This window comes from Populus trichocarpa, chromosome 10, assembly GCF_000002775.5.
Source record: "Populus trichocarpa isolate Nisqually-1 chromosome 10, P.trichocarpa_v4.1, whole genome shotgun sequence".
NCBI classification, from domain to species: domain Eukaryota; kingdom Viridiplantae; phylum Streptophyta; class Magnoliopsida; order Malpighiales; family Salicaceae; genus Populus; species Populus trichocarpa.
Genome location: NC_037294.2, coordinates 17,290,190 through 17,359,080, shown reverse-complemented (window position 1 = coordinate 17,359,080; position 68,891 = coordinate 17,290,190). Strand labels below are relative to the sequence as shown.

General features: G+C 34.9%; 8 protein-coding genes and 1 long non-coding RNA gene across 15 annotated transcripts in view; 4 read left to right on the top strand and 5 right to left on the bottom strand.

Moving 5' to 3' along the window:
* LOC7492959 (pre-mRNA-splicing factor ATP-dependent RNA helicase DEAH7) overlaps positions 1-4,767 on the top strand; it is a 9,590-nt gene extending 4,823 nt beyond the window's left edge. The window contains exons 9-16 of the mRNA XM_002316112.4: positions 347-524; positions 628-857; positions 948-1,124; positions 1,743-1,814; positions 1,931-2,107; positions 2,482-2,543; positions 2,640-2,792; positions 2,986-4,767. Coding sequence (XP_002316148.2) covers positions 347-524; positions 628-857; positions 948-1,124; positions 1,743-1,814; positions 1,931-2,107; positions 2,482-2,543; positions 2,640-2,792; positions 2,986-4,585 — 2,649 coding nt within the window. The 3' untranslated portion in view covers positions 4,586-4,767. The remainder of the gene's footprint in view (positions 1-346; positions 525-627; positions 858-947; positions 1,125-1,742; positions 1,815-1,930; positions 2,108-2,481; positions 2,544-2,639; positions 2,793-2,985) is intronic.
* Positions 4,768-6,841: 2,074 nt separating this feature from the next.
* On the bottom strand, positions 6,842-12,861 carry LOC7481599 (glyceraldehyde-3-phosphate dehydrogenase GAPCP2, chloroplastic). The gene is made up of 14 exons (XM_002315035.4): positions 12,528-12,861; positions 11,823-11,896; positions 11,646-11,713; positions 11,496-11,534; positions 11,240-11,340; positions 9,476-9,588; positions 9,203-9,302; positions 8,944-9,090; positions 8,660-8,720; positions 8,475-8,572; positions 8,247-8,389; positions 8,026-8,109; positions 7,295-7,384; positions 6,842-7,162 (listed from the first exon to the last, which is right to left on the bottom strand). Exons 1-14 carry the CDS (start codon positions 12,621-12,623, stop codon positions 7,108-7,110), a joined length of 1,269 nt encoding a protein of 422 aa, XP_002315071.2. The 5' UTR covers positions 12,624-12,861; the 3' UTR covers positions 6,842-7,107.
* Positions 12,862-21,206: 8,345 nt separating this feature from the next.
* LOC7492958 (uncharacterized) lies at positions 21,207-29,706 on the top strand. Of its 2 annotated transcripts, none has more exons than XM_024609897.2 (13): positions 21,207-21,522; positions 22,953-23,156; positions 23,496-23,546; positions 24,290-24,423; positions 24,527-24,643; positions 24,807-24,926; positions 25,875-25,978; positions 26,839-27,008; positions 27,339-27,392; positions 28,361-28,470; positions 28,864-28,977; positions 29,083-29,208; positions 29,294-29,706. In XM_024609897.2, exons 2-13 carry the CDS (start codon positions 22,980-22,982, stop codon positions 29,319-29,321), a joined length of 1,305 nt encoding a protein of 434 aa, XP_024465665.1. In that variant the 5' UTR covers positions 21,207-21,522; positions 22,953-22,979; the 3' UTR covers positions 29,322-29,706. The 2 variants fall into 2 exon arrangements, with proteins under 2 accessions (XP_024465665.1, XP_024465664.1); XM_024609896.2 differs by having other exon boundaries at positions 21,208-21,449.
* A 1,864-nt stretch (positions 29,707-31,570) lies between these two features.
* LOC7492956 (protein CHROMATIN REMODELING 4) lies at positions 31,571-44,773 on the bottom strand. Of its 5 annotated transcripts, none has more exons than XM_024610345.2 (11): positions 44,609-44,773; positions 42,837-44,066; positions 35,451-39,219; positions 34,863-34,964; positions 34,550-34,765; positions 34,054-34,155; positions 33,660-33,911; positions 33,154-33,278; positions 32,729-32,774; positions 32,568-32,644; positions 31,571-32,486 (listed from the first exon to the last, which is right to left on the bottom strand). In XM_024610345.2, the coding sequence occupies exons 3-11, from the start codon at positions 35,637-35,639 to the stop codon at positions 31,979-31,981; spliced, it is 1,617 nt and encodes a 538-aa protein (XP_024466113.1). In that variant the 5' UTR covers positions 35,640-39,219; positions 42,837-44,066; positions 44,609-44,773; the 3' UTR covers positions 31,571-31,978. The 5 variants fall into 5 exon arrangements, with proteins under 5 accessions (XP_024466113.1, XP_024466116.1, XP_024466115.1 ...); XM_024610348.2 differs by having other exon boundaries at positions 33,666-33,911; XM_024610347.2 differs by having other exon boundaries at positions 35,451-35,731.
* Positions 44,774-45,188: 415 nt separating this feature from the next.
* LOC7492955 (L-ascorbate oxidase) lies at positions 45,189-48,525 on the bottom strand. Its single transcript, XM_002315032.3, has 5 exons — positions 47,410-48,525; positions 47,232-47,324; positions 46,831-47,043; positions 46,516-46,704; positions 45,189-46,410 (listed from the first exon to the last, which is right to left on the bottom strand). The coding sequence occupies exons 1-5, from the start codon at positions 47,695-47,697 to the stop codon at positions 45,454-45,456; spliced, it is 1,740 nt and encodes a 579-aa protein (XP_002315068.1). The 5' UTR covers positions 47,698-48,525; the 3' UTR covers positions 45,189-45,453.
* Positions 48,526-49,849: 1,324 nt separating this feature from the next.
* Positions 49,850-53,294, bottom strand: LOC7492954 (phosphoglycerate kinase, cytosolic). The gene is made up of 6 exons (XM_024610982.2): positions 53,171-53,294; positions 52,857-53,065; positions 51,288-51,626; positions 50,744-51,061; positions 50,388-50,546; positions 49,850-50,304 (listed from the first exon to the last, which is right to left on the bottom strand). Exons 2-6 carry the CDS (start codon positions 53,049-53,051, stop codon positions 50,110-50,112), a joined length of 1,206 nt encoding a protein of 401 aa, XP_024466750.1. The 5' UTR covers positions 53,052-53,065; positions 53,171-53,294; the 3' UTR covers positions 49,850-50,109.
* Positions 53,295-55,001: 1,707 nt separating this feature from the next.
* On the top strand, positions 55,002-55,684 carry LOC112329011 (uncharacterized). Its single transcript, XR_002984470.2, has 2 exons — positions 55,002-55,185; positions 55,298-55,684. It is a non-coding gene; the product is annotated as an uncharacterized LOC112329011 (long non-coding RNA).
* Positions 55,542-59,445, bottom strand: LOC7481598 (phosphoglycerate kinase, chloroplastic). Its single transcript, XM_024611153.2, has 6 exons — positions 58,615-59,445; positions 57,831-57,908; positions 57,492-57,752; positions 56,630-56,947; positions 56,361-56,519; positions 55,542-55,986 (listed from the first exon to the last, which is right to left on the bottom strand). The coding sequence occupies exons 1-6, from the start codon at positions 59,032-59,034 to the stop codon at positions 55,777-55,779; spliced, it is 1,446 nt and encodes a 481-aa protein (XP_024466921.1). The 5' UTR covers positions 59,035-59,445; the 3' UTR covers positions 55,542-55,776.
* A 4,107-nt stretch (positions 59,446-63,552) lies between these two features.
* LOC7481597 (uncharacterized) lies at positions 63,553-67,509 on the top strand. 2 transcript variants are annotated; one of them, XM_002316110.4, is made up of 8 exons: positions 63,556-64,071; positions 64,208-64,267; positions 64,417-64,665; positions 64,959-65,035; positions 65,870-65,946; positions 66,391-66,523; positions 66,609-66,800; positions 66,904-67,509. In XM_002316110.4, exons 1-7 carry the CDS (start codon positions 63,660-63,662, stop codon positions 66,759-66,761), a joined length of 1,161 nt encoding a protein of 386 aa, XP_002316146.2. In that variant the 5' UTR covers positions 63,556-63,659; the 3' UTR covers positions 66,762-66,800; positions 66,904-67,509. The 2 variants fall into 2 exon arrangements, with proteins under 2 accessions (XP_052311997.1, XP_002316146.2); XM_052456037.1 differs by lacking the exon at positions 64,208-64,267 and having other exon boundaries at positions 63,553-64,071.
* Positions 67,510-68,891: the final 1,382 nt, after the last annotated feature.

The window sequence follows — 68,891 nt, the reverse complement described above, 5'->3', positions numbered from 1 at the left end:
ACATGCTTTTGTTGTTTTCAATCCTTAATAGTCTTATTTACCATAATTTCATGCCTGGAGCAAGACCTAGAAAAGAAATGTGGTACCACTCTATGCTGTTTTCAGTTATTGTAGAAATCTGAAGAGTTACTTTACTGCACAGGTTGTGCTCTTGATAAGTAGTGGTTCTGCTATATAGCATTCTATCATTAGGTAATTGAGTCGATCAATACTTGACAACTGATATATGTTTCAGCTGTTTTTGTTAAATACAGTTGCTTAATCCGTCGCTTTTGTTTTTTTTTCAGTATTATGAATAATTTTTTAGTTATTCACACTGCTTCCTAACTGTGGCATCATTAAACAGGTTCGAAGAGATGGAACTAAAATGTCACTTGCTCAAAGCAAAAAGTTATCTCAGCTTAGTGCTGATAATGCCCAATGGGAGGATCGGCAACTTATGAGATCTGGGACAGTTAGAGGTACCGAAGTGCAGACTGAGTTTGATGATGAGGAAGAGCACAAGGTTATTCTTCTTGTACATGGTAAGTAAATGTTATGCTAACTGTCATGCTTAATTAATACCAGAAATAATATACATGATTGTTATTTCCTCGCTAAAATTTTCATCATCCTGTGTTGCTATAGACACAAAGCCTCCTTTCCTGGATGGAAGAGTTGTTTTTACCAAACAAGCGGAGCCAATAATGCCCCTAAAAGATCCCACCTCAGATATGGCCATTATTTCAAGGAAAGGATCTGCTCTGGTCAGAGAAACTCATGAGAAGCAAAGCATGAATAAATCACGTCAGCGGTTTTGGGAGCTTGCCGGCTCAAAACTCGGTGATATTCTTGGTGTAGAGAAAACTGCTGAACAGGTGATAATTTCATATCATAATGATGATATGATTTAAAAAACTTTCTTATTCTGAAAATAGGTGGTAATTTACTGTTTGTTTCAATCACAGATTGATGCTGACACTGCAGCTGTTGGTGAGGAAGGTGAAATTGATTTCAAGGAAGATGCAAAATTTGCACAGCATATGAAAAAGGGGGAAGCTGTAAGTGATTTTGCAAAGTCAAAAACTCTATCCGAGCAGCGGCAATATCTACCTATATATTCAGTGCGAGATGAGTTGTTGCAGGTTTGACATTTCTCCATAAGCTTAGCTTATTTTTACAGACAATAATTGGGCAACCACTTTGATTCCTCATCATTCAAGCATTGAAAAGAATGTATATACTGCTTGTTTTGGTCATATTCCCATTTGTCCTTTTATTTTATGGAAAGAGGGGATGGGTTCTTTTTCAGAGGGCCGAGGGAAAGGTTGATCCACTTGGAGGAGCAGATAATGTAATTTAATGATCTGATCACATCTATCAAGGGAAGAACATGGAATGTTTCTGCTAAAATACTTACCATTTCCTTTCCTATTTTTGTTATTGTGGTTTTGTACGACATGGTGCTTGGAACCTTCTTCAGCATGGCATCATGGTTGTGCTTTATGCCCATGAGTTGTAGCTGAATTGCTGTGCTATCCTTCCTATCTCCTAATGGGTTTGGATTTTGAAGCTACTTGTAAAAGAAAAAAAAATTGTAGCGATTGATCATCTTCACTGATTTATTTTTTCTGCATTTTAATAGACCACAATTCACTGTATAGTTTCCCTTTCATACTGTTGGTGTGCACTGCACAAAGTACTTGGTTAAAAATTCCGTCTGGCCCTTTTTATATCATTTATTTTGAACCTGCATTGGGCAGGTCATTCGTGAAAATCAAGTGATAGTTGTTGTTGGAGAGACTGGTTCAGGAAAGACAACTCAACTGACACAGGTTCCTCCTTGTTTATATTTTCCTTCTCTTATCATACAGAGTTTTTTATGGTTTATAAGAATGTATATCTATGCACCTCAGTAACTGGAATCTGACTTGTTTATTTTTTTTTATAGTATCTCCATGAAGATGGGTATACAACAAATGGGATAGTTGGTTGCACCCAACCAAGGCGTGTTGCAGCCATGAGTGTTGCAAAAAGAGTTAGCGAAGAGATGGACACTGAATTGGGGGATAAAATAGGTTATGCCATTCGTTTTGAGGATGTGACTGGGCCAAATACAATAATTAAGGTGATTAACTGGTTAGTTGTTGTAGTAAACATTTTTAATAATGGTTTCTGAAAATGCCACCTGTGATGATTTTTTTTTTGTTGTTGCTGAAAAACAATGAATACTGGATTATGAATTACAAAAGAAAGGAGGAATAATGGATGTTCATGGAAAATACCTTAGAAGCACCAAGTGTTATTTTGAAAAGAAAAGGAAGTAGAAGAAAACCCTGAAAATGATAGAATTCAGCGTCTGGCAATGAAGAGAAGAGTTTCCTGAGAAATTTAACTATTCAAGTGTAAAAAAACTATTAAATGGCAGATACATGCACTTGCCTGTACTTTAATTTGTACAAGATTTATAACATTCTAAAATTTTTGCTCTACATTTTGCAGTACATGACTGATGGAGTACTCTTGCGTGAGACACTGAAAGATTCTGACCTTGATAAGTATCGGTATGAGAATTTCTAGATTTCGAGTAACTAGATAATTTTACAAGAAAATTTCAGTGTTATGAAAACAAGACTGAAATGGTTGGCTGATTGTTGCAGTGTCATTGTCATGGATGAAGCACATGAGAGATCATTAAGCACAGATGTGTTGTTTGGGATTTTGAAAAAGGTGGTTGCCCAGCGTCGTGACTTCAAACTCATTGTGACATCTGCAACTCTAAATGCGCAGAAATTTTCAAATTTCTTTGGGAGGTAACTTAAGAATGGCTTTTACTAACAAAATGTTAGTTGTATCAAGGTTGTTTTTCTTTTTCCATGTGTTGTTTGAGAACATTATGCATAACTAGAAGCTTCTCAATTCTAATACTCTTTTAATTACAGAAAAAATAATCTCCATGTCTTGCATTCATTTGACCAACATAAGTAATTTCTGAATCTGTTGCAGTGTACCTATTTTCCACATCCCTGGAAGAACATTTCCAGTAAATATCTTGTACAGTAAAAGTCCTTGTGAAGATTATGTTGAAGGTGCAGTGAAGCAGGCCATGACTATCCACATTACCAGTCCTCCTGGCGACATTCTCATTTTCATGACTGGCCAAGATGAGATTGAGGCGGCCTGTCATGCTCTTGCAGAGCGCATGGAACAGCTTACCTCCTCCTCCAAGAAAGCAGTGCCTAAACTCTTAATACTACCCATATACTCCCAACTTCCAGCTGATTTACAAGCGAAGATATTCCAAAACGCTGAAGACGGGGCCCGCAAATGCATTGTCGCCACCAACATTGCTGAGACTTCTTTGACTGTAGATGGAATTTATTATGTCATTGACACGGGTTATGGAAAAATGAAAGTCTACAACCCAAAGATGGGTATGGATGCTCTCCAAGTTTTCCCTGTTAGTCGTGCTGCTGCAGATCAGCGTGCTGGGCGTGCTGGTAGAACTGGTCCGGGCACATGTTATAGGCTTTATACAGAGAGTGCTTACCTAAATGAAATGCTTCCCAGTCCAGTTCCAGAGATCCAGCGGACAAACCTTGGCAATGTGGTTTTGTTGCTCAAGTCGCTTAAAATTGAAAATTTGCTGGACTTTGATTTCATGGACCCACCACCACAGGACAACATCCTTAATTCTATGTACCAGTTGTGGGTCTTGGGTGCTCTAAACAATGTTGGTGCCCTTACTGATCTTGGCTGGAAAATGGTGGAGTTCCCATTGGATCCCCCTCTAGCTAAGATGCTCTTGATAGGTGAACAGTTAGGGTGTATAAATGAGGTTTTGACAATTGTGTCGATGCTTTCAGTGCCATCAGTGTTTTTTCGGCCCAAGGATAGAGTGGAGGAGAGTGATGCTGCAAGAGAAAAGTTCTTTGTGCCAGAGTCCGACCACTTGACTCTTCTTAATGTTTACTTGCAGTGGAAAGAGCACCAGTACCGGGGAGATTGGTGTAATGATCATTTTTTGCATGTCAAAGGATTACGAAAGGCTAGAGAGGTTAGATCCCAGCTGCTAGACATTCTCAAGACATTAAAAATCCCGCTAACATCCTGTGGGTATGATTGGGACGTTGTACGGAAAGCCATCTGCTCTGCATATTTCCACAATTCAGCGAGATTAAAGGGTGTCGGGGAGTATGTTAATTGCCGGAACGGAATGCCTTGTCATTTACACCCAAGCAGTGCTCTTTATGGTTTAGGCTACACTCCAGATTATGTAGTCTATCATGAATTGATCTTGACAACAAAGGAGTACATGCAATGCGCCACTGCAGTGGAGCCCCAGTGGTTGGCTGAGCTGGGACCAATGTTTTTCTCTGTGAAAGATTCAGACACCTCAATGCTGGAGCACAAGCGAAAGCAGAAAGAAGAGAAAACAGCAATGGAAGAGGAAATGGAGAATTTGAGGAAGGTGCAAGCCGAGACGGACAGAGAAAGCAAGGAGAAGGAAAGGGAGAAGAGGGCAAAGCGGCAGCAACAAGTCTCAATGCCTGGGTTGAAGAAAGGCTCTTCCACATACTTGAGACCGAAGAAGTTCGGTTTGTAAATGTAAATTATTTTGTACTTCTGGTCAACTGTTACCGACTCCTGGCAGAAAATAGGAATGTTATACGAGAGAATTTTGCCCCCCTCTGTTGTAAAAAGAACATCGAAATTAGAGTTGCTGATTGTAAGAGTATACGAGTGCTTGGTAATTGATGTCAAGGTTTACTGACAGCATTCGAATCATTTCATGCTATGCTGTCTTAAAATTGTGACAAATCATATCATGTTTCTGTCATGGTTCTGCAGATTGGTCGATGGGTTTTAGCTACATGGAAATGTGTGCTGTGTAGCAGAAATATCGTGTTGCGAGCCTGTGATGGGCCAAGCCGAAGGCGTGCCTTCATTTAGCTTGGACTGAATATTTTCCAAGTGCCGGAGTCTCCTGCCGAATTAACCTCCTATAATACTAAAACACTTGGGAAATTAATGATGCTCCACTATGATAAATGAATATTTATTTTTTTTTTCAATTCAGCCTTCTTTTTTTTTTTTCAATTTCTTTTTTTTTTTAATTTTATTTATTTTTCCTCTCACAATTTTATCTTTTTTTTCTTGTGTATTTAGATTTTTTTAACGATTATTCAGATTATTTTTATATTATCAAATTAATTAGATCATATCAAGATTATTTTCACACCATTAGATTTTAAATCCAGGCTAGACCAAGTTAGCTAGGTCACATTAATATAACTCTTACATGATTTAATTTTAAACCCGAATTAGGTAAAAAGTTAGGTCATGAGATTTTTTATTATTTTTATCATTTTATTTTTCTTAATTTGATCCTTGATATTTTTACCGGTAGATCAGATTGTTTTTAAACCTATCATGTTAATCAGATCATATTATAACAATTTTTATATGGTTTAATTTTAAATCTGAATTATAAAAAATCAAATCAAAATATTTTCAAGTTAACTGGGGTATGTTTATTATCAATATTAAATAATTTTATATAACTTAAATATTTTTACTACGTTTTTTTTTATTGAAATTCCAGCGTAACGTTTATATAGTGCAATTTATTTCCCGTGGTATTTTTTTTTGCCTTTCACGATACCAGAGATAACTAACTACTTTAAATTGTTATTTTATTTTATTATTCTTATTTTATTTTTAGTATAGCAGACCACCTCGCTGGTCTTGTTGATCTTTATTAAAATCTCTGGAGTAGGGTATTTTTTAGGTTTTCAATAGCCGTGCACACCAATTTTTTCATATACCCAAATTTTTTCCCCCTATGTACACATGATTTTTCTATGCAAAGTAGATATTATATTTTATTATAAAAACTGTACATCGCCAATATTTTAACTAATAGTGTATAAAATACAATAACCTTCACATAACACAATAGCCAACTCGTAACTAGCCAATAATAACTCTGATTTTTACACCAATAATATAATATTTTAAAAAAAAAATTCAAAGAAATGCATGTATATTGTTGTTTTTTTGAATTCAAAAAATTCAAAAGTTACTGTTGTTTTTTTACGAGTAAAGCACTCACAATGTCCGAGTGTTGACATTATGTGATTTTATTAAATATATTGTTGTTTTCTTAGTTGATGATTATACTCTTAAAGCAATACAAAAGTTTAAAGGTTGTTTTCCTTTGAAAATTAGGTTTTTTTAGTTTTAAGGTTTTAATATGTTTTGGTCTGTCTACTTTAATCTTCTTTTTTTCTAATTTTAAATTATTTTATATCTTTTTTCTCAATAAAAAAACATTAAAAAAAATAAAGATTCTAATCTTGTTCTATTTTTATTTTGAAATATAAATGGTATACATGGTATCATTTGAACCTTTTAATTAGAGTAAAAGATTTATTCCCATCAAACTATTCTAAGAGGGTTCCATTTGATCAAATATTGAAAGTCCAAGGATATACTACATGTAGATTATCCAAAACTATTATTATAATCACCTTATTAAATTTCTAACTCCCAAGTCGGGGTTTCGAATGATCAAATTTGAAATTATGATGGACTAGTGAAGGTTTTGAGGAAGAAGAAAGCCATCCCTGAGTTAATCAGGGCATGATTACTCAATCAATCTGAAGTCCATGTCTCTCTACCAGTACCAGCCCAAATAAGAAAAATCGCTACAAGCCAGCGCAGAGCTCACACCGAAATACCTTCTGTCGCTTGTAAGGGAGGGAGGCAAGTAGCCCATAGAGAAAGCCCAAAGCGACATTTCTACCAGATTCAGATGCTTTTTAACCCATTCATGCCGCCAGCAGCACAAAACAGAGGATTGATGAAAGGAACTTGATCGTCATTTTTATCCTATCATTAGGCAGTCCAGAGGTATACTTCTAGATTGACCGCATACATGTTGAATGTAACATTATTTCAGAGATGCACCCTTGCATGTCCAAATTTCACATGAGAAGAAGAGCCAAAAACACAAAACAAAAACCAAATCACTTATCAAATTCGTAACTACACTTTCATAGAAGCTTGAAGCATTCGCTAAAATTGTAGCGTCCGCTAATGCAGTAAACCTCTCATGGTATTTATTTAATTGTGTGCTGCCACCAACGCCATGTGCTCGATAAGGTCCAGCACTCGGTTGCTGTAAAAAAGAGCAATTCAGGTTGTCATTCATCATTACTGTAAAACCAACCACAATTTACATCCCCAGTAAATACATGGAGCCTGCATGTCTGCGCTTACACAGGCCTCCCGTAAAAGAAAGATGCTATACCTGTAACCCCACTCGTTGTCGTACCAAGAAACAAGCTTCATGAAGGAAGCACTCAATCCTATACCAGCTTTGGCATCAAATATGCTTGACCTGGAATGAAACCAATGTGTTAAAACGCAGAAGGAAATTTGGTTAATTAGCCAAGAAGTTTTTGTCTTGGCTCATTATAGTTCACATTCAGCAGTTATGTTATTAGTTTTTAGTTTTTAAATCATAGACATGTGACTAGCATGAAACTTCTAATATTTGAAGGACTAAGACTGTATGAGGTAGTTGAAGAGGTTTTTCTTCAGACCCTCCAATATCCTTGCAATTGTATTCCAGCTTCAATCTCATCTAATACTACGTTCTGCTCTTTATTTGATTTCATTTCATTTTCCTTAAATCAGATCAGCGCCACTAGAAGATCAAATAAAAGATCCTTTCATATTTCACAAGCAAGTCTAGTTTCTAGATAAAAGATAGAAAAGGCACAGGTCGTGGAAAGTCGGAGTAGGCAATTATAGGCCAAAAAGTAGCAGCACAGTGGGGCGTCAATTAACATGATCTCTCAAGTTTTCCAGGATACTTGAGCATGGCATTATAAAATTTGTTGAAAAGTGCAATCAATAGAAGTCACAAACCAAGCATTCTTAACAAATGATGATATTAATAGTTGTTCAAAATGAAGCAACCCGGCACACACACATGCGCGCGCGCGCAGAGGGACAACTAAAGGGAGGGAGATTTACCTTGAGTCACCAAGAAAATCACTGGAGACAACATCATCGTCAGTATACCCAAGAATGCCCTTAAGTGGGCCTTCTGATGCGTACCTTGATTTGAAAATCACAATTTTAACTCAGTTATTGCCACTAAACTATAACCAGCAAACTATCAAAGCCCTCCATTCTGGCCCAACCCCAAACCAAAATTCAGAAAAATATGTGAAGATAAAAACTAGCAGATTTACTTAATAGCTGCCTTGACATCTTCATATGATGCACTCTTCTCAAGTCGACAAGTTAAGTCCACGACAGAAACATTAGGTGTTGGGACACGGAAGGCCATTCCAGTAAGTTTTCCGTTGAGTTCTGGAAGAACTTTTCCAACAGCCTACAATACCAAAAAACATGTTTGTATGCCTTTTTGCCAAACTTAAGTTGGATAAAATCTCAAGTTTGTATATTCAATTCCATACCTTTGCAGCGCCAGTGGAACTGGGAATGATATTTTGTGCTGCTCCTCGGCCACCACGCCAATCCTTCCTTGATGGACCATCTACAGTCTTTTGAGTTGCTGAACAAAAAATTCGTTACACACCTATGCAAGACAATGTGCTGAACAAAAACCCCATGAATGCAGAAATATGCATGGGAGACAGACCTGTGGTTGCATGGACAGTTGTCATTAAACCTTCAATGATACCAAATTCCTCATGAACAACCTGAGAAATGAATTTACAAGAAATTAAGGGATGTTAAAGAGGTAAAGGAGTTGCTTATATATTTACAAGCAAAAAGAAATAAAAATTGCACAAACTGATTGGATCTGCAAGAGTATCGTGTAAAGAAATACAGGGGAAAAACTGCAAGTGAGGTTTTCCCAACAAGTGACCAGTAGAACAGAAAAGGAGTAATAAACCTTGAAACTTCAAAATGAGATCAGACCTTAGCAAGAGGAGCAAGGCAATTGGTAGTGCAACTTGCATTGGAAACAATGTCCATGTTTGGCTTGTATGTCTTCTCATTTACTCCAACTACAAACATCGGAGCATCAGCTGAGGGAGCTGATATGACCACTTTCTTCGCACCACCCTGCAGAGCAATGTCACAAAGAGCTCAATTTGTAGTGCATGGATCTTGATATCAGAGAGACAGACAGAGCAGAGACTAGGAGAAATTAAGGGCAATAACAGTTAATACCAACCTTCATGTGAGCTGCAGCCTTCTCAACTGTAGTGAAAATACCAGATGATTCAACCACATACTCGGCCCCAAAATCACCCCAAGGGATCTCTGTGGGATCCCTGGATATATGAGTTTAAATGTTAGATCAAAGTGCTAATATTGCAATAAAAACTCTATCGAGATTCATGTTGACAATTGATTCAAGATGCTAAGAAATAAGTTACAGTAAGCCAACACATATTTCAGGTCCTGTACAGATATGAGCGCAAAAATAAATCCCCAGAAGCAGTACCTTTTGCTTGTAATTTTGATTTGCTTCCCATTGATTTCCAAGTTGGAATCATCTAAGACCTTGATGGTTCCACTGAAAACGCCATGAGTAGAATCATATTTAAACATGTAAGCCTGGATATGTGGAGGGCAAAAAAACAAGTTAATTATAAACAATTTTTGTGGCAAATTAAGGAAGCTTCCAGTAAAAAAGATTTTCCCCTGCACCCCCGCCCCCTTTTTCCCAAAACACACCATTTTCCACGTTATCAAATAGCTATAGCTAAATTAATATACAGCAAAAGGCTTGCCTCTTTTAATTCATCTTCAAATTCTTCAAGTATTCATGCAATACAAGGATACACTAGATCCTATACATCTATATGATCAATTATATCATAAATTTCTATTCAGTTTTAATGATCTGGCAGCTAATTCTAAGACTTGGGAACCACAAGACCAGGACAATGCCAAGGCATCCAAGTTACAAAAGCCAACACGCCATAGCCCTCTACATAACCAATTGCCATGCAAAAAACGCCTGCTGAAATGGAACAACAGTATGAGTTCATAGATGTTGATATAATAAAAGCAATATCATCAGATCATGAGAAAAGAGATCTTGTGAAGTTATCTATATGGTGTTGGTGGCTTTTCAACCATGCTGCAGAGCCAATTAGATTGGCTCCAGAATCATGAAAAGGAACTCATGCATCTAAAAATGCATGAGGTGTTGAGAGAGTTTGTATTTTGTGAATGAAAATGGAAATGAAAGGCACCAGCAAAACATTTGCATGAGCAATATGCTAGCTCCTGATTCCATGCATCTATGTGAAGATCACCAAAAAAATCAGATCTTGATCCATGCTGCTTGAAAAACATAAAAGGAACTACAAATCAAACACCACCTTCTATTTCCAAAATGACTTGCAACATCATGTACCAACTCCATAAGCATTCCACAAACTATAAGACTTCCCCCCAGTTTTTCTTTCAGGGAAATGAACTACTGGACATAATTTGACAAATTCAAACAAATTTGCAGTAATAATATCATTGATTTTCATTAAACATCTGAAAGACAACAATACTTGTGATTGGATGTTACTACCATACTTGTGTTTAGAACAGGTGAAAGGATATATTTTTACACCACATTCTAAACACAGAGGGAAAAAATCAAGCAAAGCCCCACTTAAGTGGTTTCAAGAAAATTACTCTGTTTCCAATAACAGCACCGGTCTAATACTATAATTCAATGGATATCGATGCAGTAATTGTGAAAGCATATATTTTTACACCACATTCTAAACACAGTGGAGAAAATCAAGCAAGTGATTTCAAGAAAATCACTCTGTTTCCAATAACAGCACAGGTCTAATAACATAGTTCAACGACACACTAAGCCATCGTACACATGACGATGAAAGTAAAAACAATCCAGGTAAGAATTAAGGCTTCTTTGGTCTTCATTTTTCCTTTGCTAACAAGGTGCCAGGATCTCAAGGCTCTCTGAGTACCTGACTAACCCCTAATCATGTGAAGTGCAATAGTCCAGAGATACCAAACAATTTTTGGGATAAATACCAGGGATGGCCAATAAAAGGGTTCACGGTGGGGTTCACCCAGGCCTGTTCTTATGACATAACAAAAGAGGCTAACATGTAAAACAAAAGCAGCCATAAAAATGAATCACACAAAAGAAGCTGAGGAGTAAACGTTGTCCATCCAACCATATCTTCAAAACTTGACTTACAATAAAGAAATCTAATCATGAATCCTTTACCATGTAGTTAGCATCAATGAAAGGATCGTTCACTGCCACCACATCAATATCATCCCTGAAAGTTGCTACTCGCAAAACCAATCTACCAATACGACCAAAACCTGTACCATTGTAGACTTCTATTAGTATTTGAGAATTTTTGTTTATGTTCCAAAGAATGTCGGTTACACTTCAAGATATATTGTAATCCATGTAGCATCCAACAATAAATAAGCAAAACAGAGCAAAAATAAAATTTAATCATGAGAAAACATACCATTGATTCCAATCTTCGTCTTTCCATCAGCCCGCGATTCTATTTAAAATAAAAACAAATGAAACTAGTATATCAGTAAATACACCTCCCTAGTCCGTCCTGCCCATTCAAAAATAAGAGAACACTGAATACAAAACAGTGGCTTCTCACTTAAAACTGTGGGAGGCATTTCGGTAGCTGTGGCCTTGATGGGTTGGATGCTCCTTCCACTGCATGTCCTGAGTAGTTCAAAATGTTTCAGAATTAGTTTAAAGAAAAGGCATGCTGGCGCACATGTACCTATATATATATGTGGAGATTTTAATATCAAATTCTTCAGTACTCAACTGTGAGGAAGATGACCCTGTTGGAATTGAAGTGCCAAAAATGCTCTTCAAAGAGTTAAAACTAACGCTAGACACCTGAGATTACAAGGAGAAAAGGAAAGATTAAAACTAAAAATGGCCAAAAGTTACATACATCTCTAAATAGTAACTGGCACTTCACACCACTCATCAGCTATAGACAGACACATTGTCAAAAGCTTAGTCTATATATGAACATTAATGCATTCTTTATAACGATTAGAAATTATTAAAACTAAATAAACTCAAAATATAAGAGCTATAAGCTAAAGAAGCACAGGGTTTAATAATAATTGATGATAATACCGATCTGATATCACCTTTTTTTTTTTTGAACAGTTTGTTTTAAAACAAGCTTCTGTTTCATTTTCCTCAGTTTTCTCGCCAACCAAACAGATATAAGTAACTCAAAACCAGTATAACTGAAATCAAATAAATAAATAAATAACCTGTATACACTACTATCTATCTTATATCTTTCATATCTCTCGTTATTTGCAGATTTAACTTCCAAGTCAGGCAACTTCCATATTTATTTTATTTTTTCATGAATAACAATTTCAATATCTAGTTTTAACTCTACTTTTTTTTCTCTCTCAACAACCAAAAACCAAAATCAAGCTCAAACAAAGTGCGACTAACGGACTTTCAAAAAGAAAGAGTTGATAGGAGAAAAAGGAGCAGATACCTTGAATCGATCGGACGGTGAAGGAGAGAAGTCGGAGCGGGAAGCTTCAACAAGAGGAGCGGCGGGCGTAGATCTGAGAAGACAAGAGAAAGCCATTTGTACTGAGTGCAACACCAAGCTCTTTCTCTCAAGAACCCTACTACTAAACCAAGGCTTGGTTTGCGGCTTTTGAGAGGGAGCAGAAGGCGAGGAAAATGAAAGAACCAAAAAAAAGAAATGGTAGTTGTTGGTGGCGTTTGATCGTATTTTAAAAGCAAAATCGAAAGTGTATTTAACAGAAAGAGAAGGAAATTTTTAGCGGAGTTTCTTATGAGGGACGTCCTTAGCTCACTTTTTTATTTTTTGTGTATCTCTCTCTCTCTCTCCAAAAAAGCAAACTATCAGCGGGTGAGTTGTGTTAATGTACGAGCAGGCACATTGTTTCTGGTGTGAGCTCTCTTGTTCTCCTGATTTTATATTCGGTTGGTTAAATGGCAAAAAAAGTGGGTCAAAGGTTTTTAAGTGAAACTTATTTAAAATGTATTTTTGATATTTTTTAAAATAATTATTTTATTATTTTTATGTATTGATGTCAAAATTAAATTGTAAAAAATAAAAAATTATTATTTTAATATATTTTCAAGTAAAAAATAATTTAGATATATACTAAAAAATTAAAGAGCATAAGTATGACTATGGCGAGTGTTTATTTTATTTATTCATTTTTTTAATAAAAAAAAATAAGATATTCGAAGAGCATATTTATCCAACTAGAAATTTATTATCAGTCATGGTTGCTTATTGCCCTTGGTATTCTTTACAATAGACATGTAAAACTAGAAAAAACAGAGCTCCACACAAATTCCGTGAAATTGTTTGTACGGAGACAGTGCTAGAACAACTATCATTAGGGGATTGCAACTGTGTGAAACACGGAGGCGAGTTTGTCGTGTACTTTCGGAGCTGAGAAACCCTGGCCAGGTCCTCGAAAGCCACGTCAGCCAGTCTGGGCCAGTTTGTTTCTTTTCCTGTTTTAAAATATTAAAACCATAGTTTTGAAACCCAATCCAGTTATTGATCCGGTCAAGTGATCTGGTCACGGGTCAGATGGGTTGATCCGGGTCAACTAAAAAAAAACCTATAAAAAAACACCTCTTTTTGGCGTCTCTCTTCTTCTTTCTTCTTATTCTTTATTCCTTCTTTAGTGCACTACAAGAGTAGCAACATACCCAAAAGTCACAATTAAATCCATCACTAAAAAAAAATAGAAAACAAAATTTCCAGTAAGAACAAATGAGAGAGAGACTAAGTTTTTGCTTATGGTTTTCTCGCCGAGAGCAGAAGCGTCGGTCTCCTCCATTGTTAAATCAGAAAGAGACAAGGCACGCAGTTCAGCTGTTCGATAGACTGAGAGGGGAAGGGGGCGACTAACTGATGGTGTTTTGCTATTATTGTGCTTAATTCCATATTTGAAAACAAATTGTTTCAACGGCCAAGAATAAAAAAAAACAAATAGTAAAAGAAGGAGATTCAAACCTTTTTCGCAGAGAAACAACAGCGATCAATAGTCAAGACGTCCTTTGCTCATCTGCTCCTCAGCTAGGTTTCAAATAGTTGAGTTAATTAGGTTTATAAATTGTAACTGATATTGCTTTGTTTTTCTTCACTCTTCAGCGTTTTGGCCTTTTAAAATGTCAAAACGACGTCGTTTAATGACTATCAATATAAAAAAAAATTTGACCGGTCTCACCCGGGTTGACCAAGTGGACCGGGTCCCGGGTCGACTGGGTTTCTCCGGACCAATTCCCAAGCTGGTTTTTGCCTCCACCAGGACCGATCCCAGGCCCGGGTCGGCCGGGTCCCGGGTCGACCCGCCCGAGCCGGTCCGGGTTTTAAAACTCTGATTAAAACATAAAATATTTTTTAAAAAAACACAATAGAGTATAATAACAAAGCACAATAGATAAATATAAACACAAAGAGGGAAGGAGCAATAGTTTTTAAAAAATATTTTTGAAATTGTGTTAAAATACTTAAATCATTTCCTATTTGATTAATTGAAATTCTATATCTCAGTATTGTATATATTTTTTTCTTTGAACTGGTATAATTAGGTAAATATCAGCAATTATTTGAAAGTGGATGTTGAGCGACTTTAATTCACTCTCGCCCCTTTAATTCAATATTGGTATGCATAAAGGGGGGGAGCATTTTCTCGTTGAAAAAAATAAAAAAGAATCAAGCTGTCGGCAGGATGTAGAAGGAGGTCACGAACACTTGCCTCTTGAATCCTTGATGATATTTCAACCCAGTAGACTCCAGCGTGTCAACCCTCCAAAGGATTATATCGCCATTGAGAGATGTTCTGTTGACATGTCTAGTGATCGATATGGAGTACTACCCATGCTATGTTTAGATTTTTTAAAATATTTTTTATTTTTAAATATATTAAAATAATATTTTTATATTAGTATATCAAAAAAATTATAAAAACAATTTATAGTAAAAAAAAATATAAAAATATTAAATTATTTTTAAAATATAAAAATAAACAGGTTTTAAAATTAAGAGTGAAATGTATGGATGTTTGAGATAAAGGTATGATTGATTTTTTTTAATGGAATTCACATAAAAAAATATTTTTTTTTATTTTTATAAGATATAATTTATACTTTAAAAATATATATATTTTTAAAAAAATCAGCTACACCCAAGCACACACTAGCACCTTTGTCATTGTATTACCCGCCGCCATCACCAGAGGTAAATGCACTTCAAGTTTAAACTTCGCAGATTATAAACATGGTAAAATGTTTTAGATCTTAAGTAATTTCTATCTAATTTATTAGGTATACATAGTCTTCTGGAAAAAAAACATAAAAATTATTTTAAGTAAAATTAGGTTATTATACCAATTAAAAATAGTATTTGACATACAAACATGATTTTCACGTGAATATGTGTATCACTGACAAATACTAACCTTGATTCGGATGAAATCTAACATATTTTGTATCTCCAATTTTCTTAAAATTCTATATGAATTAAACAAATCAGAGACAGGCATCACTTGTGCCTTGACTAATTCAGGACCCAGCACATTTTATCTTTATAAATATTAATGAATGATAATCACCATCTACTCATTCCAATATTCCACTGTATCTTTGATTTAGGGGAGATTGAAAGTGTAATAATGATTGTATTTTTAAATGTTTTTCGTTTAAAAATGTATTAATAATTTTTTTAAAAAAATTATTTTTAACATTAACATATCAAAATGATCCAAAAATATAAATAAATATTTTTAAATAAAATAAATAAATTTTAATCAATCTTTATTTGAATCGCAATCCCGAACTGACACTTGAATTAAAAGTGATGCTATTGGATAAAAAAACTAGCTGTAAATATGTTAGAAAATGGTGTGAAATTATTTATATACTTTGCAATTTGCTAGAAAAGGTTTTATTAAATTGGTTAGGAATTTCATGAGGACATTCCGGGGAGGAAGAAGAAACATGTTGAGATGAAGTGGTTAGTTTGAAGTCGTGGTTTAGAAAAAAAAGTTCAAAGTTAAAGTTGTTTATAAGAAACTAATTTTTTCTATATTAGTTCTTGTTAAAGAACTATCTCAATCTAATAATTCAAGTTGTTAGCTGAGGTTACAATATATGATTTATATTATTCTCTAACATATCCCCTCGAGTGAAAACCCTTTAGATTTAAAACTTGTATACGCTCACATTACCTTATACTTAATTTTTATCAAATAAATAGGGGATGATGAGATTCGAAAGAACCATCTCAACCCAATAACTTAAGATATTAAACGAGGTTTTTTTAAGATATGATTTATATTATTATCTAACAATAATGATTGGGTTGAAAATATATAGCCATATATATATATGAGAAAACATTCCTTATTCATGGAAGAACATGAGTTCGTGTCAAATAAAAAAAATTGAAAAACGGCAGTTGAACTAAAATTTTCTCGTAAATACTTTGCAGTAAAAAAACACTGTAAGCGTCTAATCAGCTGGCTTCACATTTTAATAATGCTAAGTTGCACGGTGTAAGATGTTTCTTAAAAACTAATGAGACATATAAATCCTGAAGGGGCTGGTTTCAATTAAATAAAAATAAAAATAAACAATCTTTTTAGGGACTCACTAAATTTAAAGATTTTTTGAACTCAGAGGAAGAAAGGATGGATTCTGCGTAAAATCCCTGGGAAGAAGAAAGGAAGAATAATATAGTATTGTTCATTGATGCAATTTATTTATAATATGAGTTTTTCATTATAAAACCATTCGTATATTATACGAACAAAATAGATTTTTCTAAAAATATTAGAAAAATATTTCAACACATTAAAAATTCACAGCAAGAACGATTTTAAACGTTTGTTCTCTTCCATCTTATTTATTGATTTGTTGAGTGATTCTGGGAATTTAACCATAGAATAAACTTAAAACTCAAGGACGGAACAGTGTAGGATCGTGTCGTTTAAATAAACGGATTTAATTACGTGAAATTTCTTAACATTAGAAATTACACCGTAACTTTTAAAGATATAAAGATCAAAATGTGAAGTTATTACGTAAAAACTCTGGGCTGCTGGCCTCTCTATCTCTTCTAGGATCCGGCCGCCGGTGCGTGGCGGGAGAGAGGAACCCATGTTTGCTCCTTGGTGAACGATACTGCAAACATCCGGTTAAACCACTTTAAACTGACTGGAAGACATGGTAAAAATTACTCCCAGCATATACTGTTATTACCTGTTACCACTTCTCGTTCACTTATAAATACATTAAGAGGCTGTTGAGATCGTGGTGAAACTTGTATTCCATGGTTTTTTAAATTTTTTATTTAAAATTTATTTTTGATTGATATATTAATGTGAAAAATATTTTTTAAAAAATAATAAAAAAATATTATTTTAATATATTTATAAATAAAAATTACTTTAAAAAAATACAATAAAAAAATTTGACACATTTGGCAAATCAAATCAAATTTGACTCTTTCTAAGGTGCAATAATGATTGCGTTGATTTGGACAATTCATGTCTACATGCACCTGACCACCAGTCTAAAATTGCACAGTCACGGCTGTATTTAACATTCTATTAACTAATATACTAAAACGTGTGGGGGATTTACTGTTTCCCGCACACAAATCACTGTAGATTACAACAGTAATCTACAGTGATTCTTCTCCCTTTTTTTTTCATTTTTTTTTTCAACTTTCTTTTTTTCTTCTTTATTTTTATTTATTTTTTTTTCAAAATTATTTTTGTTAGTTTTACTTTTTAAATATTGACCTGGTTAAAATTTTTGCTTAGTAATTTTTTTCTTTAAAATACTGTGAATTGCTGTGATGTTTTCCCACTTAGTTTTTCTATTTTATTTCTTTATTTTTTAAAATTATATTTATCGATTTTTTTTTAATATTGAGCTGATTGAGAATTTGGTTTTGTAATTTTTTTTCTTTAAAACATTGTTGATTGCTACAGTGTTTCTCCGCATGGTTTTTTTTCTCCAAAATTATCTTTTTTTTATTTTATTTTTTAATATTGAGCTGGTTAAAAATTATAGTTATAATATGTGAGGAAAGCACTGTAATTTTTTAAAAAAATTATTGTTCATTCCCACATGGTTTTTTTTTTAATTTTTTTCAAATTATCCTTTTCAATTTTATTTTTTTTGGTTTTGTAATTTTTTTAATATTAAGTTGTTTGTGAATTACAATTACAAGTCATTACAAATAAGGCTAAATCATGTGGGGAAGCACTGTAGCTTTCATCACAAAACACTGTGAATTGCTACAGTGTTTCCAACATGATTTTTTTTCCTTTTTTTGGTGTTTGTTTTTTTTTTCTAAAATTGTCTCTGTCGATTTTTTTTTAATATTGAGCTGATTAAGAATTTAGCTTTATAATTTTTCTCTTTAAAACACTGTGAATTGTTGCAGTGTTTTTCCAAAATTATCTTTGTCGATTTTTTTTAAATATTAAGTTGGTTAAGAATTATAATTACAGTAAAACTAAATCATATAAGGAAAGGGTTATAGTTTTTCTCACAAAACACTGTGGATTGCTACAACATTTTTTCTCATGGGTTTTTTTCCTTCCAAAATTATCTTTGTTAGTTTTTTTTTTAATATTAAGTTGGTAGAGAATTTAGCTTTGTAATTTTTTTTTCTTTTTATTAACTGAAAAGCTAAATCATGTGGCGATCACCAACACAACTTTTTTTTTCGTCATGAAATATTTGCTCCATCATACCTTTAATTTCTATTACTTATCTAGCGCTGGTTCATAATTATAACACTATCAAATACATTTATTTTATAAGCCCGCGGCAGCGCGCGGGCATGTTATATCATATCTACTAATTTATGAATAAGTTTATTCATGCTAAAGTGCAAGGACTTTGTCGCCTTGCCACTTGACAACAATGGCAAGGGATCGTGTGCTGAATATACTGGGTTTTTCTAAGATTTATGTCGAGGGTACACAAATGTCAATGGAGGAATAAACTCAACATCTACAAACCAAATGTTTTAATCTTATAATGAAAATATAATTTATATTAAATGTTTTGTGTTGGGAAAAAATATTCTCTTTGATTTTTACGGATGACTATCTAGGAACTTGACAGAATGTACCGCATGATGGGTCGTTTGATTCGAAGTTGGGACGGATGAGATTAGAATAGGATCAAAAATAGCGTAACGTATGAGAATGTGATTGTGATTGTTTTTTTTAATATATTCAAATAATATTTTTTTTTAATTTTTAAAAATTATTTTTAATATCAACGTATTAAAATGATTTAAAAATATTAAAAATATTAATTTAAAATAAAAAAATAAATAAAAATTTTTTAATTTTTTTTTAAATATTTTAAAAATAAACAGGTCGAAGTGTCGCTTTTCCTCTGTCCATTTCCACGGGAGAGGGTGGGTCTGTCTGTCTGTACGTGGGTAGCTGGGAGCAAATCCTATTCCTTTCAACACGTGGTCCTCCAGAAAAAAACACAACGAAGATCTACCTACCCTCTCTCTTTAATTTGAGTCTTCTACTGTCACACGGGTTATGAAACTTGGAAGTGTGTCTCAGTATTTTATATTTTAAAAGAGTTTTTAAATAAATTTAAAATTTATTTATTTATTTTAGTTTTAAATTAATATTTATTTTTTATTTTTAAATAATTTTAATACGATGATATTAAAAATAATTTTTAAAAAATAAAAAAATATTATTTCATATTTCTAAACCCCTCCATGAATCGAGGTCCCTGGTGCTTCTTGTCGATGTTAAAAGAAAAAAACGATAAAAAAGCCTGTTGATGTTCCTCGTACTGAAGCTCAAAAATTTTCAGGGTCAAGGCCCAGTAAAAAAGCCCAGAATTGTATCGCCACCGCCTTAACGTGATTGTCATCGTTTGCATTAGAGGAGGAAATGAGGAATATCTCCGGTGTTTCATGAATATCTATCATTTTATATTTTATTTATTTAAGTTTGTATATATTCATTGATCATTATATATTAAAATTAACATGAACTTTATATTAATTCTTATATATTGTTTTTATTTACCTAAAAATATCAAACATTAAATTTAAGATGGAATACGATGACTTGTTGATTATAAAGAAATAAGAAATATTTCTCTGGTATTTCAAGAATACCAATCAATTTTTATTTTTTTTATTTAAATTTATATGTATTGATTGACAATAAAATATTAAAATTAATTTGAATTTTATTTTGATTTCTTTATATTGTTTTTCTTTACCTAAAATATAAACACATCAAATTTAAGATGGAATATGGAGTGATGGATTTTCCCAGACCACAAGAGAAATTTCTATACGAAATATTATACCTGATTTCTAAAAAAAAAAAAAAAAACTAGAAGAAGGAGAAGGAGAAAGAGAAACACACCCAGGGAAAAAAAGAAGTGTTTCATGCGAGGCTGTGATCACTAAGACTTGCTATTTTTTTTGGTTCGATGGAAGATCTATGGGAATTAGCATTCCTCCACGGTAAGATACACCAACACAGGTTCTAAACCCCCACTCTGCTTCTTTCAGGATTTAAAACTGAAAACTTTATGAAAATCTCATGCCCTTTAACTGCCATAGGATTCAGTAGATTATCGAGATGTGCTGTGTTGTTTGGCGGATTAATTTTTTTAATGAAAAAAAATTCTTATTAGTTTAGATTAATCTATTAAGAAGATGTTTAGGAACGCGGTGCAAACCGTGTTTTCAAAAATTCATTGTTTTTTTGCTAAAATTTAATATATTTTATATGTTTTAAATCGTTTTGATATATTAATATCAAAAATAATTTTTAAAACATAAAAAAATATTATTAACATATATTTCAACATAAAAAATTATTTAAAAAATAATCACAACCATACACTGTAAAATTCTCTATAAATCAGCAACTTGAAACATAAAATTGCTATGACTTCGTATAAAACTAGAAATTAATAACACGAAAGTAATAATGATTTTTTCAACAATAAGGAGTACTATGGATAATTTATGTGAACCCCACACAATTAATTGCCAAGTGTCAATCACACGCAGAAAGAGAGAGAAAACAAGGTGGCTATTGCCAAGTGTCCTTCTCTCAAGAATCACCTCCTCTGCAAGCAACGAAACACCACACCAATTATCTGGCCATCCAAAAGAAAGAAAAAAAAAAACCCGTCCAACACACACAGAAACACAAAAACGAGAGGGTGACAGAGAAGGCTATATATATTTAGGGATGGATAAATTCCCGTCAACAATGGTCCATCCACAGTCTTTACATACCCTCTTTTGATCTTCTCTCTTCCTTTCTTTTTTTTCGCCGTTCCCTTTTACTTTCCGTTCCAAAACAAAAACAAAGGGAAAAGAAATTAACATCTCCAGGTAGATTTCTTTTCCATTCTCTTTGTTTTTCCCGAACACAAGAGAAAGGGGGCCTCTGACTTTGAGCCAGCTTGTACGTATAATTAATATTTGTCTCCCTCCCTCCATTGTGATCTCATCGTGAATGATGGATACAAGGGCGTGTTTCATTATCTGGGTTCTTGTCTTTCTGTCATTCTCATTTCGTAATCTTGAATTTTTTTCCCTTCTCTCTTCGCCTGTCATATATATATATATATGGGATCGGAGATTTTGCTATTTTTTTTATTCATATTATGTGGAATTAATTTTGAAAGTTGTTGTATGGAATTTAAGAATACATAATTTGCATTGGGGTGCTGTTTTGATTTATTATAAACGTAAATGGCTATAACTTTACTGGCTAATTGCAACGAATTGTTAGATAGTTGCAGGAAATGTAAGGGGACCGTTTTGTTTTGAATGACATTAGAAAAAAAAGAAAAGAAAGGGAAATGGAACAATCCCAAATAAATGGAAATGCACTTCCAATTAATGCACCTCAATTCTTTTCATCACATGCAATGCGACATTGTCTTGGTTGTTAGTTTATGTCTGATTTCAAAGATGAGGATTCGTTGTTTCTTCTCCTCGTGAGCCATTAGGCCTTAAATTTTCTATTTGAGATTTCGTTTGGCGACATTTGTGGTCGTTAGGTCTTTGAATAGTTGATATATCTAATAAAAAAGCATTATTTTTTTTGCCAATTTGGTTTGGGAATTGCCCAAGTAGACTTTTTTTTTTTTTTTAAAAAAATTTCCCTGGCTTGTCCACATTTCTTGCCTATTAGAATGTGAAAAGAATGCTAAATAGACATATGACTACTACTTGCTGTCAAGCATATCATAATGTTGGGGCACTGGATGGCTATTTCTTCCCCCAGCATTTTCTGTTCAAACATTTCACTGTACTGGAACTTCATCTATATATTTTTCTTTGTTGAATTAGCTTTCAAATGCCAGATAAACGTTTGGTTACATTCAAAAGAATAGATTGATGAACTGAATGCTAGACTCACATGGTATTGATATTGCCTTCGCTGATGCGTATTAGTTATTTTTATGCCACTGGTATCGGAATTCTACAAGCCTTAATATCGCATGTCAAGTTCTCCAATCAATTTTCGTTTCTCCATTTCTGGGGTGAGGTGTTTCTAATGTTTATGGCATTTCTAGATACCTTAAAAATTAAGTTGCAACCTGCTTCTTAGATCTTGTTCTGTTAAGTGGAGATTTGTTTTGAGGTCATGCTACGATGTTATACTTGTATGTCCTGCAAGCGTGAAAATCAAGTCTGCCAGAAATAATCTAACAACAGCAGAATTACAAACCTTTTCTTGTTTTTTACATGTGTTCCTTCCTCTTCGGAAGCTCCAGCTTCAGCACAGCAGCTATTGCCTTTTACATAGAGAATTTTTCAAATTCGTCAACATATATAGTTTCTTTTGATGTACTAATTGCACCTTGAAATTCTCTTTGTTGATAGATGCCATCTTAGCACAAAGGCTCCAGGATGGCCACCAGCTTTGATTATTGGAATGACTGCGTTGACGTCCAGGACATGGAAGCAATGTGGCAGGAACCTGAAGTTAGCACTGAATGGTTAGATGCTGGAGAGACTAAAGGAAATAAAGTTCACCTTTCACGGGATCCCGATGGAGAGCCTTATTTGACGCAGACTGAGATGAAGGTAAAACAATCCTTCATCTACTTCAAAGACAACTGTAGATGCTTTGTATTGTATTCATCAAATTGACACGTATAAAATTATGCAATCCACTTGCTAATGAAGTAATCAATTCAAGCAGTACCATAATGATAATTTCCTTTCATCTTTTTAAATCTTTGGGAGCTTGAAACATAGTTGCCTATTCGTCTGTGCTGCTAATTTTACCTGTTGCCTTTCTTGCCTTTTACTTCTCAAAAATTTGAAGCATACAAGTTTGGATTTGATGGGTTCTTAGATGCAAGCCATATGCTCTTGATCTTGTTATCTAATCGTACCTTGCATTATTTTGTATTCCTTCAGGCTGTAGCTGATATCATTGTCCGAAGACATTTTGATTCACAGATACAGCCGGTATGCCCTCATCAACTACTTCTTTTAACTCTTATTGCTCAGAAAGAGGCTAAAGGCGGGTAATGGTTACCGATATACTGACCGAAACAACTTATAAATCCGCTAATTGGCAAAAGTCTTCATGAAAACCATCAAATTGGGACCCAGCTCGTTGGTCCGAGACATAGAGAAGCCAGCTATCCTGAATTACATTATGCAAATGGACTTACCTCAAAACTCAACTTCATGTAAATAGTAACCGAAGAGAAGTGTCCTGACCTTCACCCTCTTTTTACGCCATGCCTGCATCACTTTTATAGCTTGTAGCATAGTAAAGAAAGCAAACAGCTTCTACACAAAGCTACTGACACATGGACATGACTCGGTCATATATCAACCTGGGTGTTAAGATTGGTTGGTTCAATTGAAAAAGCCATCATTGATATCTATTTTCTGTTCTATTCCAATCATCCTTAAAATATGTTGTCAATGGACCAAATGTTGAGTGAATAATATTTTCTGTTTCAATTGCTGCAAATTCAGTTAACCTTTTGTTTCTTCTTGTCGCTTTTCCTGGGATAGATACGCAGAAACCAACACCTTGGTTATCCGCGTACTGCTTTCTGAATTGTTCTTGAACAAACTTTTGGTTCCGGGAAGAATTGTGTGACCTCGTAACTACACTTTAGCAACGTTAATGAGTAATTAAGATTTAAGAAGCTAACTGCTCGGTTCTATTTTGCATCCATTCCCCGTGTCTGCAGGACATGATATGTGCTGTAGCTGAACTTGCAAGTGATAGACAGCCCCTCTCTACACGGTGGTATGATAAGAAAACTAAGGAGACAGCCCTGGGGATCATGCAGATTTTACCAAAAACAGCAGAGTGGCTGGTCAGGTACCAAATACATGTTCTGATTTTTTCGAGCTCCTTATTAACCATCTCTTTTTCTGCTGGTTTTATTTTGGCTTGCTGAAGTTATAACTGCATCGTGCTGCAGGGACTTAGGTTATCAGGCATATGAAGTAGAAGGGAATCCAGATATTCTATATCGACCTTTTGTTAGCGTCTATTTTGGTGCTGCTTATATTAAATGGTTATCGAACTTCGAAGAAGAGTAAGTTATCGATCAGAGACACCATTGGTTCAATTGATTATTCCTGCTGTTTTTGGCTCTATCCATATTTATTTGTATTGAAGCAAACGTTGTATTGTGATTGACAAAGCTTCTATTTTGAGTTTTATTAATTTAGGAATTTAACTTTCAAGGTCTTTTGCAGAGAAAGAAGTGAAGAGTTCGTAGTTAGGGCGTATAATGGTGGTACGAAAAAAGCAACTCACAAATCAACTTTGCAATATTGGAAACGGTACCTTTCAGTCAAAGAAAGTCTCCCATCCAGGTGATTTTTTTGCGTACTGCTTGATGATATAAGCCCTGCATTTCTCTTTTTCTTCTCCACCCCTTTATTTATTATCTTTTATTTCTTCTCACTTGACTTTGGAATCCAAGTAGTTCCAAAATTGTTTTCTAAACAATTTCAAAAGCTGAATTGGAAATCCCAACACACTCATCTGCTTGAGAACTCTTTGTTTTTACTGAACTTGCTACGAAGTCCTTGCTTGGAGTTGTCTGAATATCTCCTTTTCTTTTTTGATATTTGGCAAATTTGTGTTTTCCCCACAATTTTCGATATGCATTTCTGTTTGTTTTGTCAATTCTATTTATCTAAATTGTGAAGATCTTCGAAACATATCAGGAAATGTGCAACTGTATTGTATGGTTCTGCAAATAGTGCAACCTCTAAAGTAGTTGTGGGATTGTGAAAAACTTTAGCTTCCTCTGTTTTACATTTTTTATTGTAACCCATACTTCTCGTTTACTAAATATATCAGTGACAAGATAAATTTTACAATTGCATTAGCAAGATAAATTTGATGTTTGGCCTAGATGCATGATTTGAAATAACTTTAGAGGTTTTGTGCTCAAAAGGTTGTTCCACGGCCCGTGCCTTGGCAGTTTTATGTAACACTTTCACACAAATGCATAGGCCATTTTGGCCTTTGTTATTTGACTTCTATCACCACCGTAGTCTATTTAACGTGACATGAGTCCCCTGCCACCTACACTCAGGAACAGCAGTACCTGCATTTTCTGTTTGTAACTTGTAGCCCAACACTATTTATAGCCATTCCTTGTAGATCCTAGTTTGCTGCTCCCGAGGCTTGTGGTTACAAATCACTGAATCAACCCTGACCTGTGAAAAAGGTTGCAATATCATGACTGTAACATTTTAAAAGAATACATACATTATGTTTGATATTGTGTGAACTGTATTGTCATAATGCAGAAGATTTGTCGATGAAGGTCCTTCAGTAAACAATGCTCATTCTTCAACTGCTCAAGCTGCACCTGCTACACAAAATACAAATGCACCTTCTTCAGAAAAAACAGGTTGTACTTTTACCACTTAAGATTACTTGCAATTGCATTCAGTGTCTTCATGAGGCTTGGATTAGGCTCAACAAATTCTCAGTTCTCATCTAATTGAATGACTATGAATCTACTGCCAAGGTGCCAGAATCTTGTTTGAATAACAGATCAAGGTCAAATGCAACTCAAGCTAAACTTTTTAGGTGATTGCACTAGGGGTATTCAAAATCCTAACAATTTTTCCTACATAAGCATGTACTTTAGTAGCCTTGTGATCCTTATATTAATCTTTAGGCTACTCAAGAAACTGCCCATTCAGAACCTTCAGGGGTGATTATGCCTCAGTGAAAGTATATTTTGTATAGATTTTTGCTTACAGAATGTACAATTACTCGGGAAAAGAAAATAAGTGTAAACATTCACTTACCGAATGAATTAAAGGTCTTTTGATATTTTCCAGTCTTCATATGCATGGGGTGTCACTTTTCTCTTTTGAACTTGATTTACTTCACAATTTTGTGATATTTTTTAGAGCATATCATTACTCAATAACAAGAACGTATTTCTCTAGTGAAGCATATGAAATTGACAAGCTCAGGACAATTACTATTGCAGTTGACTTGGTCAATATCGTTTTAGTTGACATGGTGGTGTAATTGAACATAAGATGGTATCTTTGTTGTTATGAAGTCACATGGAAAGATACATCTTGAGTAGAGATCACGCCAATATGCTATAGAACTTATTCTCTTAATTATATAGACACTATTAATCGACTACCATGAATGGGGCCAAGCTCTCCTCTTTTCCAAGTTATTTCTTAAAAGATATTTTGGTTTCATTCAGTTGTTAATTTACCTGTTGCTGCTTGGAGGAAGCAGGTGTTGATTATATATATTGGGACTCTAAAGCTTCCCCAGAAGAAATGCAAGAGATGTGGAGTCGTTCTGAAGTTGCAAAAGAGTGGACGAAATCTGGAGAAAAAAGAGGAAAGGTGCGCTTTTCACATGACAAGGACATGAAACCATATCTATCTCGGGTAGAAATGAAGGTACGAATAAAGACGTGAAAATTCCTCTAAATTATTGCCATAAGATAATAATCTTACCTTCAAGTAACTTCCATTATTCTTGTATGGAATGCTAATCACTTTAGCATATTGGCCCATGGCACAGCAGGAGCCTAAAACCAAAAATTTGCAGATAGCCTGATAGAGCACGGAGCTTTCATGTTATATATCACCTGTATGATTGTGATATTAAAAGTATCATATCATATCATTGATGAAAGCTTCTCTCACATATTAACTTAAAATAACCTTTTATGAACATGAAATACGCCATTAATAATCTGTCAAATCACCAATACTGACTTCATGCAGGCAGTTGCAGACATAATTCTTTCAAAACACTTCAGTACAAGGGGAGTTAAACCTGTGAGTATATATCCTAGCTAGTAAAAGTTCCTTTTTTCTGTAAAACGATGCTACTATGTGGCCAATTCATAATTCCTTTTCTTTTCTGTGTTTCTGTTCTTCTCTTTTATTTCCAATTCTTAGAGGTATTTACCAGTAGTTATTCACTTCTGCCACCTGGCAGAGAGGATGACCGCACATTCATTTGCTAGTTATTGTGATACGAGTTTGTGTTAGGAAATGACTCCTTTTCTGTTGGAGGCTCTAGCAAAACCTAAATGACAGTACATGCAATCTGTCCTTCCTGCTGAGGCATTTGTGTCATGTAGATTGGACGCATCCAAAGTCGCAAAATAATTAAGAAAATCTAGTTCAGATAGATGGCAAGGCTGATATCTATTGAAGAACTGGCATCTTACGACTAGGTTGACTCTTATGTCATGTGCTACTTTATAGCATATAAGCTCCACTAAAAATGTTTGAACTCATATTCAGATTAACAGCAAATACTTTGTCCGGTATTGCTCTATTAAGGGTCTTTAAAGAAGAGAAATGGAGTAAACCATTTGTTTTTCTGACCAATAAGATGGTGGGAGTGGATATATGATCTTAAATCACACGTCTGTCTTCTCTTTTGCTCTCAGTTCTTGGAAACAATGGATAATGTTACAAGCTTGTGCTCAATATGTGATTTTTGCTTAGGTTTGACCTAACAGCAGTGGTTTTACCTGAGATTTTATTCCTTGGGGATGTAGTATTAGATAAAACTGATCTGCTATGGTAGCAAATCATGCTTTCCTAACCAGATTTGAAAATTCTCGTGAGATTTGAGTGGTTTACAAGGTTATTAAATATTCTAATTTCTATTATGGTTTGTTTCAGTTCTTGAACATTCTATCCTTGCCTAAATTTCCATTTTTCGTGAACTTGTCCCCTGCTCAATATTTTTGTCTTGTTTTCTTCTTCCTTGATACCTATTTTCTGCACAGTCAGTCATTTGTGCTCTTGCTGAGATGGTGAGCATGCGTTTTGTGAATGGGGTTGGACCGCGAATCGGATTAATGGGAATCGACTACTCTACAGCTTTCTGGCTTTACATGTACGCAAATACTGGAATAATTTTTGAAATTCTAGGTTGTGTACCCTTTTTTTATATAAAAAATTACACATGCATTTGACTTTTTGATAAAAACAAATTAAACAAGTTTGGATGCTGCATTTTGATTGATTGCCGAGGCTGTTCCATGGAGCCTGCTCTCATTTTTCCTAAGCAATTTGATTCTTATGAAAGTGGAATCTTTTTATTCAAACAATACTTATTGTGATCGAGTTTTAACAAAATTCGTATGTATTTTGAGTGCAAAACTATTTAAGGCTCCCAGCGCCAAATATATACAATGTATTTTTGAGATAGACCTTTTCATTGGTGTGGTTTTCTATTGTTTCTTAAGACCATCGCTAAAATGTGGTTGTTATTTCTCTTTGCACTCAGGGAATTGGGTTACAGGGCTTATAGATTAGATTCCGCTGGTGATCTGACCAAGCCATTTGTGTCTATGTACTTTGGTGCAGCCTATTTGGCCTGGTTATCGGAATATGAAGGGAGGTGAGTTCGATAACCATGAAATCTGAATTGTAGCTGGTCTCGTATTGAGTAATCCTTCGTGATAGATTGTGTCCCATCCATTAATAGTTGTAACTTGTTAAACAGGGAAAGAACTCCACAGTTTGTCGTTCCAGCTTATCTTTCTGGGCCAAAGAATGTGAACCATCAAGAGACCGGTCCCCTTTGGCTTAAATTCGAGCAAGCTTTGAGCAATTATGAAGACATAAAGAGGTACTTCCTGCTCATTTGCGCATATTCAAGTGGAGAAATCTCTATTTTTCTATATAACTGATCGAGTTCATCTTTGCCTTTATAGGGATCCCGGAAATTGCACCATCCTGTAAGCTGACCAGTGAAGTCACGCCATCGTTCAAATTGTGCTGAGTGATGGATATTACTGCTGTTATAGAAGAGCAATGAAATGAGTGAAAAGTTTATTTTCTTAACTCATTTACATTAGAAAATACGAGGGCAGATCCAAGCATTAGGGAGAAGAAAGGCTAGCTGTAGCTCCTGTCCTTTTTCTGGTTTCCGATACACTGGATTGAGTAATCGAACAATCTTATATTATGTTCCGCTCCATCTTACAATTCCAATAACAGGGCATTAGGAGTCGAAGCTCGAGCCCCCCTCCAACATCATTTACCCATAGTAACTGTCTAAGCAAACTGCATGTGATTAAAGATGATTATTTATATTTTAACTTACATATTATGCTTCAAATTCCAATTATCTCTATGCAGCTATGCCCCATCATCAGGGCTCGTTTCTTGTATAACAAGACCTCTCTTCTACTCAAGCCCTGTCTCTTCTTCTGTTGACTCATCATCGACTGTGTAGTCATTGGCATACATATCTTTTGCGAATGCTAGAGAGACCCCCGTCTTATTCACAGTGACATGATCATGAAAGTCTATTTCATTCTTCACCTTATCCTCACTGCCCAGGTTGATGTACTCGTTGAACAGCGATCCCTTCCAAATGTTATCTCCCTGCACCACTGGAATAGCTAGAATTATTCCTCCTAATACCTCTCGAATAATCAACGAATCTGAGACTAAAATCTTCAACATAATCATCACGTAAGGATGAGTAGGCAGAACGCCCAACAAATCATCACCATCAAATTGAGATGCATCAAAATGTACTGATGGACCCTCATTCTGAATGAAGTTGTTTGGAATCTCATTCCCATGAGGAAGAAAACCACCTAAACCTTCATTATCCGTTCCTGTACCTGCGAATGACATTTTAGCGTATTAGAAACATATGCATCCATATTTATATTTGCTATGTGTATTTGTGTGCGTGCAGGGAGAGAGAGAACCTGTGGTGTGATGTCTTTGAACTCTGATACTGAGTAATTATTTTGGGTTAGATTCAGTTTTTATCTAAAAAAATAATTAAATTAATTTTTTTTAAAAAAACATTGAAACCGGTTCAAACCGACCGGTTCGGTTATTTTAGAGCAAAAACCAAAAACTAAATTGATTGGCTCGGTTTTTTTCGATTTGGCTCGATTTTGTCTGGTCTGGCTTGGTTTTTTTCCACTTTGACTCGGTTATTAATTTCGGTTTGATTCGGTTCAGTTTTTTGATTTCAGGCTTTTGAAACTAAAACCAAACCAATTTGTTTTTTAAAATATTCAAATTAATTTTTTTTTTACAGTTTGGTTTTTTGGTTATTTTTTTTTATTTTTATTTTCTTAGTTTTTCAGTTTTTTACTTTATCACGTCGATAGTTGCAGAGTAGGTTGTTGAATAAATCCATTTTTGGGACTCATTTAGGTTGTAGGCTTGTAGCAGTTACAGACCATCAATAACAGAAATTCATAACAGTTCGACAAATCAGGCAATCTTTCCATAATTAGTACTGATATTTTTTTTTAAGGAAAACAATTGGTTTTGTATTAAGTGTTATTTTCATTAAGTATTCTTGAATTTGTATCTTAGACTAATCAATTATCAATCACTAAGCCTCAATTATTATATATAAGAAAATAAGCTATTAATCATTTTCTTTCTTAAGGTTGCATGAAGAATCATTGTTTTTTATAACAATGAATTTTTATACTAATTTTTTAAAATAAAATATTCTAAATTATGAAATTTTTTTTTATTATGAGGTTGTATAAAAAAATACAAAAACACCATTAATTTTATGTGAAAATCGATATTGATTAAATAATAAATAATGAAAAAAAAAATATAAATCCTTCTAATTTAAACTCCCTTTTCTTCTTCTAAATATTAATTTATGACCAATGTTGATATTTTTTATAAAGAAATAAATTGGTGTTATATCAACTATGTTATTATAATTAAAAAATTTAAAATTATGTATATAAAATTAATTAATTGTTTTGTGAAAAAATAAGAAAAAAATAATTAATTATTTTTAAAAAATTAATATTGAAAAAATTAAAGAAAAACAAGATAAAGTTAATCGAATGCGTGCCAGGCCTGCACACGTGGGCCTGGTGGTAGCCAGGCCCGTGCTTCTACACTGGACAAGTCGAGCCTTAGACCCTTTTAAAAAAAAAAATTTAAAAAGAATTATGAGAGAGAGAGAGCGGTCTCATGCAGCCTAAATATAGTAGAAACCCAAAAACCGAACTCTCTTCCACTTAATATTGAGGACCTTGTTGTAACACAAATTATGTTCCAAAATATTTTCACAAACTTATAATTTCAATGATCTAAGTATACAAGATTTGCAAACAAAAAATGTTTAAAATTTTAGGTAAATCAAAGCAGCAGCTCACCCTGACGAAAATCCCGAATACCTTCCCTAGGTAACATCCTATTGACTACTCTCTTTCTTCAGATGCAACTTTCAGCCAACTGTCTGTCTGATATTTACCAAAAATAAAAAGATAAAAACTGGGCGTATGATGCCTTTTTTTTGTCCCAGCAACCCAATTTCTCTGTCCTGATTCCTGACTTCCAACCATCAAACATTATTTGCGATGGAAAGGGAAATTGACTCGACAATTTGTTTTTCAGTTGAAGGTATCTTTGTCTCTTTGCATGTAGCCTTTGCCTATTTTCGTAAAGGCTGTTTGTTTGTGGTTGAATACTTCGGCTGAATTTGATTCAAGTCCCTGATTGCAATGGAAATCCGAAATAATCCCCCCAAGAAGAAGCGTTGGTTCATCTATCTTCACCTCCCCTGAAGAGAGTTGATCCTTGGATGATAGTGAGGTAGTTCCAGCTACCTGATGCCTGTCGACCTGTGGATTTCCATATTTTTCAAGGTTGAAGATTTGAAGTCTCTCTTTCATCCACCTTTGTGTTAAATGTTCTACAGTTTTACCCTTGAAAAAAAGCAATGGGTCCCTGAGCATTGCTTCCCAGTTTCCCTGCCCATGTCTTCGGACTCCCACCCAAAGGGAATCAAGCTCCATGTCCGACCAAGCATCTGGCACTTGTTCAATGGTTGCTGGACTGAGAATGGTACTATTGTTCCTCAGAGCAAGCTTTTGTTTCTGTCTTGCACGAAGCTTGGCACTATTTAAAGGAAAAGGTTGTTAAAATATATATATTAACACAATTAAATCACAGCTGTGCTCATTTGAAGTTTAGACTTACTCCTTTTCTTTCAGAGCTTTTCCAGCTTCTGTATATTCAGGCAGCCATGCCTGCTGTAATTCCCTCCCTCCAATATTCTATGTTGACATCATGTCAAGTAAGAGTCAATAAATACTCTTCAACAAATTAGAAATGGCCTGCAGAATGAGTTTTTCACATACCCGCTTGGACTTGTAATGACCCGTTGTTGTTTCCAGCATGACATCCCTGGCAAAAAATTTCCAAAGACATCATCCTATAAGTGAATTCATTGATCTGGCTATCTAATACAAACCTACGCACCTCCTCTTTTTTTAGTTGCTGTCATGACTTTCTTTTGTTAGCACTCCCTCTGTCACACAAAGCATGTCCTGTCCTTTTTCATTTGGTTCCAAAGTATATGTTCAATACCAAATACTCGAAGCATCAATTCTTTTACTTCCCTATTTTGATTCTAACTAAAAACTTGGGTTCAAAGAAGACACTCTTTATGAGAAGAGAGAGATTACAATGCAGTGGTCTTGGTTTTGGTTATAGAGGTGGAAATCTTTCTAAGTTGTGAATTAGCAGAAAAGCAGATTATCTGAAGGAGTGAATTATTCATTACCTCAGAACCAACAGCTTGTCACACTGATTCACATTATCACTTGCTGGACAAATATCATTATTTGTTGCTTGGCCTAGGCATGCCATCATTTCCCCTTGCTCTTCTATTGGTTTTTTGTTGCGGGGCTGATAAAGGACAAACATTTCACTCATAAACAACCAAACAAATAAGACAGCGTATTGACAAAACAAAGATATAATGACACCACAATACAGAATAACATGCGTGTCTGTGTTGGCAGATAAGCATCTATGCAGCCTAGTGAGAACCTTTCATTGTTTCAACAATGCTAAATAAATCAACAGCATGTATTTGAGTTTGATTTCGTGGGGTTCAAATATCAATTATTGGGGGGTTGGATTTCATACTGTCACAAATTTTCACCTACATGGTTATGCAATACCACTCCCATTAAAATTAGACAAGTTCTGAATTCCAACGATTTTGTCTCAAATAGTTGATGTTAACACTTAGTTGCCTTGGAATGATTGATGCAACATACGTACACTTACTGCATTAAGATCTTCACTTTCAGAAAGCCTGTCAGCCTTTTCACCTGACCAAAATTGAATGCCTGAGCCATCAAGCAAACTTGAAGTATTGATAACAGGTTTATCTGCACGATCTCCTTTCACCATTTCAGAAGAATCACAAAACCATGTTGATTTGCTTGGATCAGTATCCGCTCCTTCTCTTATTTCATTTGCTCTAGTACAAGTTTCTGTTCCTTTTTCATCACCATCATGATTGAGAGCATTCTAGAACAGAAAAGGGAAGAAAGGAGCAAAGAAATGAAAAACATACTAGAGGTGATCTAAGATAGCTCGTCTTCTTGCATAATACCTATAAATAAATAAATAAATGACAGATCTAGAAATAGCAATCCACGAAAATATTCACCAGCTGTTCTTTAGTAGGAGCATATTTCTTGGATGTTCTTTCCATTAGATCCCCAGCCTCAGCTAAATCATATAATGATTGCAATGAACCAGCAGGAAGATTCTGCAACACAAGATTCGTACTTAGAAAAAAATGAAGTGGAGAAGAAGAAGAAGAAGAAACAGCAGCTACTTATAAAAGGAAAAGTTAGGAAGAATAACATCATTCTAGCATGTTGTTAATTGTTGAATACATACATAACTTATAGCAACAAATACTTAGGTACCTCCTACAGAATGAAAAATGAGAGTAAATAATGAGAAATTTACATCATAGTGTCACCCCTTCCCTTTTCTCTCCCCTTAATGCCCAAGCCTTTTATTGCAAAACATCTAGGCATTACAATGACAATCTTTAACTATCCATAGTATGAGGTTAGATGAATTCCTTGATCATAGAAGCCAATCCAGACAAAAACCTGCATTATGCTTGAAAAAACATCAAAGGAAAAGGATACCTCATGGGCAAGAGATCCTGACTCTACAGGTGCAGGCAGATCTGATGACAACTCTAGTTTCTTCTTTATGTCTGAAGATAACAAATTATGAGAGAAGGCCTGCTTTGCATTGTTAGATGAGACATTTTCTTTGGAACTTTCAATACATAGCAATTGAGTCGCAGGATCAGCCTCGTTACAGCAGTTTGGACATTGCCAACTTCCAGGGGGGGTACACTTTGAGCATAAACAAATTATAACAAATATCAGTCTTCGTGATAATTAGAACATTGATCAAAGGAAAAGGGAAAACTGAGACATAAAATGTGTATACTTCAAGCGGTGGATTAAGGCACTGAAGGTGATAAGTGCATGGACAGAAGTCACAGCAAAGCAATTCACCACCATTATCGCAGATCACACACTCATAGTAATTCTGAAAACAAAAGGCAGACCAGAGCAGTGGGCATTATTGTGTGAGATAAACAACAAAAGCTAATGCAAATCCCATAAAAATACTTCTAACAAAGCAATTGACACTTTGAGTAGACAACTCTCTTCTTGACATTGCTGCATCAAGCTTATCAAAGACCTAAACTAATCCATCAGCACTAAGTAAAATATTCTATATGCTTCTTGGAATCATCAAGAGCTTTTCCTTCTCTTTTTCTTTCTTTCTTTTGAAAAGAACACGAAAATTAAGAGAAGAATGCCAATTGTTAACAGGAAGAGACCCTAACCAAACAAATACAATTCATGGCTCAGAAAAAAAAATGATAACAGTAGCTCATATACTCTATGCTACATTGGCTTTTATATAACATAACCAACATCAAAACTAATTTAAAGAAAAGAAGAAGACAAACTAGAATTGGAGTCTCAAGAAATTTCTCATAACAAACCAAAGAAAAAGAAAAATCACCCCATCATCTCCTATTGGGCGTGGTGGCAAAATGGAAGTGGTGCTCTCATTTGCATCCCATGAACATGAAGCTAAAGAAACAACCCCGTAAGTGTTTGATTCGCTTCTTCCACATGGACGACTTTTCCTTTTGCGGTTCAAGCCCCCAAAACTGTCAATCATCTTACCTTTTCCAGCTGTTGGAGACATCCTTGAATATGTCTTCTTACAAGGCTTGGCAGAGCAACTAAATCAGAGCAAAGCTCCAAGGAAGTTCTGCATTATTCCCATACATTAAACGACTACAATCACATCAAACAAAAGAAAACAGAATTCAAACATCAATACCTCCTAATCAGTATTGATACTGGTAAAGTAACAATTATGTTAGAAAGGGCAGATCTGGCCATTAGGTTTGCATTTAAGAACTCAAACATTTTTAATCCCATGGACTAGAAATTGGCTTCCACCTTTAGTATATGCTCTTTAAAAGAAATTGCTACTAAAAGCGAGCACAGTCATAACTCAAGCACTACAAAATCTTTTTTTTTTCTTTTCTTTTTGAGCAAACTATTTATTGCCTCAACATTCTACTTAAAAAAAATTGGCAGCAGAGGATGAAAACATGACAACAATACAATTTTTAGCAGAATCAAGAAAACAATAGCATATAAATATTGGGAAAAGTTACATACATAAATGAATTGTGCACTTATGATTTAGAGACAGAGGTTCCCTAAAACTAAAGAAGCCTGGTAATAGAATTCCAAGGAGTGTAGAAATGAGTGGGTGAGAAAATAGGTATACAAAAAGAGAGTTTATAAGGGGAGAGTGTGGGCATATGTAGAGTTTGGAAGGTACTGGTGAGCTGTAGAGGTGACAGTGAGAAGCATGCAATTGAACGAAGAGTGACACATGGCGCTGGCTCAGGAATTTTATATCTTCCTGAGTTATCTCCCTCTTCTTTCCTTGTTTGCTCGTTCTCTCCATTCTTGCTTTCATTAACAAAAGAGAGCCAAACAGGAGGGTGAGAAAGAGTTTTACTTGTTTATTTTTTGAGGAAGAGGTGGAAAGAAAGAGTTTCAGGCTTGATTTTGTAATGGGGAAAAACATTAAAAAAAAATAGAGATTATAAAGGGAGTAATCACAATACAAATTATTGGTCGACATACACTTTATAATGACAGAATAACATTAAAGATATTTAAAGTGAATGTATAAAATAAAGAACATTTTAGCATGATCTTCCATGTGGAAAAACTTTCAAAACTGAGCAAGGATCACAACTGATGCAGAAAAGGAGTAACCGTTTTCTGTTATTCGTTTCTCGTTATCCATGACCGTTAATAGACACGATTTCATTTGATTTGACCATAAACTCACCAACCACATTGCAGATTATTAAATGTAAGGACCATGTGGCTGATAAATATATAATACAAAAGGGTTTCATTGTCATTTTTTTTTGATAAATATATAATGCAAAAGGGTTTCATTGTCATTGTTTTTTGGTCAATTATTTACTCAAACAGACACATTGTAACATGCAATTCTGCTTTCAAAAACGATTGCATATAGTAGGAACAGAGTTACAAAGTCACTAAACCATAAATTAAAGAGAAGTAAAGAAAATCAAATAATCGAAAAAGAGCTTGCCTCAATCAATAATTCTGTTGATGTAACAATTGCATAAGCAAAACTAATTCACTGTATCATGCACTTAGCTTTTGCTAAAATGAATTAACATGTAATTCTGGAATGAGTAGATTTTGCAGGCAACCCTCATTTAAAATATCACCAGACCATAAAATAAATAAATAAATAAATCACATAATTTAGATAAAGTGCTTCTAAAAATAATTACATTACTGCACGCATTCGTTGTATCATGCATTTAACGAAATTAGTTGTCCTTGCTGTTCATACTAGTAATAGTTCTACTTTCACATTTGTATAAGAAAATACCATTTATGTCTATTTGAGATATTAATTGTAGCCAGCTCATAACTTTCTTAGCCAAGTCAGATGGCTAAGAAAAATATACGAACCACTTTTCTGTATTTAGTTTACTAATTTGGAGAAGAGTAGCAGATACGGTCAGATCCAATAATAATCCCAATAGATTTTCTTATTTGAGTTTCCTATTTTGAACATCTGCGGTGATAATTTTGGGCTTGGGTCAATGAGTGGAATTTGGAGTTGCTGGTTTAGATTTTTTTTATAAAAAAAAAAATTAGAGAAAAAAAAAAACCAGAGTGTGATGAAGATGCTTACTATCAGTGTCTTTTCTTGAGCCCCACACATATAGACAGAAATAGTATTTGGTAATTAGAAAATAGACACTGGGTTGCCATGGTGGCACATATAAAGTTACAACATCCACTAAAACCATTTGAAACCATTTGATATAACAAATGCATCTTGCAGGGGAAAAAAATATATTTCCACAGCAGCAAATACTAAAACTATTCTATGGCCATAAAAGCAAGCATATATGATTTGCATGATATATCATACAGGCCACATGATTGCAGTAAGTCATCAATTTTGTTTTGCCTAAGTAGAGGTATCATCAAGGGTTGCTTGTCATGTAATGACTACTGCCTAGATCGCTGGTAAAATCAATTACTCATTGCAAATTGGCACTAGAGCAGGACCTTAGTCTAGGCCCCCATAGCTGTGATGCCTTAGAAGGCCATCTCATAGACTCCCACAATTCATTCACTGAGTTCCAAGAAATCCTAAATTTTCTGACGGGGTGATAAAAAAAATTAGTCCAGAAAGCTAAATTGTCTTTCTTGCTCAATCACTCTGTGCACTCATTTTGAGCGAGGTGACCTTGCTGGGGTTTGCAAAAGCAGTGGCAAAAGAAGAAAAAAGAAAAATGTAAACAACGAACTGTTATCCTACCAAGGGAGTTTGGCTCTTCAGGTCTTAGAAATTTGAGCCCTTCAGCAGCAAGAAATTGTCGGGAGATATTTTGATGACCATGAAGATTAAAAAAACATGCCTTACTGAAACTAATACTGCACATTCTCGGTTCATCTTAGAGAATCCCTCTAACTCACCTGAGCAACATGCTAACCACCAGTCCCACATACTGCACCTAGAAAATCCCAACAGTAACTATCCTTTCTCCAACCAAAGCGGCTGCATGTGTATGCATGCATTTCCACACAAAGTTTTAACATGCTGAGAATTGTTGATTAACTCATGAATCAATTGGCTAAGCAAAACCACATACCACAACATGCTGAGAATTGTTGATTAACTCCACTGGCTGGTCCTTTTCTCCTAGCCATAACATCTCCTATATCTCAAGGATATAACTTCATAAACAAATGAACTCTTGAGAGTTCTTGGAACCACTAGCTTTGTACTACTGGTTATGCTGGCAAAAGTACATCAGAGATGCTCACCGTTCACTATATCATCGGTATTACTGAATACATTTATGTAAGAAAAAAATCACGGACATTCTTTATCTCTATCAATTGGTTTATTCCAAACCACAAGTAGAAAGAGTCACCAAAGCACAATCTGGCATGAATCACTTTATAAGTTACCTACCAATTCAGCCACACAAGAAACAAATCATGGTTAAGATTTCAAGTCCTCACAGTACGAATTATGGTCATCATTGGAGTCACCATCTGTTCTTACTGCAGATACTTGTTCTACGAAAATCATATCAACATCTGTCCTTAATGCTATCCCATAAGAGGAATACTGAACCGTTTGGGACGAAGACCATTAAATTCCACAAACTTTCCATAAACCCTGGTCCTTGCTGCACAGGAATGGTGAATTGCATGAGAATATCTCTAAAAATAGGAATTTGAGACAAATTCCAATCACATTCTAATGTTAATTTCCCACATCCCATGCATCAGAAATTTATTTTCCTGCTGGTGCTCGGGGTATAGGAAATTATTCTCCCATTCAATTGACTTTCATTTTCATCTTATTCTACTGTAAGTGATTTCTTGAGGAATTAAACCACCTTGAAAAAAACAACAAAATCAAGTTTTTTTTGTCAGTTAAGCTTCCAAGCTGGGGAAGAGTAGAATTTGGCTCCCTCTCTTACTAACTCCCATACATCAGCCGTCATTATGTTTCTTCTTCATAAGACAGTATTTACATTAGCTACTTGCAATAATAAAGTGATTCAGCTATTGTGTCAAGGTAAAACATACCATGCAACCAGGGGTATTGCAGACAAAGCACATATTGGTGGGAGACATGGCAGCCACATTCAATGGGCATGTGGCAGGTGGCCATGTCCATCAGCATACAAGGCTAATATGTACAGCAATACTCTAGGATCAAAATATTGCTAAATTAACAACATCAACATTGTTGCTCCAAATTTATATTTATAAGATACTAAACTAAAAGAGGGCCTCTTTAACTGTTCAATTACTGTTACTGAGTGGGTTTTTTTGAGGTTTCATACATTTTTCAGGGTATTTAAGAAGTTAGTCTTTGTATATTGTTTCCTTTATTTCCATGTTTTTTTGCTATATTTACACTTCGATTCTATAGTGTTTTTTTATTGGGAGAGGAGTGAAAATGGACGAGATAAAAGGCGAAAGGAAGGTGTTGGCCACCACATTTTTGGTGAGTTTCCCTATGAAAATGTGTCATTGTATTTCCCTTGGTCATTTAGTTGGTTGATTCCCACCAAAAAACTCATTGGTCCATGAAAAATGGAGATTTAAACCCAAAAACAAATTAGTTTCAAAATTTTGGTTTGAATTTTTGGGGTTTTAAAGTTGATTAAAATGGAATATAAAGTTATTAATGGGTTTGTGGAGGTTGTGGGAATGATTTTGAGGTAAAAATAGTGCAAAAATAGTGATTGGAATGCCATGGCTGACAGAGGAGCTCGGTTTTCTAGTGATCGGGGATTCGTTAGAGCACCTTCAAGGGACAGACATGTCAAGACGACCTCTTCTTTAAAAGTATAAAATAAAGACTACCTCAGCCAGCCAAGGCACATGAACCTAGCTTGCCAAGCTATAACACCTTCGCCTAGCACATGTCGGCCTAGAAACAACTTTTATTTCGTTTCTTTCTTCTTCTTCTTTTCATGATTTGATTTTTTTCTTTTCTTTTTTTTTATTTCCTCAAAATCAACTTTCCCTAAATATAATGAAAAACAATCACTGTTTTTTCGATTCTCCACACAACCTTACAAAAATAATTAATGCCTAGAAACAACTCTTATTTAAAATTCCAAATCAGTATTGAAATCTATCACATATTTTAAATTGTTTGTCACTCGAAAACAAAGAATGTCATAAATGAATTTGCATGACAAATTTGCATTAAATAAAAAAAAAACAAATTATAACAGCTTTATCGATCTTTTTTATTCTACCTCTTTGTGGAATTTATTTTTAATCAAATATTTTTTGTTTCTCACTTATTCATATTTTTAAATAGTTTCTATTTTAGGCAATAATTATACAATCCAAATGTAGTGCAATGAGTAGGTACAATTAAAATATTTGAATCTTAATTCTTTTTAACCTTTATAATTTCTTTGTGGACAATAATTAAAAATATGATAATGTTAAAGAAATTCAGCAACTTCAAATATATGAGTGTATATTTCATGATATGAATTTTAAAATACAATAATATATATAAAAACTAATTTCTTCCAATTACTACTTGTATTATTCTATAACTTTACAAAAACATACATTCCATTAGAGGAAAAACAGTGGTGATTCTAATTTGTAATTTTTTAATGAAAATTTGCCATTCAATTTTTTTTTCTTTTTTTTTGCTTTCTTGAGGAAATTTCCTTTTTAAAAAATTTCATTAAATTTTCTATATCTCTAAATTTTGAAATAAAGTTTTATTCAAATTGATTAGCTTTTCTTTTTTTAATAACAAATTACTTCAATGTATGTGATAAATTATAATACTATATTGAATTTTTAAATAATAGTAACATAATTTTAAACATATATTTAATCTAAAAACTAAAAATATACTACCAACAATTTGTCCTCAATTTTAGGAAAACTTGACTTAAAACAAATAATAAATCATTAAAAAAAACAAAAGTGAAAAGGGTATTGTCCACATATTTATTTACTTCTCTATAAAGAAAAAGGATAAGTCAGCATATTTAACTTACTTCATCTACATATAACAAACTTTTATCAAATTTAATTTAGATAAATTTGAATTTCAATCAGAATTGGTTAGAAAAATAAGAAGTTTTGTAAATGGCATCTCAGTAACCCATGAGACCCTTGTTAGGTATGTGACTAATTGTGTGTCTGGTAATGTGGAATAAGGTGTTTTTTAGATGAAAATACATCAAAATAATTTTTTTTTAATTTTCAATATCGGCACATCAAAAAATCAATTTAATGTTTTTTTAAAGAAAAAAAACAGTTTGAAAAGCACTTTAAAAAATAAGTTCAACCACAAAAACAAACACTCCTATATATATTGCCATATTTATTATGGGTGTAGAATCCTTTCCTTTCATGAAAATTCTTTACTTGGATACCATTATTGGTTTAATTGATTTTTTACTCATTACTAGGTTGGCTTTCAAAGATATTGTGACAAAAGAGCGGATTTGTAGGGATTTAGTTTCTTTTCTTTTATATTAGGTTTCCTTTGAAAAGTTCTCTATTTTCTCTTATAAATACACTGGCAAAGCCTCAAGCACACATGATAAAATCCCATTCATCAGTCCCAAAAACCATATGCATACCCATTTATGATGAAAAGGGAAGGAAAAAAGGAATGGCGTGGGGGGGGGGGGGGGTGCGGTGCAAGAAAATCAGAATACTAGTTCAGGTATTTCTACACTAAAACTGACATTGATGTTTCTTCTTCTATCCATTCTTATTCTTCTTTTATGGGACCAAAAAAGGGGTCTTTGGGGGTGGGGGCGAAACAACTACTATATGAAAGAGAAATTATTGTATATATTCCATAAAACTCACTTTCTAAAATCACTTCCGTGAACTTAAGCATGCATAACCTCTTTTGTCTACGTGATTCATCCTATGCATTTGTCAGATCTTAATATTTCCTACTTCTACATACTTCCATAGGGTGGTAGATATTTAGGAATGAGAATTTGAACCAATAGCATGTTCATCATCAAAGATGAGTGGTCAAAACGAATAATAGAAAATGATGACAGTTGTATGATCACCAGCTAGAAACATCATTACATGAAGTAATGCCCATTAACATGACAAAAAAAAAAAGACCCAGTATGCAGCTTTGGTGGGAAATCATCAAGAATTTCAATTTTTTTTAAGAAAAGAAAAACAATGATATGATGTGATAAAACAAAAAGGAGAAACAACAACAACTGAAAGAAATTCAAACCAAAGCATTGAATGTGAAGCAGAAATCTCATACCGATGCTTAATTTCCCCAGAAACCAAAGCCAAAATAAACCACAAGCTCCAAAATTTCAAAGACCAGATTGGTTGAGATTCCCTGAGAACCATTACTTCCTGATTTAAGAGTCAGTGTAAATCTTCCTTGAAGTCTTGCTCCGAAGTAAACATTCTTGCCTCTTTTGTTATACTATCCACATCTGTTGCTACTCACTGACAGGATCTTCAAACCTCCAAAACCATGAATGTGCAGAGCATCTGCTCCAACTTTTTCCATCAATCTAACAATGTTTCTGAGGAGCTTCTCATGTTAATCCTTTCCAGTAACCCCAGCCAAACTTATTATCATTCCATAACATTGAAGTCCGAAGATGATTATAGCATTCCAGAGTCATTCAATAAAATTCTCTCTAGTGATGCTTTCTCGTCACACCTCCTTGTAAGAGAAGTCTGATTCAATCTCATGCGAGTTATCACGTTCAACCAGACCTTTCTCATCACTGGAAGCTCGACCCATTTGAAGCGGGTTGTGCTGAACCCTTTCTCTCTGACCCAAAGGCAGTTGGACCCCATAGAATGGTGACTTGAACTATGTGTAAGAATAGGGTCTAACATGGTAGTCTCTCTAGCCTTATAAGTACCATGAAGCAATCTCAATGCATCTTAATTACTCCACCTGCCGTATCTTTGTCAAGATCATCCATATACAGTATCTTGCTTCTCCATTTACCAAACTTCTTCTGCTATGAAGCCATTGAAAATTTCATTTCATAAATTCAAGAAAGTGCCAAATAAACTTTCTGTTCCCTGCATATCATTTGGAATTCTTCACTCACATAATTTATTCTCTCCATTGAAAAAGAATCTATATAGCTATCTTCCTCTAAACTGAAGGCAGCTGATACCCGGAAGATGGTAAGGTAGTCCTGGCTCCCAGTTGACCCTTGGATCAATTGCATCCCTAGACATACCAGAAGGCGAGCAGGTTGATCCATGGTTGCCGAATTCTCCAGGGTTGAAGCCTATCTTTCTTCCACCTTTGCGCTAAGTCTTGTGCAGCCCCCAAGTATTGCTTCCTGATTCCCCTGCCCATGTCTTTGGACTCCAATCTGGAGAGAATCAAGCTCCTCTTCTAACCAAGCATCTACCAGGAATGCTATCAACATTGAATAGACAAGAAGTGTAAAGCAGAAGTCTTTCAAGAATTGAAGAATCATGTGTGTCTTCCTCAAGGTACAGAATAGGTATTCTGCAAAGATATAACATTCCAATTTAAGCACTGCTTATTGAGAATAAGACAAAAAATCAGAATCTGGAATTTCCCAGTCCAGGAGGTTGCGATATTTTACATCAGCTACAGAAAGAGTCGAAATGCAAGTGTTGGCAAGGAATATGTATTGAAACATCAGAGTACCAATCTCTTGTGATCTTTCAAGTTGGGTTTTACAGGAAAGAACCTGAAAACAAATCAGGCAACTACAAGACCAGCTGGAAGATTTGTGTGCCCACTTGTAAAAAAAAAATGTAATTCTTACACAACAAAAGTGCAGTTGAAACCACATTGAAGTGCGAATTTCGCACCTTTTTTCTTTCAAAAAAATCGATACCGGTAAATTAAATAGGAAAGTAGATGCTAATAAAAGGCATTATTAACTATTAGGAATTCTGATTTTTGTTTCTTTCTTTCTGTTTTGTTGAGTAAAAATAGTAGTAAAACAAATTCTTTATTTGTTGAGAAAATTAAAAAAAAAATAATTAGCAGAGCAGAAACCAAAATAGAAAATTACGTACCCACAAAAACAACAGCCTGATTCATAAATTAATTAATGATAAAGAATAGCTAGCCCCGAAATTCTGTGCTGAACGCCCTCAAATCAACTCTCTCTCTCTCTCTCTCTCTGGCTTTTATTTTCCTTTTCTTTCTAGCTACAAAGCTTCCGACTTATTTGAGCTTTTTTATCTTAATTTAATTTTATAGTTCGTTCGAGTTTGGGCTTTTCGTAATTAATATTCTGGGCTCTGTGCTTAATATATAAGTTATAGATTGGGCTGCAGCCTACATAGATCCATTTCTTTATGATAATCATAAGATTGTGTTGTTGTTTCGTTTGATCGCTCCTTCACCGGGACTCTTATTTATTCATTCACTTACTATAATGAATTAATTATTAGATTAATTTTGAATTGCGAGATATGAAAACAAGTCCGAAAAGATTACGGTGAATAGAAAATAATTAGTAGCATTTTATTAATTATTTTATAAGTTTAATTTAAAGAAAAAATAAATCCACCTTGAAAGCCAATGTTCGGTGTTAGAGATGTTCAATAATAATAATATAATTTCAATTAAATAATAATAATAAATCACAGTTACATTTTTTTTTTCCAGTCTTTCAGAATAATAAAGTTCCAATTTTTTTCCCCTTTTTTTGATCATATAGTTGGCTTTGGCGAACATATGCAAATCATTCATTAAAGTTTTGCATGATGTTTTTCTGGGCTCCTGAAACATTCGACTCGCAATTGACATCAAAACCAATCGATATCGCAATGAAATTCAAATGTTCTTGGGGCTATGATCCTCCTCTGCTCGTATTGTAAGAAAAAAGAATGCGTAGTATTTTTAGTTGAAGACACTATGGTCGATGGTGACCTTCAGATTCACCACATCCCCTAATGGATGAAGGCAACTCACCCCCCTTCTCTATCCCTTCTTCGAACACCACACCCATGCCCATGTAGAAATGAGACTCGACATGACAATGAAAGGCCCAAACACCTGGATTATCAGCTCTAAACCTCAGAGCAGTCCATCCATAAGGATGCAGAGGTGCTGTGTTCTTCATAATGGGATTGACCACATTGTACTTTCTCCAGTCACGAGACAAGTTATACTTGCCTGTACCGTACCCCAGGACCCAAAAATCATGCCCATGAAGATGCCATGGATGTGTCTCACTGTTGTTCACGGTCATAGAATTAGCATTTTGTAGGATGACATCGACTGTTGAATTGAACCGTAGCCTATATATTCGGTTGCTTGAAGTAGCATTAACATTTTTTGCCACACTATGTATGTCATAGTTTGCGAAGTCATATCCATCAGGAGGAGGGTCTTGAACAAATGCATCGGTCAAATTTTCTCTAAGTGCAATGAGGTATGGGGTCTGAGGAAGTATGAGAGATAGGTTGTTTAAGGACCATTTAAAATGGCCATCAATCTTGTTTTGTGTGTTTAGAAGCACGATCACTCTATCTGAAGTGACAGGAGGGGTGTTAATGAAACCTTGACGAGCCTTAAATGCAAGACTTTGAGCCAACCTTGATGTTGTATCATTCCAAAGAGGCCCTGTGGTTGGAACTGTTGGAGGCTGCTTTTGTGGATGGTTTGGATAGTAGTTGAAAATGGCCAAACCAGTTGGTGTTGCCGGTTTGCGAGCAACTACATTAATAGTTGCCCAGTAGTTTCTTGAAGAATCTTGATCAGCTTTTACTAACACAGAGTACGTCTCACCAGAGTAGATGTAGAGGTTTCTTATAGCAAATGGTTCTACATAGTTCCCGTCCGCTTCTACAACAGTCATGTCATGGCCCTGCACAAGAATAAGAGAGAACCATGAACATTTTGAACTCGAATATTGCAAATTCAAACAGATTATTTCTGGAGCAAATGAAAGTTAGTGAGGTTGTGAAATTACCTCAATTTCAAAACTAAGAGCTGACAGGGAAGTCAAGCTGCCAATCCTCAGTCGATATGTTTTTCCAGGAACAACAGTCAGCGAATAAGGAGAGCATTCAGGATTTGTGGTATTGCAAACTCCAGCTGCAATGCCTGAAGCAGTGGAAAGAGAGCAGTTGTATTTCCCTCTTCCATATATAAGAAGTGACTGGATAGCAAAAATGAAGAGGTATGGTTACCATAAAATCAGTACCAGCTACCTAAGAAACATTGCTACACTTGCTAATTCAAGACAAATTAAAGTTGATATGAGTTTAGATTTTACAGAAATCACCTGTGGCTCTCCGACAAAAACAAAGGGTATGGCAGATAGGCCGGCAGCTTGTTCATTAGTGCTTGCGTGGTACCAATCACTTAAGATTATGTTGTGATCATAATCATAGGAAAAGGGTTCAGAAACTCCTTCAGGAAGCGATACAATGATGGATCCATATAATCCAGCTGCTCTTTGCATTCCATAATGCCCATGATACAGGTATGTCCCAGCCTGCAAAAGGATGTTGAGCTAATTATACTATGCTCTACAAAAATAGCAAAAAAACTGTTGAAAACCACATAACCTGAGACCTGGAATCATATTCGTATTGCACGAAAGCTATCGTTGGTAACAAGAGTATAAAATGAATGTCTTGTGATATTACAAGAAAAGCATTGGATTAGAACTAGAGGACTTACCCTGTCTACAACAAATTTGTAAATAAAGGTTTCTCCAGGTAAAATCGGACACTGGGTAACCCCTTCTGTTCCATCACTCCAAGGCGTTCCGAGCTGTGGTCAGAAAGGAGTACGCACAACAGAAGGTTTTAGCATATGTAGGATAGTTGAAGATATGAAGACGAAAACCTCATGATACCTGTCTGATTCCATGCCAGTGAACAGCAACATTTTCTGTCCACAAACTATTTTTTAGCTCAACAACAACAGTATCACCTTGCTGTGCAAAAATTGTTGGTCCTGGAGATCTCCCATTTATGGTGATAATCAGCTTCTTATAGCAATCTGGGGACTTGTATTCATACTTGACCTCCCATTTGTGGTGACGAGTTCTAGCCTCGACACTCGAGAAATTGATCAAACAAATTAAGTGAAACAAAGTCAGCAGCCTCACAAAATAGCCCTTGCTTTCTACAGGCTCAATCATTTTCAAGATGCTCAAAAACGGACAGAACGCTCACTAACCAGCAACAAAAGCATGCACCGTGCTAGAATATTTGTTAATTACGTATCTGATCAATAGATCTACCTCAAGTTTCTAGGAATTAGTGTGCGTAAAAAAGACATAGTTAGGTTGCTGGATTTGTCTCTCTTTATTTGTCTGGGAAAGAGATTATTTTTGTTATGGTGTCATCATTTTTTAGTTGAGTCGTGAGGTGTGTAGGGAATTCCGACCGGTGATGTTCTGATATTTGCCCATTGGATGCTAAGCACACTGACACAATATTTAACGTGGTTCGGCAAACCGCCTACATCCACGGGAGAAGCCATTTGATTATATAGGGAGAGAACAAGATTTACAACAATAGAGGAGGAGGAATCATCCTCTCTTTAGCAACTCTCAACCTCACTCTATTTCTCTCTTCTTAGTGCTGCAATGGCAGCTACTGCTGGCTGCCTTGGCAGCCCACTCTCTCCTACATCTCTCACATCTTTGGCTCTACTTTTCTTCTCTTAACTCTCTCCTTTTGCTCTCTAATGTATGCCTCTATTTATAGGCATCCATGGCAGCTCCTCTTGCTCTTTTGTCAACAATGGTGGCCACCAACTCCAGCTTATCTTCAACAATGGTGGCTGCACCAGCAGCCTTCTTTGACAATGGTAGTTTGCACATGGTTGGTGCAACTCCAGCTCCAGCTCCAGCTGCTGCATTTGTCAATGGACGGTGCCGTCCATTGATGATTGCTGCACATTAATGACAACAATCCTAACAAGGTGAACTTTCCAATGAACAAGCAAGGCACAAGTCAAGTAAAATTGAAGTTTGTCTACAGAATTATTAACTATTAATTAACCTAAATTAAAAGAGGGTTCCCTACCGTTAATTGAAGCAATGATTTTTTTTTTCAGTTTAATTTTTTATTTTAATTTAATTCCAACTTTAACTTCATTTCTCAAATATTAAATTTTAGGATTGACCTTTATAATTAATTTTTTACGAGATTATTTTATTTTTATAATTCAGGTCGCGGGTTTTTCTTTAATACGATTGACTTGGATTTTTCTGTTTTTTTTTAATTTTATCATTTAATATTAAGTTGATTTGTTATTTTAAAATTAAAACAATAATAACACTTGAAGAAAAGTGAATTAGGTGTTGCATTAATTATATCAAATAATAAAAATATATATAACATAATAATCAATAATATAATTAAAATATTTAAAATAAAAAGATAAAAAAAATTATAAATTTAACTTTTAATGTAATTTTTCAAGCATACATCTACATTTCAAGTATGAATTATACTTGATCAATCACATCAAACAATGGTGATACGTGCACAGATCACACCATTTTAGAGTTTTTTATAATTAATATGATTTGATATTACCAAAGCAAGGATCATGCAGACAAATATCAAGACTTCTTTTATTTTTTATTGGGCACACTCGAGGAGACAAGGTGTAGCAATGGATTCGCAAGTTGTAAAAAAAACAAGAATTGGCAATTGTCACCTAGGTTTTGCCGCAACATATCATGGAAGCTGTCGTGGTTGATGGTTACCCTGTTTTATGAAAAAAGAAACTGCATTTGTATTCCAAATCGTTCTCTCTGCTGTGTCTTGACTTAGGGCTGATGATCACAATGCCCTAGCTAGCGAGGGTTTGTTAGCCACTTCAATTTTCTTAACAAAGATTGAAACCAAACCAAATGAACTTTCCATTAAACAACAGCAATTGATAATCCGGATAATGGAGTAATTTCCTTGTTAAGAGTGAGTGATGAGTCACTTCACAAGTGTTGGAATAAATCTTGTAGTTCTAGGGTTGGATTATAAGTGTTGGATGGAATCATTATTAAAAAAAAATAATCTCCCAGGTTTTATTCTATTTCTCACTCTCTGTGCTTCTACTTTTATTTCTGGGTTCCTTTCGAGGGATCTTCAGTGCCAAGAAATAGGAGAGGAATAAGAGTTCCGAATCCTGCTACGCTCAAGAAATCACACCACGGTGTAGTTTATACCAAGCATTTTCAAGACCAAACTTCGCTCTCTTCTCTCTTGTTCTCACTCTGGAAATAAAGGAAACCGGAAACGATTTAATATTTCCCTTCCTCTTAGTCCAGCTTAGTCCAATTTGGATTCAACATTGGAATCAGCATTAAGATTTCAGATTGAAATAAGATTTCCTTGGGAGAGAAAATTCACATAATTGGATCATCAAAAACAATGTTCCAAAACGGATCCGATCTGAATTCTGAAACCATTGCATAGTTGAATATACTTGGAAGAGCATTTATTCGGTCACTCTACAGCCTCCATAAGATCAGCTCTATCATTTAGCCCACTCCGGTAGCAAAACCAAACATATACCAGCACTAAAAGAAAAATCCAGCTTAGGCGTCGTCAAGAGCCAGGACTCCAGGCAGCGGTTTCCCCTCAAGAAGCTCTAAGCTGGCACCACCTCCTGTTGAGATGTGGCTCATCTTATCAGCGAGCCCAACCTTCTCCACAGCAGCAACAGAGTCACCTCCTCCAATGATGGTAGTCACTCCCTTGCCACTGAGCTCAGCAAGCTTCCAGGCGATTGCCTGAAAAAGGAAAAACAAAGCTCGATTACAATGCTAAAATGCCTGTGGTTGAACCTCGTATTATCTAGGTAAATATAAGATACCTCAGTTCCTGCTGCAAACTTCTCGAACTCAAACACACCCATTGGTCCATTCCAAATAATGGTTTTGGTTGTATCCAATGCCTCACTGAATGTCTTGATAGAATCAGGTCCTATATCCAAACCCATCCAACCATCTGCTATCTCAGAAGCTGGTACCACCTGCAAGAAAATTGCACTAAACAATCTGAACAAAATTGGTCTACGTTACATTCCGATCCTCTGTGTGCATGCAAGTATGATCTTGTGAATCCCACTACTAAAAAAAACTGCTCCGGGTAACTCAAAAGAGCAACTCACAGGTTTACATGCACATATTCCAGGGAATGCACATAATTTAAACGGACAATGATGCAAACCTTGCTGTTGGCATCTGGAGCAAACTTGTCAGCAACAACCACATCGGTAGGCAGCAGTAGTTTTACCCCCTTGACCTTGGCCTTCTCAATAAGTGAAGTTGCAAGATCAAGCTTGTCTTCCTCCACAAGGGATGACCCAACTGAGTACCCTTGGGCTTTGTAAAAAGTAAAGATCATTCCTCCACCCAAGAAGAGGAAGTCAACCTTCTCTAAGAGGGATTCAATCACTCCAATCTTGGATGATACCTTTGAGCCACCAACAATTGCAGCAAATGGCTTCTTGGGATTTGCCACAGCTCCAACAAGATAGTCAAGTTCCTAAAACCAGAGCAAACAACAGGTTATAAATGCACAAGATGGTCAAGTGTGCAGCCATGAATTTAACAAGTTAAATTGGATCAAACAGAAAATGGATTTACATTGCGCATCTTTTTTAATTATCAATCCAAAGATAATGCATTTTCTCCTTACACACGTATTTTCAAAAGATATAAATTTCTTGGGGAAGAGCACTTTAAAGAAGATAAAGATGTAACCACCATACCTTCTGCATAAGGAAACCAGCAACAGCGGGCTTCAAGTATTTAGCCACTCCCTCAGTGGAAGCATGGGCTCTGTGAGCAGTGCCAAATGCATCATTCACATAGACTTCTGCTAGAGAAGCAAGCTTCTTTGCAAATTCAGGGTCATTCTTCTCTTCCTCCTTGTGGAACCTTACATTTTCAAGAAGCAAAACACCTCCTCCCGGAATCTCAGCCACCAATTTCTCAACTTCCTCGCCAATACAATCATTTGCTATCTTAACCTCAACACCAAGAAGTTCGGATAGCCTTGGTACAAGAGGCTTCAAGCTGTATTTAGGTGTAACACCCTTTGGGCGTCCCTGGAAACCATAATAAAAAAAGGAGTATATGAATGACCATTTGACAAAGTCTAGTGCAAAATCCAATCATGCTAATTACTCCAATGTTTATATCAGTTAAAACATGCAAAGAGTGGTACCAAAGCAAATTTAATTACAAACAGGAAATGAGGTTGGAACAAAGAAAAGAATACATGAGATTTTCATCATTTTAGAGCATCACTGTAGCATTCTCATGAAAGCAGTTCATTATTGAGATTTGTTACATAAGTTCAAATTATTTGGGATTGTAATAACATCATCAAAACCAGGAAAGAAAGGGAAAAAATGAAGTATGCTTGCATTGGAAAAACAATTTAAGGTATTGTTTATGTTTTTTTTTTTTTTTTTTTTTGTGTGTGTGGCCTTGGATATGGGATGTCAAGAACACTCCAAAAACGTTCGACTCCATAGTTTTGTAAAAGCTAGTGAGTTACATCCAATCGTGTTACATGATTTTAGACGAGTAGCTCAAACAATGGATTGAAAACCATCCACAGTCAATGACAATGGGCTGCCAGAACTGCAAGTGAAAAATGTCATAATAAGACTTTCTTGAGGAATCAATTATCAAAGCTACAATCTCCTTATTCACCTAACAACAGCTCCAACAAAAGAATTAAGAAAATAATTTTTACTAAATTCATCTTGGGTAGAACAGAGGTAGTTAAAGAACCAAGAAAGACAAGCTAATCCAGAAAGGTGAAAAATGATTGTCTAATCAAACATCCTGGACAAGAAAAATAAATGGTACTCCGCCTTGGAGAACATAAATTCAGGCAACAAAACTTCTAGTGTATATCAAAACAACTGAAAAGCTAGCAGAAAACAATTGAAAGAGAACTAAAAAAATCTATCAGCTAAAACAATGGCAGAACATAGAGCGAAAGACAAATCTGCTTACATGCAAATAAGTATTCTAAATCGGAAAAACAGAAGCCATGTCTCAAAAATCAAAACCCAGATAAATCTGCAAATAAACATGCCATGCAATTCTAGTTCTGCCTAAGCATCCACCAAAAACAAAGACCTCAACAAACAAACAAACAAAAAATACCAAAAAAAACACAAACAGCAACAAATCAAACATCATATGAATCTGCATAAAAATCCAAATCTGTAATCCAAATAGCACAATCAAAAACATATTTCAACCCAAAAAAAATGTTAAATCTTTAAACTGTGAAAATCAGGGAGTCGTCAAGCATATACCAAGTGAGAGCATAGAATAACTCTGGCACCATGATCCATCAAGTACTTGATAGTGGGTACAGCAGCACGGATCCTAGTATCATCAGTAATATTAAAGTTATCATCCAAAGGAACATTCAGATCTACCCTCACAAACACTCTCTTTCCCTTCAAATCTGTTTCCTTTAAACTGCTAACACTCTTCTTAGTGGCCATTTTTTCAATAAATCCTGCATTAAACCCAAAACAAAGAAAAACCCGGATCAAGAAACACAAAAACGAACATTAGCTAATACAAAGGTGATTGAACTGTAAAAGAAAGATTGGAACTTTACTTGCAAAGAGAAAGAAGACAAAAGAGTTGGGCTTCAATTGAGAACAATAAAGGACAAGGGTTGGATGGTGGTGGATGATACTAGGCGATTTATAAAGAGTACGTGTGGCATTGTCGGTTTTTTTAAAAAATATATTTTTTTTTAATTTATTTTTATAAGTAATCTATCCAAATTCCAAACTATCTAAAAACGTAAAAAAACAAATTTAAAAATATAAAAATAAATAAATTTAAATTTAAAGTGTAAGGTAAAGTGGGTTCTGACCACCAGGATATTTTACACTTTTCTTTTTAAATAATATTTTTTATCTGAAAATATTAAATTTATATATTTTAATATTAAAAATAAAAATAATTAACAAAATATTTTAATTTATTTTAAAAAATAAATTACACTACAATACTTAAATATCCATATAAGATATTTATTGGGGGTGCCCACTGGGCAAATATGCGTGGTATGGGTTCAAGTTAAACCTTGGGCGGTTTTAGGTTGATAAATTGGGTAAAGCTAGAGAATATACGTCTTAAATTCGAATTTGCAATCTCACGCAATCTTTGATCATTACACGTGCATGCTTTCTTTAATTTTAATTTAGAAATTATAGTTTAAAATAATTTATTTAAATATATTATATTAAGAAATGTATGTTGATGTTAAAAATAAAAAATTATATTTTTAATATTTTTTAAAACAAAAAATATATATCTTAAAAATATCATGTATTACAATAAAAAAACATGGTCTAAATGATTACTTTTTGCATGGATTCATGTGCTCTCACGGCTGCACAGCATAAACAAAGAAATTGAGCATTTCATCTGTCTAGATAAAATCAAGATACACAATGGGAAAAAAAAAAGTTGGTTTGGCGAAGAGACCTTTTGCTCTATAAAATTGAAGGATTTTAACAAATTGAATGGACCACTTTGGTAGTTACCCCATTGGTGTTTCTTTAATCTTTTTTTATTTTTTTAATAAAAAATTAATATAAGACCCTGTTTGGATTGTATTTAAAAATGCATTTAAAGTTTTGAGCCCAGATGCACCTATGCAGAAATACTCATACCGTGTTCTCAAAATTACCTGTTTGTTTTTGTATTTTAAAAGTGTTTTTAAAAAAATTTAATTTTTTTATTTTTTTTATTTGTTTCAAATTAATATTTTTTGGTATTTTCAAATCATTTTGATGTGTTGATATCAAAAATAATTTTTTTTTAAGAAAAAATATATTATTTTGATGCATTTTCAAGTGAAAAGCAACCATAACCATATTTCTAAATAGATCTACAGTTGAAAATGCTTTTCGTAAATGGATTTTTCATTCGTATTTTTTCACGGTTATAACATCAAAATTACTAAAACATATTTTTTAAAATGATTTCCTAAAGTCTTAAGCAAAATATAATGTTAAAAGCATTTTGTAAAACACACAAACCAAATAGTAAATGACGCCTTTGTTTTTCCAGGCGTCCTTTTAGTCACTTGAAATTATTTTATTGAGTTTGATCTCATCTGCGTTATGGCTAGCTGATATTGTATTTATTCAGAAAAAATAAAATAAATGGTTTGTTTAACAAGTTGATTGAGACTTCAAGCATGCCTCGTCAACTGAATAATGAATTGCAGAAATAGTGAAGTTTATGGCGGCAAGAAGCATCCTGCGATGAGTTGTATTTTGGAAGTCCTTTTAAATTATATTTTGAGGTCAATAAATTTTTTAAAAAATAAATAAAACTGTCACCAGAAAAGAAAAGAACAAATAAAAAACCCCCAAGGCCGCCTTTCATTTCTGTGGCTTAAAACTAACGGAGATTCTGTGATAAACTTTGCTCGAATGTCCCTTTCCTTTATATATTTGTTATCGCCAAAAGGGGAGCTGCTGACTTGAAAGCATTATAGGGAGCGAGAGAGAGAGAGAGCTACCTTGGTGAGGAAGCTGAAAGGAACCAGTGTCCTTAGCGAGAACACAGCCCTACAGCTTTCTCAACTCAGTCCTGTTATGGACAGATATGGTAGCATTCCGAGTAGAATATATAAACTTCTCTCAACTACTTGTATTGATTATCCAATTTTTTCATTATCTGCACAATACTTTCATGTGAATTGCCTAAATGACTAATCCAGGCAAGAGACCGGTATTTTGCCTTCAATGGCTGGCTAATCTTGCAAAGCTAGGACTGAATCACACCTTCAATGGCTGGCTAATCTTGCAAAGCTAGGACTGAATCACAAAGATGGGATAGAAACACGAAGCCAACATCTAAAGTTAGCCTCTCTCTTTTTTCCCTCCTTTCCGGATTCTTCAATGTTACTTTTACTTCTCAAATCATAAAATGTCAATTTATTGGCAAGTGAGGAAGATGAAGAAGAAGAAGAAGAATTGTCAACTATTATTTAAAATGCTGGATCGTTCTTGTTAACTACCCTCAATGTCTCTCTTGGCAATTTAGTAAGAAGCAAGAAAGGCAAAGGTGGAATCAGACCCCTCCTATTGAAGACACAGAAAATGTATGACATGACTCGTACTTCTTCTACAACATCGCATCTCTCTCTCGTAACAATAAAAGCATCGGCATGGGAATGGGGAAAAAAATCAAATAATCTCACACAGCAACTCGTTCGACTTCATCTAGTGCAAGGACACCTGGAAGCTCTTTCCCTTCCAACAACTCCAAGCTGGCACCACCGCCAGTTGATATGTGGCTCATAACATCAGCAACTCCTACTTTTTCTACAGCCGCAACAGAATCTCCACCTCCAATAATAGTTGTAACTCCCTTGCCGCTAAGCTCAGCAAGCTTCTTTGCAATGGCCTGCAAGAAAGGGTTCAACTCTAGTTCACCATCTAATCACAGGTAATAAACCCAAAACAATATGACAGGAACGCATTAAAATGTAGTTTCATATGGAGTTAGAATGGGTTTAGCCAGCCACTTCACAAAGTTGCATCAAGCACTATGACCATTTGTTTTTACTGTACGTTTAATCCAAGTAATAGAAAGAGTTGGTTATTGGAGAATTTTGCATTAGTGTAGAGATAGTTTTCACGCTTCCCTATATAATTGTGTGCATCCGAGCCTCTAACAAGGCATCATACCATGCCTATCAGATAGTGGAACCAAAAGTAGCATCCAAGCTTGAACAGATGAAAAGCAAAAATCAAATTTAAGAACCATTTCTCGCATACCTCTGTCCCAACTGCAAACTTGTCAAACTCAAACACTCCCATGGGTCCGTTCCAGATGACAGTTTGGGTGGTTCCCAAAGCTTCACTGAATGTCTTCACAGATTCTGGTCCAATGTCCAGTCCCATCCAACCATCTGGGATGGCTGATGCAGGTACAATCTGTAGTGAACAAAATGGCATTCAAATTCGTTCAGTTACAGAGAGTATTAAAAATGTCAGAGCAAGAACAACTTGTAGGGAACTTTCTTGTGTGAGCTTAGACAACAAACCTTGCTATTTGCATCAGGAGCAAACTTGTCTGCAATTATCACATCACTGGGTAGCAAAAGAGACACTCCTTTTGCCTTGGCCTTCTCAAGGAGCGATGTTGCCAAACCAAGCTTATCTTCCTCAACCAAGGATGAACCTACTGGGAGGCCTTGAGCCTTGTAAAATGTGAAAATCATACCTCCACCCAAAAGAAGGATATCACACTTCTCCAGGAGTGACTCAATGACTCCAATCTTGGATGAGACCTTGGAACCACCCACAATGGCAGCAAATGGCCTCTTTGGGGTTGAAACTGCCCCAACAAGGTAGTCCAGCTCCTAAAAACAAGGTAGTGAGAGATTGAATACCAAAGCGACCAGAAGTTTAAGGAGAAACTGAGATAAAAAAAAAATATCAAGGCTACTTTCTTTATATGAGATAGTGGAATACAGGCCCTAACAACAAAAATGCATGTCGCATATGCAGGATGGATGGGTTCTTTTCAGTTACATGCTACCACTTTTGTACTTGAAACTCACAAAAAAGACACGAAATAATCAGTAATATTGACAATTCAGTCTCATAAAAAGATTGAAAGCTGGTGGCATTGTGTAGATATCACCAAAAAATGGCAAAAGAGAGAAGGCTAAAGAGTGAATGTGTGTTCAAAGGGAAACATGATCAAAGAAAACAGCACAATGAAGGGAAGCAAAACAGTCAATCATTCAGTCTACTTATGGCACCTAAAGGCAGTTTAGATGAGGGTCCTAAATAAAACTGCCTCTGGGTCATACTCATAGAGGAGGTTGCTAAATTTTTTTTTGACTCCATTCAAAAGATTAGGGTATATAATCTCACACAGCCATTAACTTATAAACCAACCTTCTGCAAGAGGAAACCAGAAACAGATGGTTTCAAGAATTTTGTGACCCCCTCAGTGGAGGCATGTGCTCTATGTGCAGTTCCAAATGCATCATTTACATAAAGATCTGCCAAGGAAGCAAGCTTCTTTGCAAATTCAGGTTCATTCTTCTCTTCTTCCTTGTAAAACCTGACATTCTCAAGAAGAAGAACACCACCATCAGGAAGTGAAGCAACCAATTTTTCTACCTCTGGGCCAATGCAATCATCAGCTTTCACAACCTGTTCAAGCAGCATATATTAGTCATGCATTCTCTGTTTCTTTTTCCCTTAAACTATATTTCGATGAACAAGTTGTACCTGAATTCCAAGGAGTTCAGATAACCGGGGTACAAGAGGTGCCAAGCTGAATTTTGGAGTAACACCTTTTGGTCGTCCCTGAAAAATAATCAAAGAACACTTCAGCTCATATGGGTAGACCAATGAACATTATGCGGAGATTATAAACCCAAATTATTTTCACAGATAACCAATTAATATCAGATGTACAAGAATCTGCAAACTTATTTGTTGTAGAGATATTTCTGCAAAGAATCGAGCTCCTTGTATAAAAACACCATACAGGCTAAATTTATAAATACAAGAGCCTGCTTCCACACCAAATCCAGCAGTTAAATGTAATTCTTTACTGAAAAGCAATTCTCGGAGAACAATATCGCTCAATCAGTAGAAGACAAGCTATAGCATTCTATCAACCAGGAACTATCAATTGCAAACCTGCAGTCATTCTCGCTAACTCTCTCAAAATCAACAGAAGAACTTTGCATGTCATAGATCACTACTTGAATTTCGAACCCAGTAGCACACAAGTACAATTCCAATAAACCAGCACCAAAAAAAAAATTCTATAAAAGGAAGAAATAGAAAACAGAGTGTTGTGAAACTAAAAGGTTAATGCTATAATTCTAGTCGCATAACATCAAAATTCAGTGCAATAACCAAAAAATTAACACATTCAACAGACCAACAGAATCAATGAAATGAACATAACAGAACCGCTACAAAACCCAAATCACAACAAGACCAATACAAAATTCCCAGAAACCAGAAAAGAAAAACTGAAATTGAACAAGAACCCACGTACCAGATGACTAGAAAGAATAACTTTAGCCCCATTTGAAATCAAGTATTTAATAGTAGGGATAGCGGCTCTAATTCTAGTATCATCAGTAATATTCTGATTATCATCAAGAGGCACATTCAAATCAGCTCTAACGAAGACTTTCTTCCCTTTCAAATCAGCAGCTGTCAAGTCACCAACACTCTTCTTTGCCATAGACACCACTGCTCTTGGTGCTTTACCATTTGACTTGAAAGATCGTATTTTGGACACCACATGAGAGCTAAACAATGTGTCTGCAGCAGAGAAACCAAGACCCCGGAGGCTGGTTGTGCGGAGGCCGGAGGTGGAGACTGGGAGTAGGGAGGCCCGGACAGATGTGGAGGTGGAGGAGGCGGCTGTTTTAAGGAGAGAGAGAGTTGTTGGTGCTGTGGCGGAGGCCATTTGGCGGTGTTTGTGGAGTGTTTTTGAGTGTGAATTTTGTGAGAGAAGTTGGGTGGACTAAAAGGAGAAGAGGAGGGGATGGAAGGCTATATTATATGGATGGGAAATGAGGCTCTCTCTCTCTCTCTGATCTTTGGAGAGAGAAAAAACAATGGGGCGGGTGTGGACGGGAAGAACGAAGGAGGGAATGAATGGGCGATGTGCGTTGGATTTTGGATTTTCTCTTATCGTTGAAGTGAGGTTGTTGATGTTCGATGCCTTTAAGATTGTCACTTCTCACTACTTTACTACTCTTGACGGTTTTGGGCTTTACTGCAACTGCCACAAGTAACAACTACGGTGCCGATTGCCAAGAGGTTTGGTTAGTTCAGCTGGCAGGTGCCCGTCCTCCTCCCACAAAAGTTTAGGTTCGATTGGTTCGGCCGCTTTGTCTCGAGCTCATATGGACTATGGATGCATGTCAGTGGATGTGGGAAATTTAGGGGAGCTTCAGTTTTTGTACGACATGAGGTTTTTTAAATTTGTTTTTATTTTAAAGTATATTAAAAATATTAAAATATTAATTAAATATATATTATATTATAATAAAAGTTTTATGAGGAAATTATTGTAAATCAATAAATATTTTTTTTTGTGAATTATAATAGTAATTTCACTTTTAATTTCTCATATTTTTGTTTTTTTGTCGTGAGTAGTAAATATTTCTTTTTTTTTATTTATTTATTGTTTTTTCTCTGTCATTTTAATGTTTTGGGTCTAATAACCACGTCAAATCCAAACAACATGAATTTTACAATCACGCAACTACTTAAATTATAGCTTTAACTCATTGACACATATAACAAGCATTTCTTTTGTTATAACAATATATTTATACGTGATTTTATCCAATCACTTTACAGGAGGAGTTCTTGTCGGTGACTGTTGCTAAAAAAGCCTGGTATAGTTATTAGATTCAAGATACCTGAATATGTGTTTTGGGCCTGACATGATTGCAAGACTGTCTGACAAAAAATTATATGGATGTTTAAAAATTAACTCATTTTATTAGGTTTAATAACATTATTAAAACATTATTTATACTTTTAATATTTTTTCTACACTTTAAAAAATATTTAATATGAATTTGCTACGGAGGCGGTCGAATATACTAGTTTAAATTAAAAATACTCTTAAAAATATCTAAAAACATATACGTTAAATGTGAAAAACACCTTTTTAACAATATCAAGTAGCAGCCAGGAGATTTATATGAAATAAAAAGATATAACAAAATTAAATAAAAATATCTCTGTTTATTATTTTTCTTATGTTGTATTTAGAATTTAGATAGCCTGGCTGCCTTTAATTTTTGGGTGTGAGACAAAAATTGCGAACTTTTATTGGTTTTTTTTTATTTTTTATGAACTTTGAACCATAACATTTTATATATATATACGAGATGACATGCCCGCGCGTTGCCGCCGACTTATAAAACAAATATACTTGATAGTGTTATAATTGTGAACTAACGCTAGATAAGTAATAGAAATTAAAGGTATGATGGAACAAATATTTCATGACGGGAAAAAAAGTTATGTTGGTGATCAAAAACTTAAAGACTGAACAAAATGATTTGTAGCAATCTACAGTGTTTTGTGAGGGAAAATACAGTGCTTTCGCCACATGATTTAGCTTTTCAGTTAATAAAAAGCAAAAAAAATTACAAAGCTAAATTCTCTACCAACTTAATATTAAAAATAAACCAACAAAGATAATTTGGGAAAGAAAAAAACCCATGAGAAAAAACGTTGCAGCAATTGACAATGTTTTGTGAGGAAAACTATAGCACTTTTCCCAATAAAAAAAATATAAAACTATTTAGAGAAATATTGTAGCAATCCACAGTGTCTTGTGAGAAAAACTACAACGTTTTCCTCATATGATTTAGCTTTATTGTAATTATAATTCTTAACCAACTCAATATTAAAAAAAAAATCGACAAGGATAATTTTGGAAAAAATCATATGGGAAAACACTGCAACAATTCACAGTGTTTTAAAGAAAAAAAATTACAAAGCTAAATTCTTAATCAGCTCAATATTAAAAAAAAAACAACAGAGACAATTTCAAAAAAAAAAAATAACAAAACAAACACCAAAAAAAGGAAAAAAAATCATGTTGGAAACACTGTAGCAATTCACAGTGTTTTGTGATGAAAGCTACAGTGCTTCCCCGCATGATTTAGCCTTATTTGTAATGACTTGTAATTGTAGTTCACAAACAACTCAATATTAAAAAAATAAATTTGAAAACAATTATAACAAAAAAAAACTACACGGAGAGACATTATAGCATTCCACAATGTTCTATGAGCAAAGCTATAATGCTTTCCCCACATGATTAAACTTTATTACAAAGTTAAATTTTAACCAACTCAATATTAAAAAAAATCAAATTGACGAAGATAATTTTGGAAAAAAATATTACAAAAAAAGAAAACACAAAAGAAACTGAAAAAAAAATCATGTGAGGAAAAACTCTATCAATCCATAGTGTTTTGTGAGGAAAAACTTGTATTTACTTGTAATTGCAATTCTTAACCAGCTTAATATTAAAAAAATAAAATTGACAAAGATAATTTTAGAGAAAAACATAACAAAAACATAAAAAAACCACGTGAGAAAAAACATTGTAGCAATCAACAATAATTTTCGAGGAAAGTTACAGTGCTTTCCTCACATATTGTTACTATAATTTTTAACCAGCTCAATATTAACAAATAAAATAAAAAAAGATAATTTCGGAGAAAATTATAAAAAAAAACCATGCGGAGAAACACTGTAGTAATCAACGATGTTTAAAAGAAAAAAAATTACAAAACTAAATTCTCAATCAGCTCCATATTAAAAAAAATCGACAAATATAATTTTGTAAAATAAAGAAATAAAATAAAAAAATTATGTGGAAAAAACATCGCAGCAATCCACAGTATTTTAAAGAAAAAAATTACAAAGCAAAATTTTAACCAGGTCAATATTTAAAAGGTAAAATAAAAAAAATAATTTTGAAAAAAACAAAAGAAAAAATAAATGAAAAGAAAAGGAAAAAATAGGAAAGTTGAAAAAAAAAAGTAATTTTGAAAAAAAAAACAATTTTGAAAAAAAAGAAAAAAAATAAAAAAAAAAGAAAAAAAAAGTTAGCAAAAAAAAAAAACATTTTGGATTATGTTATAATCCATAGTGTTTTGTGTGTGGTTTCCCCCACACCATTTAGAATATGTTATAATATATATATAAACAAGTCAAAATCTCATCATGCCCCGTCGGTCGGTAATTGTATGGTCTATCTCATATAGTATAGAAAGTGTAGATATATAATCCATTTGCTAGGAAAATCAAATATTTTCTATATAACAAAATTAAATCATATCGAGAATTTGCAACTAGATACTTGATTGAACTCTATTATCTCATCATAGTTTTATACATAGTATATTAGATATACATGCACATGAAAATAATATTTTATTAATGCGAGGCCTATTTGAATTTATAATGGATCTAAAAAATACACAAGTAACTTAAACAATATAGCTGTATTTTCCAGGTAAATGTACCGTTAAAAATAGTAAAACAATAATAAAAAAAAAGTCTTGATTTTTGTTGTGTTTATGGTCGTGTTTTTCAACCCGACTTTGTGATCGACCCGGCCCAAGACCCGAGTCACGGGTTTTGACCGGGTCATGCGGGTCAACCTCATTTTTTTTGTTTACAATGTTGTTTTGGTAAAAAAAAATAATTATCGGGTTGCAACCGGGTTTTTGACCGGGTCAATCGGTTTTTTAGCTACCCTTATTTTTTTATAAACGCAGTCTAGTTCCCGTCTCAATCAACCGAGTTCCGAATCAATTCATCAGGCTGAATCAAGTTTTAAAACTATAGTTTAAATACCAGCATATTAAATATAAACTCGTGTAGGAACTAAATAAACAAGTCCTAAAGCTGCATTTAAATTATATCCATTTTATATTAAATCTATTGGAGCCAATAATCATTATTAAATCCAAATAAAGATTTATAATGTTGTTTATCAGTTAAAATAATTTTTTTAAGAATTTATTCTATTAAAAACAAATAAAAAACAACAACGTGCTTATACTTAATTTATTTTAGATTTTCAACATGGTATAAATATTTTATTAGAAAAATAATATAAATATACAGCACAGAGCAGATATTATTATAGTAATATTTAAGAAACACACCTAAAAATTCATAAGCATAACAACACACCCATAAATCATGTTTCTATAAAACTCAACTCATGAGGAAATAGGCTAACTGGCTCTCTGTTGAAAATTAAAACCAAAATTCTTGCCTAGAGAGCCAACTGAAGAATATTTATCACAGCACAAATTTCATAAACGGACGGGTGACATCTTGCAGAACATGGCTAACTGGCCAAGGTTAGCCATGGACCGTCCTTGGAAGCTAAGTTTATTCTTCACATGTAATCGGGCTAAAGCCCACATTGACTGCTCGGCCTTCTTTTCATGAATAGATCATCTATCTGCTTTCTCTCCTGGCAAAAACTTTCCAGGTTCTCCCCTCGTTCAACCACCCAAGCTGTCATATCTCCCTTTCATGGCTTTCTCGTCCCAACAACTATTATTTTCTAGCCAATTTTCCCTTCCTTGCCCCCGAACACCACCAAATAGAAATCTCAAAGCCATCCCAAGAGCAGCTCTAAGAGAATGGAAAGAGTACGAGGATGCTGTGAAAAGAAAAGACCTTGCCAGAGCTCTTAGGTTCTTGAAATCCAAAGAAACTCAGACAAACAATGATAGTTTAGCTGATTCAGTTAACGGGTCTTTCTCAAATGACTCAGCGACTCGGTCTGGACTCGGTGACCTGGGTTTGTTTGATGTGTTAGAGAGGGATTGGGAGGTTTTGGACACTTGTTTGAATGCTGATGATATGAGACTCGTTTCCAGTGCGTACGGGTTCCTCAAGAACAGGGGGTTCTTGCCCAGTTTTGGAAAATTTAGCAACATTGGTAAGTTTATATTTTCTTTCTTTTTTTGTATAAAGATTTAAACCTTTTATTTTGCTAAAATAGACTGTCTTTGGATGTAATGGCTATAGAAAAAACTAGATACTTACTTTATGTTTTTGGGCTACAATTTATGCAGTTTTGGAAGGACCTAGGGAAGTTACACCAATCTTGTTGCAGTCTTCTACTGGTCTAGAAGGTGCTAGCATGAATACAGTACTGTTTTGTCTGCCTGGTTTTTTTGTTCTTAATTTATTTGCATCTAATTCGCATTATAGTTTGGTTTAGTGCATATTTATTTTAAACGACACTAAAGTGTGCACGCTTCATTCCCGTTTACTCATTTAGTGACAAAACTTTCACCAAAGAAGTGGGGTGCAACTGGGATCTCAAGCCTTGTGTTCATTGCGTTTACTGGAGGAGCAAACTTTCTTGTTGACCGAGGGATTGATATCAGAGTTAACCTCGCGGCTATCTTAGGATTGGCCTTTTTAGACTCTATCTTCCTTGGCGGAGCTTGTTTAGCTCAAATCTCAAGCTACTGGCCCCCGAATAAGCGTCGAATCTTAGTTCACGAAGCAGGTCATCTTTTGGTAGGTATGGACCTTTTCACTTGATTTAAATGCTTTGTTTGGATGACATTTTCTATTATAAGAAATGGGAAATCAGGGTAAGTGTTTTCATTTGGAATTGTGGTACGTATTTTGATTGTACACAAACAATATCAGTATCTAAAGTGGTTCTGCACATTTAACACTGTCCATTTAGTAGTCCCATTGACTTGCATGTTTTTCAAACAGTTGCCAGTTACCGTGCCAACACTCTCAAAGATCGTTTCTCTCTTTTGCTGGTACCATTCTATGTAATTACTTGTAAAATTACTTTTGCAGCATATCTTATGGGTTGTCCGGTTCGAGGTGTAATTTTAGACCCCATGGTTGCAATGCAAATGGGCACTCAAGGGCAGGTATCTACTCACTACTCTCGTTTTGATTTTTATGGCAGTTCCCTCTTCACTTTTGTCATTTGCTCTTACTTTGGACAAACTTGCTGTTACTCCCTGTATTTTTCATAAGTTATTGATTAATAGCTGCTAAATATATCTGGCTAGTTAAAATCCTTCCCTATATGTGGCGGACCATGCCACTATTGGAGGTAAGGAACCCTTCCAAATATACCTGTATAGCATTCTGACATTAGAGGAAAAGAATTCTTGAATGATACAAACTTATATTCTGATTCCTTAATGGTGAACCAAAGATATTCACAATAATTATTTGATGATAACTATTGTTATGATCAGCTGGCCTGTTTCCATTTACTCATTATTTTTGTCTACGATGCAATTCACTTCCTGCGGTGATTATTTTTCATGCTACACTTGATAATTTCCCCTGAGATTACTGTTGGAAATCATGGAAGATTCTGGTAGTGCCACCCTTGTTGGAATGAGTCTTCAGAATAGATGACTGGTTGTGTTATTTGGAGTATTTGTTAAAAGTTATGATGATAGTTGTGAAGGCCTGGAGGGCAATAAGTTGATGTATTTTATTTGCTTCCTTGAGTTGTTGGTCAGAGTATTTGTCCTTGTTTTTTGTTGCCTGATTATATCTATCTTTAATTCATTTTATTTGGAATACCATTTGATGCTGGCTTTGATAATTAAGGTTCCTACTAACTCTTTGTTCTTGTTGTTGACCCTAATGACTGCTATAACATCTGCACTGGTATCATATGTTCATTTATTCAAATTAGCAACAGCGTTGCCAGCAACAACTTATAAAATATCACATTCATACAGGCAGGAACTCAGTTTTGGGATGAAAAGCTGAGTAATGAGCTTGCTGAAGGGAAACTCAGTGGCACTTCGTTTGACAGGTGGGTATGATGTGAAGAACTGTTTATGATTGCTTGGTTAATGCTATTGTTCGATACAATTGAAGGAACAACAGTCAGTCATATGGTGATTAGATTTTTAACTGCTTTTGCTGCTCCTTTTACTACCACGAGTAATTTCATATGGATTTAGACTTTAAGCAGCAAATGTAAGTGGTTTTTGTGAACAACATGAAAGTAGCCACTGTGCTTGCTAACTCTTTCACGTTTAAAACAAATAGACACTAGGCAGCTTGTCCAGGCACCTGCTTATGGAAGGTGTTCAGCAGGATGATATCGGTGTCCTTGCAACTAGATTACTCGTTTCCCCATCTATATGAGCATTGTTTGTGCTATGTAAGTCATCCATATGAATTCTCTCACGTCAATGCGTACTAATCTCTGGCATCAAATTGCCAAAAATTCATGGTCTGGAATGGTGGTCAGGTACTGCATGGTGCTTTTTGCTGGCATTGCAGCTGAAGCTCTGGTTTACGGCGAGGCAGAGGGTGGAGAAAATGATGAAAACCTATTTAGGAGTACCTGTGTTCTTCTGCAACCCCCATTATCTGTAGCCCAGGTATCTCTCTCACCATTGTATAAAATTTGTGTTTCCCTTTGCTAGTAATGCTAACTCTGACTCCTTTTGACTTCCTCCTGTATAGATGTCAAATCAAGCAAGGTGGTCTGTTCTACAATCTTTTAATTTGTTAAAATGGCATAGGGATGCTCATCGAGCTGCTGTTAAAGCATTAGAAAGTGGTGGCAGTCTAAGTGTTGTAATTAGGAGGATTGAGGAAGCTATGTCTTCCGGTTGATGAGGTGACTGTTGATTTTTGTTCCACGTTGTTTTTAAGGTAATAATGATTCCATTTTCATGTTTTGTATGTTCTTTGCTGGGCTTGCTCCTGTTTTACTTGGATATACCTGTAATAATGTCTCGACTTATTATTCTGGCAGGACATGATGGGCCTTGTGGCAAGAAATCGAAAGTTGAATTGGTTTCATATGGCTTCATTTGCTCCTCTCTTCTCCTGCCGCTTAATTGCCCTAATTGATGGTCTCAGTTACTCTTTCTCGAGCTCTATGATAGGATAATAAAAAAAGGGAGCAAAAATAGGGTGAGAAGTGGGATTAAATGGAGACGGATTTATGCAGTACACAGGCCTAAGTTATAACTGAAGCACTCTAGAGATTGATACAAGTGTCAGGCCGTCCTAATCTGCAAACGTTTTTGAAGTTAGTCCAACTGTTAGCTGCGTGCAAGTATTTTCAGTTTCTTACCACAAAGCAAGCACTACACTAGGAAACCTGTCAACTTCCAACTTTTCAATCTGGTTCAACATTTAGTATTGAATAGAAGAAATAATGGTAAACAACAGACCAAGATCCTCTAGCATTTGCTGTGGGGCAGAGCAACAACTGTAATTCTTTCTTAATTGTTTCCCCTGTAAGTGTGATTTTACTGGATATGTACGTTTTCCATTTGGATTGTCCGTGGTGTTTGTATCAGGATCATCAGTTATACATGCATGCTGTAAATGAGATAAATCATTATTGACGATATTTTGTTTGTGCTCGGAGAAAAGTTCACCCTTTTTTTTGTGTGATTAGTGGTCATGAGGGATTGAAATTAGTGTAACCTGACCAGCTTAGGTTTTACCGATTTGGTCAAATCACTCGAACTGTAACGTATTAATCTATTGCTGAAAGTCAACAATGGTAGGAAGATGGCTGTAAAACGCAAGCTGAAAGTCAACAATGGTAGGAAGATGGCTGTAAAACGCAAGTAACGATGGTAAATTGGGGTTGTTACTGAACGTGGGCTGTGCATCTCTGCAGTGACAAATATTCCAATTTGTTCATGAAAACAACAACAATGGAGTATCTGATATTGATGTGCGTGAACTACGCTTAGAAACTGCATGGCATAAATTAAAATAAGTACGGTGCCCAAGCATAAGTAGATTCCCATGTCATTTTGCCCACATAGGATGCTGGTATTTGGTAATGGTGGCTTGGCGCTGCAAATTTTGCTTATTCTTCAACAAAACGAAACAATAGAAGTGCAATAGAGGTTCCTCTGCTTCTCTCTTCAGGCGCTTGCACATGTCTCTATACCATCGTGCCATCTCCTCAGGTGATTGCTCAATTGCCATGGCTGCAACAATAAAAAACAACAACAGAAACTATGTTAATGACAGAAGTAATCTTTAACTGCACAGATAAACAAATTAAACACACAAGTAGCGATAGTGTTTTGCAAGGATCCTAAGATCACAAATATGCACTGAATCCAACAGAGTTACCTCCAGTTGGATGTTGTGCCATGATTCTTCAGGCAAAAGTATGCTAGCAATGCAAGATGATATGAAAGCTTCTACAAGAGCTGGCTTTGTAACATGAATGGTCATCAACACCTTATAGAGCAGCAGCAGTAGTTAGTACTAGAATAATATTCGTGGGAGTAGCAATGACTTCCACGATTCCATGGCCATGCCGGCATGACTGGGAACCCCAATCCCAAAGTATAGTATTTGTCTTTGATGCAAACTATCTCGGTCCTGGACTGAGTTGAAGATAAAAAGAGAGTAAAAAAAACATTATCATGATTAGCAAAGTAGATGATCAACTCATTTCTAGGCCATGGTGATACTGAGCATTGCCCATATTGTACACCAAATTCGACAAACGTTGAATCAAAATCTACGCAGCTCAAATTCTTTCTCCGTGGTATGAGACTAGAAGATTTCAACCGGTATAGAAAGAATCCAATTCATTTCTGATGCTGCGCAATAAAACAAAATAACGCGCTATCTTTTCTAGACAATAATATTTTTTTTTAACGATTTACTTACATATTATATGCAATTACATCCTTTTATGTAGTTTTGGTGTGATATCTTTTCTAATATGCACTGTATTATGTGCGAATTAATTATTTTTTT

Excerpts from the sequence above, each read along its gene's own strand:
- LOC7481599 (XM_002315035.4), bottom strand. The coding sequence starts at position 12,623 with ATGGCTTTCTCTTGTCTTCTCAGATCTACGCCCGCCGCTCCTCTTGTT. Across the intron at positions 11,341-11,495 it reads GACGAAGATTGGAATCAATG|GTTTTGGTCGTATTGGTAGA; the intron begins GTATGTTTTCTC and ends ACAATGGTACAG. Across the intron at positions 7,163-7,294 it reads GACAACGAGTGGGGTTACAG|CAACCGAGTGCTGGACCTTA; the intron begins GTATAGCATCTT and ends TCTTTTTTACAG.
- LOC7492958 (XM_024609897.2), top strand. The coding sequence starts at position 22,980 with ATGGCCACCAGCTTTGATTATTGGAATGACTGCGTTGACGTCCAGGAC. Across the intron at positions 25,979-26,838 it reads ACCTTCTTCAGAAAAAACAG|GTGTTGATTATATATATTGG; the intron begins GTTGTACTTTTA and ends TGGAGGAAGCAG. Across the intron at positions 28,978-29,082 it reads TTATCGGAATATGAAGGGAG|GGAAAGAACTCCACAGTTTG; the intron begins GTGAGTTCGATA and ends CTTGTTAAACAG.
- LOC7492956 (XM_024610345.2), bottom strand. The coding sequence starts at position 35,639 with ATGTCTCCAACAGCTGGAAAAGGTAAGATGATTGACAGTTTTGGGGGC. Across the intron at positions 34,156-34,549 it reads CAGGATCTCTTGCCCATGAG|AATCTTCCTGCTGGTTCATT; the intron begins GTATCCTTTTCC and ends CTTGTGTTGCAG. Across the intron at positions 32,775-33,153 it reads GACAAGCTGTTGGTTCTGAG|GGATGTCATGCTGGAAACAA; the intron begins GTAATGAATAAT and ends ATTTTTTGCCAG.
- LOC7492955 (XM_002315032.3), bottom strand. The coding sequence starts at position 47,697 with ATGATTGAGCCTGTAGAAAGCAAGGGCTATTTTGTGAGGCTGCTGACT. Across the intron at positions 46,705-46,830 it reads TTTTTGTCGGAGAGCCACAG|TCACTTCTTATATATGGAAG; the intron begins GTGATTTCTGTA and ends TTTGCTATCCAG. Across the intron at positions 46,411-46,515 it reads CTCTTAGTTTTGAAATTGAG|GGCCATGACATGACTGTTGT; the intron begins GTAATTTCACAA and ends ATTCTTGTGCAG.
- LOC7492954 (XM_024610982.2), bottom strand. The coding sequence starts at position 53,051 with ATGGCCACTAAGAAGAGTGTTAGCAGTTTAAAGGAAACAGATTTGAAG. Across the intron at positions 50,547-50,743 it reads CTCCAGATGCCAACAGCAAG|GTGGTACCAGCTTCTGAGAT; the intron begins GTTTGCATCATT and ends ATTTTCTTGCAG. Across the intron at positions 50,305-50,387 it reads AGTTTGCAGCAGGAACTGAG|GCAATCGCCTGGAAGCTTGC; the intron begins GTATCTTATATT and ends TTCCTTTTTCAG.
- LOC7481598 (XM_024611153.2), bottom strand. The coding sequence starts at position 59,034 with ATGGCCTCCGCCACAGCACCAACAACTCTCTCTCTCCTTAAAACAGCC. Across the intron at positions 57,909-58,614 it reads TTATTCTTTCTAGTCATCTG|GGACGACCAAAAGGTGTTAC; the intron begins GTACGTGGGTTC and ends ATTATTTTTCAG. Across the intron at positions 56,948-57,491 it reads CTGGTTTCCTCTTGCAGAAG|GAGCTGGACTACCTTGTTGG; the intron begins GTTGGTTTATAA and ends CCTTGTTTTTAG.
- LOC7481597 (XM_002316110.4), top strand. The coding sequence starts at position 63,660 with ATGGCTTTCTCGTCCCAACAACTATTATTTTCTAGCCAATTTTCCCTT. Across the intron at positions 64,268-64,416 it reads GTCTTCTACTGGTCTAGAAG|TGACAAAACTTTCACCAAAG; the intron begins GTGCTAGCATGA and ends TTACTCATTTAG. Across the intron at positions 66,524-66,608 it reads CCCCATTATCTGTAGCCCAG|ATGTCAAATCAAGCAAGGTG; the intron begins GTATCTCTCTCA and ends CCTCCTGTATAG.